The 72,089-nt window shown below is 45.9% G+C and overlaps 1 pseudogene; it reads right to left on the bottom strand.

Annotated features, from left to right (window-relative positions):
• Window positions 1–24,346: 24,346 nt before the first annotated feature.
• Window positions 24,347–26,281, bottom strand: LOC147986019 (uncharacterized; annotated as a pseudogene).
• Window positions 26,282–72,089: the final 45,808 nt, after the last annotated feature.

Below are 72,089 nucleotides of genomic sequence, written 5' to 3'. Positions count from 1 at the left end.
ATCACATGGGTTTGGGCACTCCCCTTGGCAACTGCCAAGCTTGGGGGAGGTGCCCCGGTATTGTATCACAATCACAACTTCTATCTTTACCGTTTTCCTTAGTTCGATCCTATTAGTAGTATTTTGATCTAGTAGAATAAAGTTTATGGCATGATCTAGTTTTGAGTTTTGCTTTATGATATCTCTATGTAATCGAGTCCGTGAGCTATATAATAAAGATTAGTGTTGAGTCAAGGGCTTGATTTTCTTGCTATGGTCTTGCGTGAATAAAAGAAAAGAGAAAAAGAATAAGATGAAACAAAAGTTCATATTGATCTTATTGATAGTAATGACTACACATAGAAAGAGTGTGATGATTAAAAGTTGTTGGGAGTTGGCAGACATAGCTTTGGTCATTGTTGCAATTAATAGGAAGTAATAAGGAAAGAGAGGTTCACATATAAATATACTATTATTGACATTTTTTATGATTGGGAGCACTCATCAAAATTGACATGCTAAAGAGTTGATGTTGGACAAGGAAGACAACGTAATGGGTTATGTTTTCTTATATCTGAGATAAAGTATGTTGTCATGGATCATCCAACATGTTGAGCTTGCCTTTCCCCCTCATGCTAGCCAAATTCTCAGCACCAAGTAGAGATACTACTTGTGCTTCCAAATACCCTTAAACCAGTTTTGCCATGAGAGTCCACCATATCTACCTATGGATTGAATAAGATCCTTCAAGTAAGTTGTCATCGGTGCAAAGCAATAAAAATTTCTCTAAATATGTATGATTAGTGTGGGAGAAATAAGCTTGATACGATATTGTGATGTGGAAGTAATAAAAGCGACGGACTGCATAATAAAGGTTCATATCACAAGGGGCAATATAAAGTGACGCTCTTTCGCATTAAGATTGTGTGCATCCAACCATAAAAGCACATGGCAACCTCTGCTTCCCTCTGCGAAGGGCCTATCTTTTATTATTATCTTCTACCTTATGCAAGTGTCATGGTGATCTTCACCTTTCCTTTTTCATTTTATCCTTTGGCAAGCCCAGCATGTTGGAAAGAACCTGATATATATATATATATATATATATATATATATATATATATATATATATATATATCTAATTGGATGTAGGGGGGCATGAGTTATTATTGTTGACATTACCCTCGAGGTAAAAGGTTGTGGGGCGAAACTATAAGCCCCTATCTTTCTCTGTGTCCGATTAAAACTCCATAACCACAAGTATTGCGTGAGTGTTAGCAATTATGAAGGACTAGATGATAGTTGAGTATGTGGACTTGCTTTTTAGCTCTGACATAGAATCTTTCTGAAGTTATGATAAATTGCAATTGCTTCAATGACTGAGGTTATAGTTTGTTGGTTCTCAGTAAGGTTTCTGATTCATACTTTTGCATTGTGAATAGATCATCACTTGAACATAAGTAATCATATGACAATATCTATACATGTTGCTGTTATGAGAATAATCATGATGCCTTCATGTCCGTATTTTATTTTTATCAACGCCTCTACCTCTAAACATGGGGACATATTTATTGTTATCGGCTTTCGCATGAGGACAAGCGAGGTCTAAGCTTGGGGGAGTTGATACATCCATTTTGCATCATGCTTTTATATTGATATTTATTGCATTATGGGCTGTTATTTCACATTATGTCACAATTCTTATGGCTATTCTCTCTTATTTTACAAGGTTTACATAAGGAGGGAGAATGCCGGCAGCTGGAATTCTGGGCTGGAAAAAGGAGCAAATATTAGAGACCTATTCTGCACAACTCCAAAAGTCATGAAACTCCACGGAATACCTTATAATAAATAATGAAAAATCCTCGCCAAAGATGAAGACCATGGGGCCCACACCCTGTCCACGAGGGTGGGGGGCGCGCCCCCCTAGGGCGCGCCCCCCTACCTCGTGGGCCCCCTGGTGGCTCTCCGATGACCATCTTCTCCTATATGAAGTCTTTCATCGAGAAAAAAATAGGAAGCAACCTTTCGGGACGAAACTCCGCCGCCACAAGGTGGAACCTTGGCGGAACCAATCTAGGACTCCGGCAGAGCTGTTCTGTCGGGGAAACTTCCCTCCCGAAGGGGGAAATCATCGCCATCGTCATCACCAATGCTCCTCTCATCGGGAGAGGGCAATCTCCATCAACATCTTCATCAGCACCATCTCATCTCAAAACCCTAGTTCATCTCTTGTATCCTATTCTTGTCTCGAAATCCGGGATTGGTGCTAGTAGGTTGCTAGTAGTCTTAATTACTCCTTGTAGTTGATGCTGGTTTGTTTAATTGGTGGAAGATCATATGTTCAGATCCTTTATGCATATTATTACCCCTCTGATTATGAACATGAATATGCTTTGTGAGTAGTTACGTTTGTTCCTGAGGACAAGCGAGAAGTCTTGCTATTAGTAGTCATGTGAATTTGGTATTCGTTCGATATTTGGATGAGATGTATATTGTCTAGCCTCTAGTGGTGTTATGTGAACGTTGACTACATAACACTTCACCATTATTTGGGCCTAGAGGAAGGCATTGGGAAGTAATAAGTAGATGATGGGTTGCTAGAGTGACAGAAGCTTAAACCCTAGTTTATGCGTTGCTTCGTAAGGGGCTGATTTGGATCCATATGTTTCATGCTATGGTTAGGTTTACCTTAATACTTTTGTTGTAGTTGCGGATGCTTGCAATAGTGGTTAATCATAAGTGGGATATGCTTGTTCAAGTAAGAACAACACCCAAGCACCGGTCCACCCACATGTCAAATTATCAAAGTACCGAACGCGAATCATATGAACGTGATGAAAACTAGCTTGACGATATTCCCATGTGTCCTCGGGAGCGCTTTTCCTTATATAAGAGTTTGTCCAGGCTTGTCCTTTGCTACAAAAAGGATTGGTACACCTTGCTGCACTTTATTTACTTTTGTTACTTGTTACTCGTTACAAATTATCTTATCACAAAACTATCTGTTACCACTTATTTCAGTACTTGCAGAGAATACCTTGCTGAAAACCGCTTATCATTTCCTTCTGCTCCTCGTTGGGTTCGACACTCTTACATATCGAAAGGACTACGATAGATCCCCTATACTTGTGGGTCATCAGCGTACGATGCGCTTCTGAGATGGCCGCTTGCTCCAGAAGATCCTTCAGTGTGCCCAATCGCACACCGGACGGTTCCGGACTCTTTCTGTTGCTCTCTTTAGGAGCTGAATAATGAAGACTTTGGGTGGCCAAAGGATTACCCTCTGGCCTTGGCGGATCAGGAGAAACCCTCCGCGATGACACTTCAGGGTCGCCCGCTTCATGAGGCGGGGTGGGATGGGGAGGTGTTTCGCTCTCCATCATCTCCGGAAGAAGATCCCCCGAAGACGAACTCTGTCGAGAAGGGCTACAATCCGAACTACAAGATATATGCTTCGGTTATTGTCTTCAGAAGTAATGTAGGATATTTTTACTATTAAGTACTTTTTGTGTACTTACAGCTCAGTAGAGGCTGATCCCCTTGCGGGCGTTGTGCGGCAAGAGTAGCCCCCGAGGCAGGACCCTTTGGCGAAGATTTCTTCCCCAGTTTGGAAACATTTGTTTCCGGGTCTTCAGAGGTGGTCCTCTTCCTTCCTTGGGGTGAGGGAATTTCAGATTCTTCTCCCTAGTTATCCTCCTTTGCGGAGGCGCTAATTCCCCCAGTTTGGATGAATAATGAGTGAGGCCTGCTTTCAGCCTCTATATTTCCCCCTTTATCTTCCCCTGAGGGCACCTGATAAGGGCGCCGGCTCGAGCATTCTGGCTATTACTGGATTGGCCAAGCCTTCGGGTAGGGGGGCCGAACACCTGATCATCTTTGGCTTTGTTACCCAGTCCTGGTCAAAGAGCGACTTTTCAGAATGTTGTTATGATAAATAAAAAGACAGCGTGTTCGGCCACGGGATTACTTACTTGGGTATCTGGGCGATTACAGCTCAGACCCACATCCTCGGTGGTGTTCGGACACTTTATTTGCGGTCCAAAGAACAATTTGTACATCTCTTCGAGCGTCATGCCGAGGAAGTGTTGAATATTTCGCGGTCCTTCCGGGTTGAATTCTCACATACGGAGGGGTCGACGTTTGCAAGTCGGGACCCGACGAACTAGCATGACTTGCATTACCGTGACCAGGTGACATCTCTCTCAAGGAGATCTCGGATGCGACTCTGCAATATCGGCACATCGTTTACTGGCACCCAGTTCCGCCCCTTATTGATCCATGACGTCAGTTGTGGTGGGGGGCCCGAGCGAAAGGCAGGGGCGGCTACCCACTTGGCACTTCGGGGAGGTGTGATATAAAACCACTCCCGTTGCCATAAACCGGACACCTCTGGGAAGGAACCCTCTGGCCACTGAGCATCAGCACTTTTTCTTATTACGGCACCTCCGCACTCTGCGTGTCGCCCCTCAATCATCTTCGGCTTCACATTGAAAGTCTTGAGCCACAGGCCGAAGTGTGGGGTAATGCGGAGGAAGGCCTGACACACGACGATGAACGACGAGATGTGAAGGAGGGAATTCGGGGTCAGGTCATGGAAATCCAGCCCATAATAGAACATGAGCCCCCTAACAAAGCGATCCGGAGCGAGGCCTAACCCTCGGAGGAAGTGAGAGATGAATACAACGCTCTCGTTGGGTTCGGGAGTGGGAATGACCTACCCTCGAGCAGGCAGCCTGTGCGAGATTTCGAGGGTCAAATACCTGGCCTCTCTTAGCTTCTTGATGTCTTCCTCTGTGACAGAGGAAGGCATCCACCGACCTTGAAGGTTGGATCCAGACATGGCTGAAGGTCCGAAGCGCCTGACCTGAGCCTTGGGTATTGGAACTCGAGGCAGGGGAAGGATCCAATTGAATATGAGAAGGAAAAAAGGACAGGCCTTGGCCCCTTTATAAAGAGGGTGAATATCAAGCGTTCTCCTCTTGTCCATTTGGGACTTGCCTAAAATCGAGGAGTCATACCAATGGGCACGATTGGGTTACCCATGTCCGTATTGATGAGAATCCTGTAATAAGGGGGACATGATCTCTGCTTCGACAAGACGTGTCAAGAAAACCGCCTCGCAATATGTGCAGCGCTGGTTGAGAAAAATGGTTCGAATAATGACCGGGCCATGACGTGATGTCATGTTGCTAAACGTGTCAACAGATTAGATTTGTGGAAATATTATTCTCTCTGCGGTGTTATGTGGAACTTCTTTTGTAGAGCCGGACACTATTCTTGTGTTCAAAATCTTCTATGGAGTATCCGGAAGAAGAACCCACCTTGCAATGCCGAAGACAAATCTGCGCGTCGGACTCATCGTCATTGAAGCCTGGTTCAGGGGCTACTGAGGGAGTCCTGTATTAGGGGGTCTCCGGACAGCCGGACTATATCCTTTGGCTGGACTGTTGGACTATGAAGATACAAGATTGAAGACTTCGTCCCGTGTCCGGATGGGACTTTCCTTGGTGTGGAAGGCAAGCTTGGCAATACGGATATGTAGATCTCCTCCCTTGTAACCGACTCTGTGTAACCCTAGCCCCCTCCGGTGTCTATATAAACCGGAGGGTTTAGTCCGTAGGACAAGAACAATCATACCATAGGCTAGCTTCTAGGGTTTAGCCTCTATGATTTCGTGGTAGATCAACTCTTGTAATACTCATATCAATAAGATCAATCAAGCAGGACGTAGGGTATTACCTCCATCGAGAGGGCCCGAACCTGGGTAAACATCGTGTCCCCTACCTCCTGTTACCATCTGCCTTAGATGCACAGTTTGGGACCCCCTACCCGAGATCCGCCGGTTTTAACACCGACAGCGGGCACGGCTTTCAAAAGTTCAAACCCACCAGGGGTGTCCCAACTTAGCCCATCACAAGCTCTCACGCTCAACGAAGGATATTCCTTCTCCCGGGAAGACCCAATCAGTCTCGAAATCCCCGTTACAAGACATTTCGACAATGGTAAAACAAGACCAGCAAGACCGCCCGATGCGCCGACATCCTGATAGGAGCTGCACATATCTCGCTCTCAGGGCAACACCGGATGAACACTACGTATAGCTAAAACCAGCCCTCAAGTTTCCCCGAGGTGGCGCCGCAAGTGGCTCTGGTTCAGACCAACACTTAGACAAGCACTGGCCCCGGGGGGTTAAAATAAAGATGACCCTTGAGTCTGCAGAACCCAAGGGAAGGTGATAGGTTGTTAGGCAAATGTAAAACCAAGGTTGGGCCTTGCTGGAGGAGTTTTATTCAAAGCGAACTGTCAAGGGGTTCCCATAACACTCAACCGCGTAAGAGACGCAAAATCAAGGAACATAACACCGGTATGATGAAAACCTGGGCGGCAAGAGTGGAACAAAACACCAGGCATAAGGCCGAGCCTTCCACCCTTTACCAAGTATATAGATGCATTAAAGTAAATAATATATAAGAATGATATCCCAACAATATCCATGTTCCAACATGGAGTAAACTACGACTTCACCTGCAACTAGCAACGCTATAAGAGGGTCTGAGAAAAGCGGTAACATAGCCAAACAATGGTTTGCTAGGAAAGGTGAGTTAGAGGCTTGACATGGCAATATGGGAGGCATGATAAAGCAAGTGGTAGGTATCATGGCATAGCAATAGAGCGAGCAACTAGCAAGCAGAGATAGAAGTGATTTCGAGGGTATGGTCATCTTGCCTGCAAAGTTCTCAGAGTTAACGAAACCTTAATCCTCGTAACTGTACTCAACATGTTCCTCGATCACGTACTCATCTCCTGACTCTGCCCAAAGCAAGAACACAAGCAAAAGGACCAACAATCAATCATGATGCAATGCACAAGCAACATGGTGCAAAACATGACATGATATGCGAGATGTGATATGCAATGCATATGCGTGCTCCGGAAGAGAAAGATTGAAAAAGGCATCAACTTGGCAAACCAAGTGTGCCACTGTAAAGATGAGATGATTTCGGTCGAAATAGATATAAAGATCACCGGAATCGGATGCACGGTTTGCAAATGGCAAGCAAAACAAGAATGGCACAATTTTGCGATTAACAGCACGATGGCATCTAGAATGCAACAAGAAACTAATCTACTGCACTCCAACATAACAACAAAGCACATGGTAGTGATCTACTCAAGATGCTTGACAAAAAATGGGCACTGAGCTATGGCTAAAACACACAAGAGCAGGTTCAAACAAGCATGGCAAAAGTGTAGAAGATATCAGCATCACAAACTTAGTGAAAATACTAACATGTCAGGAATAACATCAGGAAGCAAAGTTTAGAGCAAGCAAACAACATGCTACAGGAACATATCATAGCAATACAAGGCATGGCATGAATATACTCAAAGCATAGAGCAAAAGTCCCTTACTGACCATGAGCCAAAAAGGATCAGAAGATAAGATGACACCCATGTAAACATAGCAAGTTTTATTATCAGATTCAGACTTAGCAGAAAACTAAGCATGGCATAAACAGCATTATGAAGGCATCTTTACGAGCTCAAATCATTCATCACAAAGCCTTGCATGACAAAACAAGCATAGCATCAGCAAGAAGACATATACAAGAAGCTAACCATGGCAAGAGCAAGTTCAAAGCATGCATGGATCAACTACAACAACCATGGAAAAATTGATTAACATGTAAACAGTCTACCAGGAACATTTTATAGCAAAAGTAGAACAAGATTAAGTCATGCTAGGGCACTCCATAATTGAAAACAGGGGCATGGATGGATAGAGCACAACCACATGTCCAAAACATCCTCACTTAAGATACTCAAAAGAAGCATGGATCTCACTGTAGCAACATGAATACATGGCATAAAAATAAGAACAGAGCAATGACTTTGTAAAAACCTAAGTCCCTGAAATCAGCAATATCACGAAGGATAATTTGCCTGCTTGTGCTAGTCACCACAAAGATCACAAAAATACATGGCATACACCCCTGTAAAGATGACATGGCATAGATCAAAATACATGTAGGGCTCATGCCCATATGCAGCACACAACAAATGTAGCAAAAATGACAAAAGCTCATAATCTGCTAAGAATCAGCACCTAACAATTTATAGCACTCTTGAATGAGTGATTTGGGCATCAAGATGGACACAAACAACCATGTAACAATGGAACGAAATGAAGAGCACATCATGATGAACATTTTGATATATCATGCGCATGAAACGGAGCAGTATGCGATAAGTTACGGCATGATGAACACGGGCTGAAAATGCCAAAATTACAGGAATTAGTCGTTTCCGAAAAAAAAGAACAGGCGCAATATATTAAAACGCGCACGGGGCGAGGGTTAGGCGGGCTACTCACCACATGGTTTGGCCCAGGACGCAGAGGGGGCAGCTGGGCCATGGATCTAGGCGCTGATGGGCCGGATGCAGGGCGGGGCCCACTTGGAGGTCGTCCTCCTCCTGATCCTGCCTGGATCGGGGAGGCAGGAGGCGACGAACGGTGGCGGGCGGCGCTTGCCGGCGACGGGGCGACGGGAACGATGCAGGGGCGACGGATCCGGCCAGATCCGGGCGGTGCAACGACGGGCGGAGCAGGCGAGGTGCGGGACTCAGGCGAGGCTCCGGTGGTCGGAGCTGCAACGTGCGGCGGCGGGTGGGGCGATGCGGGCGGCGGCGCTAGGGCAGAGCGGCGCGGGTGCTCCAGCGGGTGCGGTGAAGGAAGGCGCGGGGGGGTCCGACCTGGGCCCGGTGGGCTTGGGCGGGAGGTGCGGTGATGTGGGGCGCGGCCACGCTGAGGGGGCGACGCCTGAGTGGCTGAGGCGGCGGGGAAGCTGACGTGGCGTGACGCCATTGGTCGGAGTGACATGGAGGGGCGCAGTTGACATGTCCGACACGGCGAGGACACGTCCGGATGCATGGTGGAGGAGTGGACCTAGGGTTAGACCGCGAAGTTCGGAGGGGATCACCTATTTATAGGTAGGAGGAGGTAGGAGTGTCCAAATGGAGTGTAGTTTTCGACCACGCGATCGGGATCTGACGACGGAGGACATGGTAGAGGTTTGGATGGGTTATTGGGCCGTTCTGGAGGGGTGTTGGGCTGCAACACAGACGAGGCCTTTACGGTTCCCCGGTTAACCGTTGGAGTATCAAACGGACTCCAAATGGCACGAAATTTGACAGGCGGTCTACCGGTGATGTACCAAGGCCGCTTGGCAAATTTTGGTCCATTCTGAGAAAGTTTAAGACCTGCTCATGAAAAGAGGCAAAAGGGGGCGCCGGAGGACGTAGGAGTGTCGGATTGCAAAACGGACAACGGGGAAAAAGCTCGAATGCATGAGACGAACACGTATGGCTAGTTGAATAGTTTTGATTAAGGTTTTATTAGTTTACTACTCGAAACTAAATCAAGGATTTTCAGGATACTTCCTTCATGGAATAAGATATTGGATCCTCGAGTGATCACTTTTTCTTGTTGCTTCATAAGAGTGAATGGGATGCACATGATGACATGATATGAAATGCATGACATGAACAAAATGCAAAACCAAGACAAAACCCAACCACGAATGGAATCTCATATCGCAACTCCGGAAAAGGCAAGATTCGGAGTTACAAATATGGAAAGTCGTATCCGGGGTGTTACAACACTCGACCACTGAGAGGATCTCGTCCCGAGATCTTGGATGGCACAGGAGGGAAAAGGAAGAGGGAGAAGAGAGGTAAAACTAAGTTGCTTCTTTGACCAATGAGTGAAACCAAAGAACCTTCCGAGGCTGAACAAATTGAAAGAAAGAATACAATGAAGATGAATGAAGTTGAGAACACTCTGTTAGGAAAGAGGAACAAGGAACATTATTAGAACCTTGTAGGTTGAAAGACATAAGAAAAAGGGTTGCAATGGGCAAGAAGTACATGCAAGCACTCCGGTAAAAACAAGATGTACAAGGAACGATAAGGATCAATTACAACAACACTCTGGTTGGAAATGGAAGGTAAAGAATATGAGCTTGGCAAAATGAAAGCACTTGGATGAGACTCCGGTTAAAAGAGGAATGATAGCCACAAGACTAAGGTTAAAACACGATAGAGAAGGAATAAGAATGATATAATTTGGGCAGCACTTCGATTGTAAATGGAAGGAATTGAACAAGAACTCGACAAGATGAGAGGATACTTGATGAAATCAACAACACACTGCCTCTGGAACTATTGAAAAATTGGCACAAGGGGTAAGAAAGATTTCAGACGGCACTCCGGTTGAGAAGGAGGCAAAACTTGATAAGATGAAAAGAACTTGAGCAGAGGACACAACACTCCGGTTAAATGGGTAAGCACGAAAAGAACACGATCCTCACAATTCGAGATGATGAGTGAAGATAGCAACATCACAAAGCCTCCGGGAGAAAGAATATAAGATCGATCATTGGAATAAAAGAATGGAGATGAAAATGCCAACTTCTGCCACAAATGAGCTTAGAAAGCACCCTTCCAAGAAGGTTATAACAGAGTTGTTGGAAAAAACAACAATGAAACGAATAATCCTGTACTGGGCTTATGGAAAACTTCTCAAAATTATGATGTGAAATTCCGCCACTAACGGAAACAATAGATTGGATTGATATCAACAAGGATACAAGAAACTTATTTCACCGGGAGCATAAATGAAGAACTTGGGTCATTTATGAGCACCATAAATAGCAACAATCCTTAGGGAAAGCTTTAGGTGAAATAAAACCCAATATACTCCAACGGAGAGATTGATCGATTGAGAAGAGCTCATGCTCGAAGAAATTGATGGTTTTAACGATCTCATTCTTGGCAACTGTTGAATCACGACACACGAACGGAAATTGTCAAGAGTGACATAACACCACCTCAAAAGATAAGGTAGAATGACTTGCATTTCGGAATGCAAGATGAAGCATGCTTGAACTCCTCAAAACAAGACATGTGTTGAACACCATGTTTAATTGAGAGTACAGCTTGGCGGATCATAACTTCAAGAGAAATCTTAAAGAACAAATGAAGAATGAAAGAAATCCTTGATGAGCCACCATGTTGAGCCTCCATGAAGAACTTCGGTAAAAAGGATGATAAAAGAAAGAGAAGTTGAGAAGAACGCTGGGAGAAGCCTTGCAATGATTAGATGAAGCTTTGCAATGACATAACCGAGAAAAGTTGGCACTCCGGGAGGAAAAGATGAACAAATGAAATCAAGAATTTTGATGAACCTCCGGAATAAGGAATTGATCACTTGGATGAAACAATAATAAATTACGTTATGAGCATCCTTCACCAATTTAAATTGATGACAAGCAGCGGATTTGGCATAAGACTTATTCTCGTAGAAAGGAAGATAGATATGGCGCAAACTTCATAAAGGTCTTCAATGATCCGCCGGTAGGATTGGAAAGAATGAATGAATAGATATGAGAACATAGGAAGAGGAATCTTGAACAAACCACCGTAAGAATTGAAAATGAAAGTAGCAGAGGCACAATTCATCGGGAAGAATTGGAAAATGAATGAAGATACTTTCTAGGATTTAGATACATGAGAACGAAGAGATCATGAACTGATTAGAGGATATTTGAACGATGCACCAGTAAGATTTGGAGAACGAGAGCTAAAAGCTGGAACGAGTAAATCTGAGATGATGGGCTCCGGAGAATCAAACTGAAAAGAATCTTGAATTGCTCTGGATGGGTGAAAAGAATTCTCACCACAGAAAACAATTATAAGAGGATGGCAACAAGCTAGAATCATGAGTCCTTGAGAGAACGGATAAGATTTGGAGAAAAACTCTTCTTAGGTGTTCAAATGTTGAGAATGACGATGTGAAACACCACCATGAATTGTTGAGGCACTCCGGGATGACGAATAGAAAGGTTGAACCAATGATGAAAAGAATTATAAGATCTTGGAGAAACCAACTGACTGATGATAATTCATTCTTACGTCATATTTTGAAAGGAATTCAAAAATTACTCCGGAAAATTAGAAGAGTCGGGTAAGATCCTAGGAAAAGACCTGTGGGTTAGGGCCCACTCAAAAGAAACACCGTTGAACGATTTAAACAAGAGAATGCGCCAGTTGAATTAAATGGCTTGAAGCTTGAACGAATGCAGAGTGGAAACATGAATCTTCAAGATATCATCAGCACTCCGGAACAAATTGAAGAGCAAGCGGGGAATGATTATGAGGTGCACCGGCATGGGAAAAGCATTTCAAACGAGGAAAAAGGATCTGATCAAAAAAGCATGAATTTGAACCACCGGAGAAGAAAGAGAACGAAGAATGATGAACTTGTAGAGCATCTTCATGAGAACCGCCGGGTAAAACATTGAAAGACAAGAATGAAGAGTCTTCACATCCATAAGATGGATACTTGATTCAGAAATCTAAGTCCTTGAAGAAAAAGGGTTGGAGGGCGGGAAAGCAAAGGCAACTTGGGGACAGATGAAATGAACAACGTTGGAAAAATGGAGAGGTGATCTAGCGGCTGTTGAAAATGATCGGATCCACTTGAAGAGAAACACGCCGGTTGAAAAGGATTGATATGACAATCTCGATTATCATGAAGGATTAGTATTCACATAGAAATATGAGAACACCGCTTAGGAAAGGTATGGAATCAACATTTGACTCCGAAGAAACTCGAATACCACAACTGAAAACAAAACAAAGGATTGGCTTGCAGAATAAGTCAGAACAAAGATATGATAGATCCCATATCATATCGTGTGTCTGTTGGAAGGATATCCTACGTCATACTTGAATTCCCACTTATAAACTCCCAAAACTTTCTGGTTATGCAATCAGGTGTTGGCCATACAGGGGAAGCATATTATCTCACCCAAACTAACAATTCCTACATCCAGCTGTATCCATCCTTCAACACATAACCAAGAAACCTTCGGAAATCGTGTACCTCAACCTTCGAAAAGCATCCGCTATACGAGTTATGGAAATACTCCCAAACTCCCGCCCTAGTACTGGGTAGAGTCGAGGTTATCTCACCAACAACTGCATAAAAGAGTTTTCGATGTTGGCGAAGTCAGGTATTCCAGAACTGCAATGATAAAATTGTGACGACAACACCTCGGAGCTCAACTCCCCAGGACACTGCCACAACCCCTAAATGTCAAGAGGCACCAAGAACAATATTCTCGTCACAAAACCATCGGAACGATTCCAAGATACCCGCGTGATCCTCAAAAAAAATTCCTGAAATTTGAGGAGAGAAGAGTCAAAACTTCTACGCCAGGAGGCCTCACCAGAGCGACGAAGGGACTGAGGAGTAAAAAGAATCCTACTCTCCGATATATATAATCCTAAGATTCAAAACATTTTGTTCTAGACTCAACAACGTTAGCGATTCGATCAAGCAGGGAGCTCCTAAGTCGGGGATGGCTCTGATTACCAGTTTGTAACACCCACGATGCTGCTATATCTCCCATGTGTCGGAGCACGACTTAGAGGCATAACCGCATTGTAGGCATGTCGCAAGAGGGGTAATCCTTACACATCCCATGTACTGAATAAGAAAGGGATAAAGAGTTGGCTTACAATTGCCACTTCACACAAATACAAGTTAGACATACATCATCCATAATACAATCAATGTTCAACTGCGGAACCAAAATAAAGAAAGACAACCCCAAATGCTAGATCCCCGATCATCCCAACTGGGCTCTAGTACTGATCAACAAGAAACGAAACAAAACGACGATCAAGATATTCATGGAGCTCCCACTTGAGCTGGGTTGTGTCACCTGCACTGGTATCATCGGCACCTGCAACTGTTTGGAAGTATCTGTGAGCCACGAGGACTCAGCAATCTCACACCCGCGAGATCAAGACTATTTAAGCTTATGGGTAGGAAAGGATAGTGAGGTGGAGCTGCAGCAAGCACTAAGCATATATGGTGGCTAACATACGCAAATAAGAGCGAGAAGAGAAGCAACGCAATGGTCGAGAAGCTAGAAATGATCAAGAAATGATCCTGAAGCTACTTACGTCCAAACATAACACAAGAACCATGTTCACTTCTCGGACTCCGCTGGAAAGAGACCATCACGGCTACACACGCGGTTGATTCATTTTAATTAAGTTAAGTGTCAAGTTCTCTACAACTGGACATTAACAAATTCCCATCTTACCATAACACGGGCACGGCTTTTGTCAGGACCCCGATTCCAAGTCACATCGATCTAGCCGGTAACACCTCATATCACTTTGCGGCCTCACGCACGGTATTCCCACGGGTGTTGCCTTACCATGGCCCGGGACCGTTTGCGCCTTTTTGGCTCACGTATATGATAGTGTCGCTAGCATCCATATGACAGAGAACCCGGGCCAACATGACTAGTCGTGAACCCAAAGTGGCACTAACTTACGGGGACAGGCATACATGAATCAACATCGAGCATGTCGGTCAGCAGCGTGCGAATCTGGGCTGTAGCACTGGGCTAACAGGACTCCGGTGAACTGGGCTGTAGCAGGCTAGGCAGGACTCCGGATGTCACCGCGTGACATTTCCCCGAAGGGACAGACACAGGAACGAAGTGAATCACATGCCGACCAGTCAAGTGCTCCGGAGCAGTAGTGCTGGGCTAGCAGGACTCTAGTGAACCGGGCTGTAGCAGACTACTATGGCTCATTGAAGCACAAGACTACATTTCCCCATAAGAGAGGCTACCAAGGATAAACAACTAGGTTGTCGGATCCCACACATACCAAGCATTTCAGTCATACACACGATATGCTCAATATGTGTAAATAGAACATGGCATCACAACATAACTCTATGACTCAAGTATTTATTAGGCTCCGAGGAGCGAGATATTACAAGCATGGGTCTCATGGCCCAACATACAGAGCATACAAGCAACAAGCACATGCGGAAGCTTAACATGTATGAGTACAGACATCTACAAATGAAAAAGGCTGAGAAGCCTGACTATCTACATGACCCTCCCAAGGATACAGGATCGTAGCTGAGGTAACAAGCTAAACGTCGAAGTCCACGCGGAACTACTAGCGAGACTGAAGTCTCTCTGCAAAACATAAATTAAGCAAACGTGAGTACAATTGTACCCAGCAAGACTTACATCAGAACTAACTACATATGCATTGGTATCAACAAAGAGGTGGTGGAGTTTGACTGCAGCAAGCCAGCTTTGACTCGGTGGCTATCCTGAACTACGACTGCAAGTAACTCTTTTGAGGTGGCGCACACGAGTCCACAAATTCACTATACCAATACACCACTATGGATCCGCTCCCGTCTCCCTGCGAGAACGCCATCCATAGCACTCACACTTATCTTGCGCATTTTAGAGTATCCACTTTCACTTGTCTATGAACTATGCAAGGGGTCCAAGTTTCCATATCCGAGGAATCTGGCTATTCGAATAGATAATGATAACCCTGCAGGGGTGTACTTCTTCACACACACTCTCGCCACTTACCACCATGTACATGTCGTGTATCTCGGCAACCTTCAAGCGGAAGCCTGGTGAGGGGGTCGGCCATGACCTGACTAACCACACAAGTCTCTCGTCCAGGTTTATCGCCTATTCGGGTTCCATCCGCAAGGAGATCCGGCCGGGGTGTCGCTTACGGCCGCAAACGATGTGTACAGGGTTCCCAAGCCCACCATCCGGGTGCCACTTGGTACACCGGGCCACTATGCCTAGTCTGTCCCAAGCCCACCTGTACCGGGTGCCACTTGGTAGACTACTAACACTACCTACAAACACCAGAAACTAGTTGCAACTCCTGGACAGAGATCGAGTTGATTAATAAGTCGAGAGAGCTTGGAGCGCCCGGAGCCCAATGTGTGGTAGTAACTGTTCATGGATCACATACACAGAACTCAGTTCCTGAGGACGGCTGCAATGAGACAACCCACCATGTACTCCTACATGGCCTCTCACCGCTACCTTTACCAAATCGTGTTCACATACTTAGCTCACACACAGTAGGACATGTTCATCACCATTCCAATTCATCCCCGATGAATCAGACCTGACTCAACTCTAAGCAGTAGCAAGCATGACAAACAAGCATGAATGAGTAGGCACATCAGGGCTCAAACAACTCCTACTCATGCTAGTGGGTTTCATCTATTTACTGTGGCAATGACAGGTCATGCAGAGGAAAGGGGTTCAACTACCGCAACATGTAACATTTGAATCGCTGTTGTCCTAATGCAGTAAAAGAGAGCAGGAGCGAGAGAGTGGGATTGTATCAGAATGAACAAGGGGGTTTTGCTTGCCTGGCACTTCTGAAGATAGTATAGTTCTTCATCGGTGTCATCGATCAAATTATCGGAACGTCATCTAATGAGAGGGGACAAACACCGGCAACAGAGAGGATACACAATCAATGCAATGCAACAATATGATGCATGAATGTGACATGGCAATAATGTTATGATTTTCACTAATGCATCTAGCAACAATTTAAATGAAGTCCATATGGACCAAGGGTTCATATGCAAACTCCATATTTAGCATTTAAAATGCCATTATCATCTTTTCACTTATACAGTGGGTATAAGTTGGTTGATCATGCATGAAAGTAGCATAAATGGATAGATTGGATTTTTCTGATAATTTTTCATATATAAATTATTTCATTTGGAGTTACGGTTGAATTTCTATGATTTTTAGAAGTTTTAACTATTTTCTGGAATTTCTAAATCATTTCTGAATAAGAAAAACCAGAAAAGCATATACTACATCAGCATGACGTCGGTGTGATGTCAGCAAGTCAACAGGGCGCGGTCTAGGTCAAACCTGACCAGTGGGACCTACTGGTCAGTGACTAGGCTAATTAACAAAGACTGTTAGTGTTAATTTAATCCTAACTAAAAGTGTCAGTAGGGCATGGGCCCACATGTCAGTGACTAGGGAGGGTAGTTAGTGACTAATTAGTTTTAGCCTAATTTGACACGTTAGCCGGCCGGGGTAAGGCCGCCGGCGACCTCAACCGACGGCGGAGGCACGCCGGAATCTCCGTTCCGGCGACCATTCGTCACGCGGGTGGATTCTACAGGACCCTGGGGATGCGCCGCGTCCAACGGTGCCACTGGTTGGTCGCATAGTCGCCAGAGCTGACGGCGACGAGCACATCCGTGGCGGCGCCCGCACGGAGTTGGCCGGGACGGCGTTGTGGTGTACGGGAGGAGGAGCTGGTGGTGGCTATGGGCTCCTGCAGAGGCGGGGAGAACGATGACGCATGTGGGGGCGGCTGGTTCGGGCTCTGGCCACGGCGGCGCCATGGTCGGCGGCGACGAGCTCTCGGGCTCAACGGAGCCCGTGGTTAGAGGATGAAATCAGCAGAGGGAAGAGAGAGGTTCAGTGCGGAGGCTCACAGCGAGGCTAACGAGCGCGAGGGGGAGGTCGAGGATGCACTGACGACGGCGTACAGTCGCCGGAGATCTTCACGGCCGAGGGTTGAAGAAGCGGGCGAGGACGATGGTACGGGGCTCCCGGCGTCCTGCGGCTCGGCTATGAGGAAGATAACGGAGAGGTGGAGCTCTCACGCAAGGTGGGGAGGCGAGGGGAGGCCAGTGACCACGTCAGCGGTGAGCTGCGCGCTACGGTGGCCGGTGGGGCTCTCTGTTCGGGCGAAGAAGGAGGAGGGAGAGGGGGAAATGGCCAGGGAAGAAGGGGGATCAGCACGGGCCTCGTCCACGTCTCCTGGGCGTGGGGTTGGGAGGAAGGAGGCGTCGACACGGCGAAGCAGGAGGTGGCCGCTCGGGCGCGTGCGCTCGCTGCCTTGCCTCTGCCTACTGGCAGAGGTACGGGACGACTGGCAAGGGCCAGCTGGGCTGGGCCGGCTTGCTGGGCCGCAGGTAAGCCCAGGTAAGTGCTCTGCCTTTTCTATTTTCTGTTTGTTCTATTTTTGCAATTTGTTTTTGATTTGGTAAAAACACCAAATCATTTCTATAAATCCTGAAATTAATTATGGGTAATAACTGAATTAACTCAGAGGCCCTTAGCTATTTCCAGAATTGTTGGAGCATTTAATAATATTAATAGCAATTAAATGCCCCAATTCAAATATTTTATGACTTAAATTCAATGCCCAACTTGTTCCTTAAAAATGCTCATTATTTTTGGTATGGATCAAAACCATTGTCAAAAATAACAAACATCAAAGAAGAGCATTTTGGGTTCTTGAATGAAATTTATTTAAGCTGGACCTATTTGGATTTCAAAGTGCTAGGGTTTTATCACCCCCATTCAACTTTTAAATAAAATTTAAACATGATGCACACACAAGCTAGCCTAGTGCAAAACTAGAAGCTAGGGATGTGACAGCTTTCGAAAGTTCAAACCCTGCAAGGGTGTCCCAACTTAGCCCATCACAAGCTCTCACGGTCAACGAAGGATATTCCTTCTCCCAGGAAGACCCGATCAGTCTTGGAATCCTGGTTACAGGAAATTTCGACAATGGTAAAACAAGACCAGCAAGACCGCCCGATGCGCCGACATCCTGATAGGAGCTGCACATATCTCATTCTCAGGGCAACACCGGATGAACACTACGTACAGCTAAAACCAGCCCTCAGGTTTCCCCGAGGTGGCGCCGCAAGTGGCTCTGGTTCGGACCAACACTTAGAGAAGCACTGGCCCGGGGGGGTTAAAATAAAGATGACCCTTGAGTCTGCAGAACCCAAGGGAAGGTGATAGGTCGTTAGGAAAATGTAAAACCAAGGTTGGGCCTTGCTGGAGGAGTTTTATTCAAAGCAAACTTTCAAGGGGTTCCCACAACACCCAACCGCATAAGGGACGCAAAATCAAGGAACATAACACCGGTATGACGGAAACTAGGGCGGCAAGAGTGGGAAAAAAACCAGGCATAAGGCCGAGCCTTCCACCCTTTACCAAGTTTATAGATGCATTAAAGTAAATAAGATATAAGAATGATATCCCAACAATGTCCATGTTCCAACATGGAACAAACTCCGACTTCACATGCAACTAGCAACGCTATAAGAGGGGCTGAGCAAAGCGGTAACATAGCCAAACAACGGTTTGTTAGGAAAGGTGGGTTAGAGGCTTGACATGGCAATATGGGAGGAATGATAAAGCCAGTGTGAGGTATCGTGGCATAGAAATAGAGCGAGCAACTAGCAAGCAGAGATAGAAGTGATTTCAAGGGTATGGTCATCTTGCCTGCAAAGTTCTCAGAGTTGATGTAAGCTTGATCCTCGTAAGCGTACTCAACAGGTTCCTCGATCACGTACTCGTCTCCCGACTCTACCCAAAGCAAGAGCACATGCAAAAGGACCAACAATCAATCATGGTGCAATGCACAAGCAACATGATGCAAAACATGGCATGATATGCGAGATGTGATGTGCAATGCATATGCGTGCTCTGGAAGGGAAAGATTGAACAAGGCATCAACTTGGAAAACCAGGTGCACCGCTGGAAAGATGAGATGATTTCGGTCTAAATCGATATAAATATCACCGGAATCGGGTGCACGGTTTGCAAATGGCAAGGAAAACAAGAATGGCACAATTCTGCGATTAACAGCATGATGCCATCTAGAATGCAACAAGAAACTAATCTACTGCACTCCAACATAACAACAAAGCACATGGCAGGGCTCTACTCAAGATTCTTGACAAAATATGAACACTGAGCTACGGCTAAGACACACAAGAGCAGGTTCAAACAAGCATGGCAAAAGTGCAAAAGATATCAGCATCACAGACTTAGTGAAAATACTAACATGTCAGGAATAACATCAGGAAGCAAAGTTTAGAGCAAGCAAACAACATGCTACAGGAACATATCATAGCAATACAAGGCATGGCATGAATATACTCAAAGCATAGAACAAAAGTCCCTTACTGACCATGAGTAAAAAAGGATCAGAAGATAAGATGACACCCATGTAAACATAGCAATTTTAATTAGGGCTTATTCCATCTGTGCCCCCAATTCCTTAGTTGTGCTCAGTTTTCCCCACGCTTCAAACTTTTTCTCACTTTTCCCCATTCCCTTAGCTGAAACTCGCACAAATGTTCATAACAGACGTTTGCCGTCTTGGCCGTTAACTGACTTGTGGGGCCACATTGGACTCTGTTGACTGTGGCTGTGGCTTCGCTGGTTGGGCCGTGTTTGTGTTCATAGGACGGGCCCGTTAGTTTGTTGGTAATAAATTAAAAAGCCTGTTATCGATGGATGCAGCCTGCTATGCATGCCCGGCTTTGGCATCGATGTAGCCTGCTATGCATGCGAACACCGCCACGCACGCATCTAGTGACCTAGACCTAATCGCATGCATACACGCCGACACGCACGCATCGATCTGTGCCGCACGGTTGCCGGTGGATTCAGTCGCTCCACAGCATCGTTTCACGCGTCGAAGGCATACGTCCCGGTGGCAGAAGGGGCAGGCTGCATGCACGGTCGCGTCCATATGTCGAGGCATCGGTTCATGCCACAGGCTGCACGCAAGCTCGTGAATGGGAGGCAGGCAGCCGCCAACGCAGAGCACGTACAAGGGGGAGGCAGGCAGCCACCAACGTAGAGCACGCAAAGCACGCTTGCATCGATTCAGGTTCACACATTGATGATCGCATCGGTTCACGCATGCACTGAGTCACGATCTACGCCGTTTGCGTGTGTGCCCACCTCGTCTCCCCCGGCTATTTAAACTGCCCTTCATTGCCTCTTCTTCTACAGATCCATCTGCGCCTCCAACTTCTCTTCTTCCCCCAAAAGCCAAAGTCGTTCCACTCAGCGAAGCGAGCAAGATGCAGTACAATGGGCCGACGTTCCAAGCGCCGCCCACCGTGCCAGAACGGCGGTACCCCGCCAACGTCGTCGTCGAGGAATCCCTCCGCGTGTGGGCGTTCTCCCGCTGGAGGGGAAGCACTGAGCTTGCACGGGGGTTCCTCCGTGCGGGCTTCCACCACCTCCCGGCGGGCTCGCCGCCCATGTTCAACCTCGTGGATCAGCGTCCCCATGCCAACGCTCCAGTGGTAGGGCTCGTCGTCCACTTCAGCAACAGGTTCGATGCCTACTACCTGCTCGTCAAGGTGTATTGGTGTGGGTGCGAGTTCATTGCATTCACGACCTATAACATCTTCACCGACTTCGGAGCGTCTTCCCCGCTCGCAACCGCATGCACAGCCTCCCGTACTACCTCGGCGACAACGGCCTTGAGGAGGAGGAGTACTGAAGCCGGCGGCGAAGAAGACGGTGAAGCCGGCGGTTAAGGTGAAGACGACGGTGAAGACATGGCGATGTTGCCCTAGCTACCCTATCTATCTACTATGTAGTGTGAGTATGGTGTGTGTGTTGCCCGAGCTAGCTACCCTATCTATGTAAGGTTAATTATTATTATCTATCGGTGTCTATGTAAGAACTTATGTTGCCCTAGGAACCCTATCTAAGTTAAGTTATGTGTGTTATATTAATGCTTTGTTATGTTTGTATTTTGTTTGTCCCAAGTTTAGACACAGCTAATTGGCGTGGGAAAAAATAACCAAACAAACTAAAAATGATGTGTTTATAGATGCCTTCTAAAAATAAGAACATATTGTACATTTGTACACGGCTTTGGTTTTAGAGCTCTGTATTTTTTAGGTATTCAAAGAATACTTTGGTTTTCAGAAATATTGAAGTATCAAATACTTTGAGATATTTGGCTTTAGTCAAAAGTGTAGTTTTAACTACACTATGTGTGAAGTATATAAAAAAGAGGGTTAGACCTCTTTTTCTAATCATGAAGTATTGGTTCGCTAGGCATAATAATACTACGGTTTGCAAATACTCTGATTCTAAAAATGAAGGGACCCGTAAAGGAAAGCCAAAAAATTCCTCAATGAGATAGAAGAGATTGGGCAATCAAACTAATGAAAAAAGCAATCAGAAACAAAAAAGAACAAAGCAATCCTTCCTAAACAAAAAAAGAAACATCGCTTGTTTCTGGGCTTTCTCTTTGGGCCCGCGAACTAGGTTTTTTTAGCAGAACTGACGAACTCGAGGACAGAAGTTTGGCAAGTGCAAGAGAGAAGAGATGAACTTGATGTATATCCCTTGTGCTGCTCAAGTACTACTTACTGTCATCTGACAAGCTAGGGTATGATCCAACACTCGAGGTTATTAGCTAACAAAATAATCCTATCACTGAACTGGTAGTTGTTTTCTGCCGAAACTGAAAGTGTCGAAACTTAACAGTAAACTACATACATACAGAGATCGACAGTTGCACTAAACAGAGTTGCATTTGAGATAAACAGACTTGGATTGCTAAATAGTGGCAATAACAGTAGACAAACATCTCTAACGAGAGATGGCCATCAAGTAAAAAATTCCTAGAGCAAGTATTCCTAAAGCTATCAGATTGGATTGCTTCTTCAACTCAATCAGCTGCTTGAAGTTCTTGTTCATGTTCTTCAATTCCTTCTTCAGTTCGACATCTACCACCGTCGGGTATTCCGGATGCGCTGCTGCTGCCGGAGCGGCACTTTCATGGGGTAGATTGGACTCGCGGATTGCATTCCCCCTCGAATCCAGCAAGCCCGACCCTTAAAGCCTCGGGATGTAATCATCCATCCACTCGAAATGGTGGCATTTCTTCACGATCTGAAAATGAAATCATGTAACCTAAATCCAAATCTGACAGATTTTTTGAGAAATTAGAGATAAAGGATGCGAGGAAAAGTCAGATCTAACCTGCCCCTCCGGCTTGCTCTCGCATTTGACGAACTCGCGCCCAAAGTTCCCATTCTTCTCCTCCTTCAAAGTCAACCGCTTGAGTGGCGTAGTCCGTGGGCAGTCAGTGCATCGAGTCATCGGCACTGGACCATACACCGGCCATGTGGAACGGGGGGTTGACGAGGAGGTCGACATATCGCCCGAGAGGAAGAAATAGAGGAATTGCTCGAGAGGAAGAAGAACGAGAAGATGGGGAAAGAAACAGAGGAATTGCTCGATCTGCTCGATGCCTTTGTCTGTCAGATGGAGAAGAGGAGAAGGGGAAGCTATATTGAAGATTTGCCACATTGTATTTTGCAGTTTTAATATTTGAACCAACTCTTAACACTGACATGTGGTGGTCATGTGTGAAAAATACAATTTCATATGTAAAGTGGGGCAGATCGTAAAAAACCCGAGAAGGACAGTGCAGTAGCCAATCAGGATGCATCATGCGGATCGTGCATGCCTGCCCCACATCTGACGGGTGGTGTTTGGCGCTTGGTAGGATCCGACGGCGCACGTTCGACGCTAGGGTTTGGAGCATTTCTGCGGGGTTATGAGCGAGTCAACGGGGTTATTAGGGTTTGACCAGATTTCAAATGGCCATAACTAAATTTGAAAAAATCGCAAAAATATAAAACAAACATAGTTCGTCCGTTTATGAGACCTAGTTACCATAAAAAAATATAAACTCGGTATAGGGGCGTTTTTTTGAAAAATCATTTTTTGAAGTGATCTGTCGAAATCAAGTTCAAATGTTTTTAAAAAATTCAAAAAAAATCAAAATGTTGTAATTCTTGCGCACATAGCCGTCATATGTGACAAGGTTATGAGAAAAAAAATAAACTTGGTGTAGGTCATTTTCATGAAAAAAGTCTTCACACAAATGAGCTATCACCTATGAACATTTTCGGAGTTCGTAGAATAGGGAGAGAGGGTTTAGGGTTTGAAAAAAAATCAAAATAATTAAAAAAAATCAGAAAAATCTCCATAGCTTTATTTTGGAGTGAGTAAGAAGGATCTGAACTTACTTTTTCATTTTCATATCTAAAACGTGTTATTTGACGGTTTTGAATTAAAAGCATATTTTTTCAAAAAAATGTAGTAATATGAATATTAATCAATAAATGGTGAGACTTCGTTTTTACCCTATATATATGGAACAAGTGTTAATAAATATGTATATGCCTCATTTAGGCAAGGTCAAAAAAACTTGATTTCAAATAGAGCTGTTTACCCTAGCTTTCGAGCTCGTTTCTAGCACATTTCTCATTCGGACTGTTCACCTACGAATATTGGACTTCAAATGCTCGATCAAATACACCGCACAGAGCAATGAACCTCCAATGTTCAACTTCAACTTTGACTCGAACCCAAATTTTGGCCCAAATTCAAATATTGATTTAAATACAAATTTTGATGGAAATTGGAATTCTGACTCAAATAAGAAACCAAAGTAGAAGCAACATTATTACAACTGATAAGTTTTCACAGTAGCTCAAATCTACCAAGTTTTAAGATGCCAACATCTTAATACAAATCTACCAAGTTTTAAGCGATCCACTCTCCCTCAAATTGACAACACAAACATTTCTCAACAACTTAATTCAAATTTTCGACTTGCTCCTTGTGTTTGCAGCTGGCTTCACCGTCTTGCTCCTGGTTTCCCTAGTTGAGATGCTCTATTCTTTCAGACTCTTGTTCCTTTTGATCTTGGGCTTTACTTGGGGTTTTCCTCGTGGAGGTGCTGATGGAGTAGTTGCACTCGTCGAGCACTTGACGACCATTTGACGGTCATCTATGGGTTCAGTAATCTTTAAAGGCACAATTGGAAAAATTACGCCCTCCTCTTCCTCTTATAGATTCAAAACCATCAAAGGCCATGGTTTCAAAATCTTCTGCTTCTTCATCTCTTGGCCTTTTCTCCCTAGAGCTGGTAAATAAAATTATAAGCCATAGGCAAAAAAGAGAACAAATGCAAACAAAAGGGTAGCTGCATTCTACAAAGGGTGCAAACACATACCAAGATGCTTCATTTGCTGCTGCATTCTCCACTGCTTCATTTGCTGCTGCATTCTCCACTGCATCTTCAGTATCCATTGCTGCTGCATTCTCCTCAGCATTGGCTGTTGTCCATCTTTCCTCCTCTCCAAATGATGCATCCACTGCATTGGTACAAAGCCTAGCAATATACCCCAGAACTCCACATTTTTGCAAGAACGCTTCTTTGATAGACGACCCTCCTCACCTGCTCTAATCCTCTGGTTCCTTGGTCTTCCTGCTTGTCTAGTAATGACAGGAGCGTGGAGTTTGAACCCTGGATCTACTATGTTCCATTGATCTTTCCCCAATAGTGCAGGCACATTCTCAGCATAAGCAGCCATAAATTTGGGAATAGAGAAATACTCAGAGCAATATTGATCAACTTCACCATCTGCACCCCAGATAACGGTCATCAGATGTAGGGCATGTATGCATGGCTTCCCACGAATCTGCCATTGCCTACAAGTACATTCTCTAGTACTTAGATTCACAGGATACCTCCATACCCTATTTTTAGTGTCATTATAGGTAACCTCTCCCTCATATGTACCAGATCGAATACATTTCATCTTCAGTCCTCTTGCCTTCAAGTGCAATGCCTTAATCAGTGATGGGAGCATTTGATGACCAACATATTGTGTTTTTGCAATTATTTTGCGAAGAGCCATCTTTATCAAGATCATTTGCCTCATCTTGTCAAATGCTTGCCACAACAAGAGCCCTTTCACTGACTTGAACTTTGAATTGAAGCATTCTGCAAGGTTACTGGTCACATAATCTACTTTGCAGATTTCGTTGAATTTGCTTCTTGACCACACCTTGCCATGATGTGCATCCATGTACTCCTTCACAAGAGGATTTTGAGCATACAACACTCTCAAATGGTGTTCATGCTTCCTTTTGCTGCATGTGTATGATGCTGACCATAAGTTCTCATCATAAACTTTACCTTTGAACTTCTTTTTGAAATTATGCGCTAGGTGTCGCATACATTCCCTATGCTCCACTCCAGGGAATACAATTTACACTGCACTCTCTAAACCCTTGCAAGCATCTGTGTGTATAGCTAAACCTAGGGGTGTGCCTATGATGTTGCACAACTACTGCAGAAACCAGACCCAACTTTCCTCAGACTCTGCCTCCACCACACCAAATGCAACTGGGAATAGCCAGTGGTGTCCAGCAACTGCAGAAGCTGCTACTAGCTGTCCTCTCCATCTTCCAGTCAAATGTGTAGCATCTACAGCCAAATAGGGCCTGCAACCATCTAGAAACCCCTGCCAGCAAGCCTTGAAACAAACAAAAGCCCTTCTGAAGCACTCCTTCTGAAATGACTTCCCTTTTATTTTGAATGGAACCGTATGCTTGTCAATCTCTACAACACTCACTGGACTTGCCATCTCCACTTCAGCTTTGAAAGTGTAAAGCAGCTGAAAACTGTCATTCCATTGACCATTAATTCTGCCAAGAGCCTTTTCCCTAGCATTGAAAATTCTCATGTAAGGAATTTCTATCCTGTACTTCTCAAAAAGCTTCCCATGGAGTGCTGTTGGACCAAGTCCAGGTTCTTCTCTCAGCCAATCCAATATAGCATCTGCCACCCACCTAGTTTTTGCTAGCTTGGTTTTGGCCTTCCCTCCTCCCCCTCTAGGTGGGCAGGTGTGCTTGTGTGGGTTTTTCTTTATCTGAAACAAAATTAAAGGGTAAAAAACAGTTAAGAAACCTTACTCAACAATCTGAAACTAAATTAATAACTGAACTTGGATTACCTGAACATATTTGCTCTTTCTCATACGAGATGCATGCAACTTCCACCTACACCTAGGATATTGACAAAAAACTGTGAACCTTGCTGGCTCACTCCTTTCAATCTTATAGGTGTTTTCAGATATAATGCACCATGTTGTCACTACATTCCGACAGTCCACCATTGATTGGAAAATGGTACCTACACTAAGCTCAGGTTTTTCCCGGTTCCACTCAATTGTTGGCATGTCACCACCATCGTATTCATCCTTGATTAAGCTGTCCATGTTCTCCACCTTCTCTTCATCGTCAGTGTCATCAAACCTAGCTTGGCTGATGGGCTCCTCCATATATTCGTACTCCCACTGCTTGCTGACTGGCTACATCGACCAGTTCAGGAAACATCATCTCGTCTTCATCATCATTTGTAGGCACTGCCTTTTCAGGTTCTGCATCTTCTTCTACACCAACTACAGAAGGTACACGAGAAGCAGCAGCTGAATCGGAACCAGAATTGGCAGCAGGCATCTTGTGGCTCCATGAACCACTTGCTTTACTTGGTGTCGACCTACAAGGAGTGCCGGGGTGCTGGCTATTAGCACTGACAGATGATGTCTGAACTCCATTCCCCTTCGCCTGTTCTGCGTGTGGCTAAATCACATCAATTTGGAGTTTACCGAATCGGCAGCCAGCAATTCCAGCAAAAAGCAGTGGCATATGATCGTCTCAAGTTAGTGGGAGAAATCTTTGCTTGTCACTGCTGAACTAATTCAGTTTAACAACATCGGCATCACTCCAGGGATAGGTGTTTCGGAGCTCAGCTCGCAAATCTTTGAAATATATGCTGGTTTCTACCACTTTGGGATAGAAAAATGATGAAATCAAATGCGGTTTAGTACCACGCAGCACACTAGTTTCCATTCTAATCGCCAGCCGGAAAGCCAGCGCGGGATCAATCCTATTTTGTTGGGGGAAGGAAACAAAGGCTTCAGTTAGCTGGGTAAAATCGAGCACAAATTCGAACAATTCAAGCAAACAGAAGTCAAATACAGCCTACAATATGACTTAGAATGTCAATTTGAGAGGAAACAATGCTTACTCAGGTTTAATCCATGAATTATCTGCCGCGGATTCGACCCAATCCTCTCCACGGTCGACTGCATTCCGGGCGTCCTCACTCAACAACGCTATGTAATCCCAGATGGGGAGGTGGGCTATATCTGGCTCAGACGCGGTGTCGCCGACGAACGGAATAGGGCATAGGGTGGAGGAAACAACTACGGTGGACGCGACACGACGCCGGCGGAGGGGGCGGGGCGAGCGATGTAGTGCGGCCTGTCTAGATCTGTTTCACATTCAGACAAGCTGCCCAATACGTGTCTCCTTGCGGTCCCACACGTCAGCAAGCAACAGTCAGACGAAGACTCGGCCCACTCATCAGCAATTAACGGTCAATGGACGGTCAAGACGACAAACGTCCGCTATGAGCATTTGTGAGAGTTTCAGCTAAGGAAGAGGGGAAAAGTGAGAAAACGTGTGGAGCATGGGGAAAAGTGAGCACAACTAAGGAACCAGGGGCACTAATTTAAATATCCCTTTTTATTAACAGATTCAGACAGCAGAAAACTGAGCATGGCATAAACAGCATTATGAAGGCATCTTTGCGATCTAAAATCACTCATCACAAAGCCTTGCATGATAAAACAAGCATAGCATCAGCAAGAAGACATGTTCAAGAAGCTAACCGTGGCAAGAGAAAGTTAAAAGCATGCATGGATCAACTACAACAACCATGGCAAATAAACAATCTGCTAGGAACATTTTAGAGCAAAAGTAGAGCATGATTAGGTCATGCTTGGGCACTCCATAATTGAAAACAGGGGCATGGATGGATAGAGCACAACCACATGTCCAAAACATCCTTACTGAAGATACTCAAAAGAAGCATGGATCTCACTGTAGCAACATGAATACATGGCATAAAAATAATAGCAGAGCAATGACTTGGTAAAAACCAAAGTCCCTGAAATCAGCAATATCACGAAGGATAATTTGCATGCTTTTGCTACTCACCACAAGGATCACAAAAATACATGGCATACGCCCTGTTAAACATGACATGGCATAGATCAAAATACATGTAGGGATCATGCCCATATGCAGCACACAACAAATGTGGCAAAAATGACAAAAGCTCACAATCTGCTAAGAATTAGCACCTAACAATTTATAGCACTCTTGAATCAGTGATTTGGGCATCAAGATGGACACAAACAAGCATGTCACAATGGAACGAAATGAAGAGCACATCATGATGAACATTTTGATATATCATGCACATGAAACGGAGCAGTATGCAACAAATTATGGCATGATGAACACAGGATGAAAATGCAAAAATTGAAGGACTTGGTCGTTTCCGAAAAAAAACAGAACAAGCGCAATATATTAAAACGCGCACGGGGGGAGGGTTAGGCGGGCTGCTCACCACATGGCTTGGCCCAGGACGTAGAGGGGGTAGCTGGGCCGTGGATTTGGGCGCTGATGGGCCGGATGCGGGGCGGGGCCCACTTGGAGGTCGTCCTCCTCCTAATCCCACCTGGATCGAGGAGGCAGGAGGCAATGAACGGCGGCGAGCGGCGCTCGCCGGCGACGGGGCGAGCCACGGAGGAGGCCGGGGCGACGGGAACGGCGCAGGGGCGACGGATCTGGCCAGATTCGGTCGGCCGGAGCTGGATCCGGGCGGTGCAGCGACGGGCAGAGCAGGTGAGGTGCGGGACTCCGGCGAGGCTCCGGTGGCCGGAGCTGCGATGTGCGGCGGAGGGTCGGGCGACGCGGGCGGCGGCGCTAGGGAAGAGCGGTGCGGGTGCTCCAGTGGGTGCGATGAAGGAAGGCGTGGGCCGGGGAGGGTCCGACCTGGGCCCGACGGGCTTGGGCGGGAGGTGCGGCGATGTGGGACGCAGCCCACGCAGAGGTGGCGACCCCTGAGTGGCTGAGGCGGCGGGGAAGCTGACATGGCGCGATGCCATTGGCCGGAGTGACGTGGAGGGCCGCGGTTGACATGTCCGGCGCGGAGAGGACGCGTCCGGATGCGCGGTGGACGAGTGGATCTAGGGTTAGACCGCGAAATTCAGAGGGGATCACCTATTTATAGGTAGAAGGAGGTAGGAGTGTCCAAATGGACTGTAGTTTTCGACCACGCGATCGTGATCCGAGGAAGGAGGACATGGTAGAGGTATGGATGGGTTATTGGGCCGTTTTGGAGGGGTGTTGGGCTGCAACACACACGAGGCCTTTACGGTTCCCCGGTTAACCGTTGGAGTATCAAACGGACTCCAAATGGCACGAAACTTGACAGGCGGTCTACCAGTGGTGTACCAAGGCCGCTTGGCAAATATCGGTCCATTCCGAGAAAGTTTAACACCCGCTCACGAAAGGATGCAAAAGGGGGCGCCGGAGGACGTAGGAGAGTGTCGGATTGCAAAACAGACAACGGAGAAAAAGCTCGGATGCATGAGACGAACATGTATGGCTAGTTGAATAGTTTTGATTAAGGTTTTATTAGTTTATTACTTGAAACTAAATCAAGGATTTTCAGGATACTTCCTTCGTGGAATAAGATATTGGATCCTCGAGTGATCTCTTTTTATTATTGCTTCATAAGAGTGAATGGGATGCACATGATGACATGATATGAAATGCATGACATGAACAAAATGCAAAACGAAGACAAAATCCAACCATGAAGGGAATCTCATATCGCAACTCCAGAAAAGGCAAGAGTCGGAGTTACAAATATGGAAAGTCATATCCGAGGCATTACAACACTCCACCACTACAAGAGGATCTCGTCCCGAGATCTTGGATGGCACTGGAGGGAAAAGGAAGAGGAATAAGAGAGGTAAAACTAAGTTGCTTCTTTGACCAATGAGTGAAACCAAAGAACCTTGCGAGGCTGAACAAATTGAAAGAAAGAATACAATGAAGATGAACGAAGTTTAAAACACTCCATTAGGAAAGAGGAACAAGGAATATTATTAGAACCTTGTAGGTTGAAGGACATAAGAAAAAGGGTTGCAATGGGCAAGAAGTACATGCAAGCACTCCGGTAAAAACGAGATGTACAAGGAACGATAAGGATCAATTATGACAACACTCTGGTTGGAAATGGAAGGTAAAGAATATGAGCTTGACGAAATGAAAGCACTTGGATGATACTCCGGTTAAAAGAGGAATGATAGCCCCAACACTCCGGTTAAAACATGATAGAGAAGGAATAAGAATTATATAATTTGGGCAGCACTCCGACTGTAAATGGAAGGAATTGAACAAGAACTTGACAAGATGAGAGGATACTTGATGAAATCAACAACACACTGCCTCCGGAACTAATGAAAAATTGGCACAAGGGGTAAGAAAGATTTCAGACAACAATCAGGTTGAGAAGGGAGGCAAAACTTGATAAGATGAAAAGAACTTGAGCATAGGGCACAACACTCCGGTTAAATGGGTAAGCATGAAAAGAACACGATCCGCACAATTCGAGATGATGAGTGAAGAGAGCAACATCACAAAGCCTCCGGGAGAAATAATATAAGATCAATCATTGGAAAAGAATGGAGATGAAAATGCCAACTTCTGCCACAAATGAGATTGGAAAGAACCCTTTGAAGAAGGGTATAACAGAGTTGTTGGAAAAAACAACTACGAAATGAATAATCTTGTAGTGGGTTATGGTAAACTTCTCAAAATTATGAGGTTAAATTCTGTCACTAACGGAAACAATAGATTGGATTGATATCAACAAGGGACAAGAAACTTATTTCACCGGGAGGATAAATGAAGAACTTGGGTCATTTATGAGCACCATAAATAGCAACAATCCTTAGGGAAAGCTTTAGGTGAAATATAACCCAAGATACTCCAATGGAGAGATTGATGGATTGAGAAGTGCTCATGCTCGAAGAAATTGATGGTTTTAACTATCTCATTCTTGACAACTGTTGAATCATGACACATGAAGGGAAATTGTCAAGAGTGACATAACACCACCTCAAAATATAAGGTAGAATGAATTGTATTTCGGAATGCAAGATGAAGCATGCTTGAACTCCTCAAAACAAGATATGTGTTGAACACCATGTTTAATTGAGAGTACAGCTTGGCGGATCATAACTTCAAGAGAAATCTTAAAGAACGAATGAAGAATGAAAGAAATCCTTGATGAGCCACCATGTAGAGCCTCCATGAAGAACTCTGGTAAAAAGGATGATAAAAGAAAGAGAAGTTGAGCAGAACTCCGGGAGAAGCCTTGCAATGATTCAATGAAGCTTTGCAATGACATAACCGAGAAAACTTTGCACTCCGGGAGGAAAAGATGAACAAATGAAATCAAGAATTTTGATGAACTTCCAGAATAAGGAATTGATCACTTGGATGAAACAATAATAAACTACGTTATGCGCATCCTTCACCAATTTAAATTGATGACAAGAAGCGGATTTGGCATAATACTTATTCTCGTAGAAAGGATTAAGATAGATATGGCGCAAACTTTAGAAAGGTCTTCAACGATCCGCCGGTAGGATTAAACGAATGAATAGATATGAGAACATAGGAAGAGGAATCTTGAACCAACCACCGTAAGAATTGAAAATGAAAGTAGCATAGGCACAATTCACCGGGAAGAATTGGAAAACAAATTAAGATACTTTCTAGGATTTAGATACATGAGAACGAAGAGATCATGAACTGATTAGAGGATATTTGAACGATGCACCTGTAAGATTTGGACAACGAGAGCTAAAGCTAGAACGAATAAATCTGAGATGATGGGCTCTGGAGAATCAAACTGAAAAGAATCTTGAATTGCTCTGGATGGGTGAAAAGAATTCTCACCACTGAAAACAATTATAAGAGGATGGCAGCAAGCTAAAATCATGAGTCTTTGAGAGAACGGATAAGATTTGGAGAAAAAATCTTCTTCAGTCTTCAAATGTTGAGAATGACGATGTGAAACACAACCATGAATTGTTGAGGCACTCCGGGATGACGAATAGAAAGGTTGAACCAATGATGAAAAGAATTATAAGATCTTGGAGAAACCAACTGACTGATGATAATTCATTCGTACATCATACTTTGAAAGGAATTCAAAAATTACACCGGAAAATTAGAAGAGTCGGGTAAGATCCTGGGAAAAGACCTATGGGTTAGGGCCCACTCAAAAGAAACACCGTTGAATGATTTAAACGAGAGAATGCGCCGGTTGAATTAAATGGCTTGAATCTTGAACGAATGCAGAGTGGAAACATGAATCTTCGAGATATCATCAGCACTCCAGAACAAGTGAATAGCAAGTGGGGAATGATTATGAGGTGCACCGGCATGGGAAAAGCATTTGAAACGAGGAAAAAGGATGTGATCAACAAAGCATGAATTTAAACCACTGGACAAGAAAGAGAATGGAGAATGATGAACTTGTAGAGCATCTTCATGAGAACCGCCGGGTAAAACATTGAAAGACAAGAATGAAGAGTCTTCACATCCATAAGATGGATACTTGATTCAGAAATCTGAGTCCTTGAGGAAAAAGGGTTGGAGGGCCGGAAAACAAAGGAAACTTGGGGACAGATGAAACGAACAATGTTGGGAAAATGGAGAGGTGATCTAGCGGCTGTTGAAAATGATCGTATCAACTTGAAGAGAAACACACCGGTTGAAAAGGATTGACATGACAATCTCGATTATCATGAAGGATTAGTATTCACATAGAAATATGAGAACAACGCTTAGGAAAGGTATGGAATCAACATTTGACTGCGAAGCAACTCGAATACCACAAGTGAAAACAAAACAAAGGATTGGCTTGTAGAATAAGTCGGAACAAACATATGATAGATCCCATATCATATCATGTGTCTGTTGGAAGGATATCCTACGTGATACATGAATTCCCACTTATAAACTCCCGAAACTTTCTGGTTATGCAATCAGGTGTTGGCAATATAGGCGAAGCATATTATCTCACCCAAACTAATAATTCCTACATCCAGCTGTATCCATCCTTCAACACATAACCAAGAAACCTTCGGAAATCGTGTAACTCAACCTTTGAAAAGCATCCGTTATACGAGTTATGGAAATACTCCCGAACTCCCGCCCCAGTACTGGGTGGTGTCGAGGTTATCTCACCAACAACTGCATAAAAGAGTTTTCGATGTTGGCAAACTCAGGTATTCCAGAACTGCAACTATAAAATTGTGACGACAACACCTCGGAGCTCAACTCCCCGGGACACTGCCACAACCCCTAAATGTCAGGAGACACCAAGAACAATATTCTCGTCACAAAACCATTGGAACGATTCCAAGATACCCGCGTGATCCTAAAAAAATTCGTGAAATTTGAGGAGAGAAGAGTTAAAACTTCTACGTCAGGAGACCTCACCAGAGCGACGAAGGGACTGAGGAGTAAAAAGAATCCTACTCTGTGATATATATAATCCTAAGACTCAAAACATTTTGTTCTAGACTCAACAATGTCAGCGATTCGATCAAGCAGGGGGCTCCTAAGTCGGGGATGGCTCTGATTACCGGCTTGTAACACCACGATGCGGCTATATCTCCCACGTATCGCAGCACGACCTAGAGGCATAACTGCATGGTAGGCATGTCGCAAGAGGGGTAATCCTTACACATCCCATGTACTGAATAAGAAAGGGATAAAGAGTTGGCTTACAATCGCCACTTCACACAAATACAAGCTAGACATACATCATCCAGAATACAATCAAGGTCCGACTATGGAACCAAAATAAAGAAAGACAGCCCCATATGCTAGATCCCCGATCGTCCTAACTGGGCTCCACTACTGATCAACAAGAAACGAAACAAAACGACGATCAAGATCTTCATCGAGCTCCCACTTGAGCTAGGTTGCGTCACCTGCACTGGTATCATTGGCACCTGCAACTGTCTGGAAGTATCTGTGGGCCACGAGGACTCAACAATCTCACACCTGCGAGATCAAGACTATTTAAGCTTATGGGTAGGAAAGAATAGTGAGGTGGAGCTGCAGCAAGCACTAAGCATATATGGTGGCTAACATACGCAAATAAGAGCGAGAAGAGAAGCAACACAACGGTCGAGAAGCTAGGAATGATCAAGAAGTGATCCTGAGGCTACTTATGTCCAAACATAACACAAGAACCGTGTTCACTTCTCGGACTCTGCCGGAAAGAGACCATCACGGCTAGACACGCGGTTGATTCATTTTATAAGTTAAGTGTGAAGTTCTCTACAACTGGACATTAACAAATTCCCATCTTCCCATAACCGCGGGCACGGCTTTCGAAAGTTCAAACCCTGCAAGGGTGTCCCAACTTAGCCCATCACAAGCTCTCACGGTCAATGAAGGATATTCCTTCTCCCAGGAAGACCCGATCAGTCTCAGAATCCCGGTTACAAGACATTTCGACAATGGTAAAACAAGACCAGCAAGACCGCCCGATGCGCCGACATCCTGATAGGAGCTACACATATCTCGTTCTCAGGGCAACACTGGATGAACACTACGTATAGCTAAAACCAGCCCTCAGGTTTCCCCGAGGTGGCACCGCAAGTGGCTCTGGTTCAGACCAACACTTAGACAAGCACTGGCCCCGGGGGGTTAAAATAAAGATGACCCTTGAGTCTGCAGAACCCAAGGGAAGGTGATAGGTTGTTAGGCAAATGTAAAACCAAGGTTGGGCCTTGCTGGAGGAGTTTTATTCAAAGCGAACTGTCAAGGGGTTCCCATAACACTCAACCGCGTAAGAGACGCAAAATCAAGGAACATAACACCGGTATGATGAAAACCTGGGCGGCAAGAGTGGAACAAAACACCAGGCATAAGGCCGAGCCTTCCACCCTTTATGAAGTATATAGATGCATTAAAGTAAATAAGATATAAGAATGATATCCCAACAATATCCATGTTCCAACATGGAACAAACTTCGACTTCACCTGCAACTAGCAACGCTATAAGAGGGGCTGAGCAAAGCGGTAACATAGCCAAACAACGGTTTGCTAGGAAAGGTGGGTTAGAGGCTTGACATGGCAATATGGGAGGCATGATAAAGCAAGTGTTAGGTATCATGGAATAGCAATAGAGCGAGCAACTAGCAAGCAGAGATAGAAGTGATTTCGAGGGTATGGTCATCTTGCCTGCAAAGTTCTCAGAGTTGATGAAAGCTTGATCCTCGTAAGCGTACTCAACAGGTTCCTCGATCACGTACTCGTCTCCTGACTCTAATCAAAGCAAGAACACCATCAAAAGGACAAACAATCAATCACGGTGCAATGCACAAGCAACATGATGCAAAACATGACATGATATGCGAGATGTGATGTGCAATGCATATGCGTGCTCCAGAAGGGAAAGATTGAACAAGGCATCAACTTGGAAACCAAGTGTTCCACTAGAAAGATGAGATGATTTCGGTCTAAATCGATATAAAGATCACCGGAATCGGATGCACGGTTTACAAATGGCAAGCAAAACAAGAATGGCACAATTCCGCGATTAACAGCACAATGCCATCTAGAATGTAACAACAAACTAATCTACTGCACTCCAACATAACAACCAAGCACATGGCAGTGATCTAATCAAGATGCTTGACAAAATATGGACACTGAGCTACGGCTAAAACACACAACAGCAGGTTCAAACAAGCATGGCAAAAGTGCAAAAGATATCAGCATCACAGACTTAGTGAAAATACTAACATGTCAGGAATAACATGAGGAAGCAAAGTTTAGAGCAAGCAAACAACATGCTATAGGAACATATCATAGCAATACAAGGCATGGCATGAATATATTCAAAGCATAGAACAAAAGTCCCTTACTAACCATGAGCCAAAAAGGATCAGAAGATAAGATGACACCCATGTAAACGTAGCAAGTTTTATTAACATATTCAGACTTTGCAGAAAACTGAGCAAGGCATAAACAGCATTATGAAGGCATCTTTGCGAGCTCAAATCACTCATCACAAAGCCTTGCATGACAAAACAAGCATAGCATCAGCAAGAAGACATGTTCAAGAAGCTAACCGTGGCAAGAGAAAGTTCAAAGCATGCATGGATCAACTACAATAACCATGACAAAATTGATTAACATGTAAACAATCAGCCACGAACATTTTATAGCAAAAGTAGAGCAAGATTAGGTCATGCTAGGGCACTCCATAATTGAAAACAGGGGCATGGATGGATAGAGCACAACCACATGTCCAAAACATCCTTACTGGAGATACTCAAAAGAAGCATGGATCTCACTGTAGCAACATGAATACATGGCATAAAAATAACAGCAGAGCAATGACTTGGTAAAAACCTAAGTCCTTGAAATCAGCAATATCACGAAGAATAATTTGCATGCTTTTGCTAGTCATCACAAAGATCACAAAAATACATGGCATACGCCCCTGTAAACATGACATGGCATAGATCAAAATACATGTAGGTCTCATGCCCATATGCAGCGCACAACAAATGTAGCAAAAATTACAAAAGCTCATAATTTGCTAAGAATCAGCACCTAACAATTTATAGCACTCCTGAATCAGTGATTTGGGCATCAAGATGGACACAAACAAGCATGTCACAATGGAACGAAATGAAGAGCACATCATGATGAACATTTTGATATATCATGCGCATGAAACGGAGTAGTATGCAACAAGTTATGGCATGATGAACACGGGCTGAAAATACAAAAATTACAGGACTTGGTCGTTTCCGAAAAAAACAGAACATGCGCAATATATTAAAACGCGCATGGGGCGAGGGTTAAGCGGTCTGCTCACCACATGGCTTGGCCCAGGACGCAGGGGGGCAGCTGGGTCGTGGATCTGGGCGCTGATAGGCCGGACGCGGGGCGGGGCCCACTTGGAGGTCGTCCTCCTCCCGATCCCGCCTGGATCAGGGAGGCAGGAGGCGACAAATAGCGGCGGGCGGCGCTCGCCGACGACGGGGCGAGCCGCGGAGGAGGCCGGGGCGACGGGCATGGCACAGGGGTGACGGATCCGGCCAGATCCGGTCGGCCGGTGCTGGATCCGGGCGGTGCAGCGACGGGCGGAGCAGGCGAGGTGCGGGACTCCGGCGAGGCTCCGGTGACCGGAGCTGCGATGTGCGGCGGCGGGTCAAGCGACGCGGGCGGCGGCGCTAGGGCAGAGCGGCGTGGGTGCTCCAGCGGGTGCGGTGAAGGAAGGCGTGTGCCGGGGAGGGTCCGACCTGGGCCCGGCGGGCTTGGGCGGAGGTGCGGCGATGTGGGGCGCGGCCCACGCTGAGGTGGCGATGCCTGAGGGGCTGAGGCGGCGGGGAAGCTGACGTGGCGCGACACCATTGGTCGGAGTGACATGGAGGGGCGCGGTGGACATGTCCGGCGCGGCGAGGACGCGTCCGGATGCGCGGTGGAGGAGTGGATCTAGTGTTAGACCGCGAAATTCAGAGGGGGTCACCTATTTATAGGTAGGAGGAGGTAGGAGTGTCCAAATGGAGTGTAGTTTTCAACCACGCGATCGTGATCCAACGACAGAGGACATGGTAGAGGTTTGGATGGGTTATTGGGCCGTTTTGGAGGGGTGTTGGGCTGCAACACACACGAGGCCTTTATGGCTCCCCGGTAACCGTTGGAGTATCAAACGGACTCCAAATGGCACGAAACTTGACAGGCGGTCTACCGGTGGTGTACCAAGGCCACTTGGCAAATCTCGGTCCATTCCAAGAAAGTTTAACACCCGCCCACGGAAAGAGGCAAAAGGGGGCGCCGGAGGACGTAGGAGTGTCGGATTGCAAAACGGACAACGGGGAGAAAGCTCGGATGCATGAGACGAACACGTATGCAAATGGGATGCACACGATGACATGATATGAAATGCATGACATGAACAAAACGCAAAACGAAGACAAAACCCAACCACGAAGGGAATCTAATATCGCAACTCCGGAAAAGGCAAGAGTCGGAGTTACAAATATGGAAAGTCGTATTCGGGGCGTTACACAAGAGATGGCGCGTGGCTCCTGGAAGCACCCAGCCCCCTCATCCTGATGGTGGTTGCCGTTCCATCTTGATGGTGGGGTCAGCGGAGGGAGACCAGGATTGCCCTGAGGACGGTCCTCGCGAGGATGGTCGCGCCAGGCGCCCTCACGAGGCTGCTCGTGCCACTCCTGGCGGGGGCCGCGGTCGTCGCTGCATCCTCCACTTTGTCCTCCTCCTCTATCGTAGCTCCGGTCGTTGCACTCAGGGCGTCGACCGAAGTGTCCATCTCGGATGGCCCTGAGCTCTTGACAATCATTGGTATTGTGGCTGTGTACGTTGTGGAAGGCGTAGAACAGACGGCATCTCTTGGAAGACTTGGGGTGGTCCCGGACGCGCTTCGTGTCTGGCTCCGCCGCGAGCACGCCTACTCCCTTGCGCTTCACGTCCTTGACCTTGGCTTTCTTCTCTTCTGGGTCGGCAGCAGGGAGCTCGATGAGGGAGAGATGCCCTTCCTCAGCTCTTGCGCACTTGGTTGCCAGGTTCAACAGCTCCAGAGTTGTGCATAGCTCCTCGTGGACGGAGAGCTCCTCCTTCATCTTGACGTCGCGGATGCCATCGGAAAATGCTGAGATGATGGCCTCGTCCGTCACCTTGGGGATCTTGAGGCGAACGTTGTTGAAGCGATGTATGTACTTCTGCAGGGTCTCCTCCGGCTGTTGCTTGATGCGGCGCAGGTCATCCGTGGCCGGAGGGCGGTCACGAGTGCCCTGGAAGTTGGCGATGAAGCGGTCGCACATCTCACCCCATGAGGAGATTGATCCCGCAGGCAGGTTAAGGAGCCATGAGCGAGCGCCATCCTTGAGAGCCACGGGAAACCAGTTCGCCATGACTTTTTTGTCACTTTGGCCCGCCTCGATGCCCAATTCGTATAGCTGCAGGAACTCCGTGGGGTCGGGGGTACCGTCGTAGTGCGGAGGCAGATCCGGCTTGAACTTGTCTGGCCAAACGACGGTGCACAGCTCGGGAGTGAAGCCGCGGTAGCCTGCTGTGGCCATTGGGGCCCTGTGCAGAGGCGGAGCCTACCCTTGATGTCCGCGCACCGCCGCCGCAGGCGGCACGCGGTCTTCCCGTGGTGGTGCCGGGAGCGCTGTAGCGTTTTCTTACGGCCGGGGAACTTCTTGGCATCTTCTTTCTTCGTGCACGGGTACGCGGCATGGCGGATCGCGCCGTGGGACCGCACGTCTCGGGGCGAGGACACCTTCTTGGTGCGGAGGAGGCGGGGGTGCTCCATGCGCCGCGCATATTGGCGCGAGGGTGCCGTCTTGATGCAGGGGCGGCGGAGGTGCCCCGTGAGCTACGTCTCCCACGGCCGGAGGCGGGCGAGGCAGCGAGAGGGATGGTGCAGGAGAGCCCCCAGCGGCGCTAACGAGCTCGGCGATGCGGTCCAGCTAGTCCTCGTAGAGTTTGTCGATCGGGCGGTAGCACAGGAGCTCGTGTGCGATGAGCAGCGCGGCCTGCGCGTCCGTTGGTGCGTGGCGAGCGTGAGACGATGAGCCGGTCGGAGTTAGCGACGGGGTGGCGGTGCGGCCGTCCCGCCGCACAGAGGGGTGCAGTGATGACGCTTTCTGCTTGTTTGCTGCCGTGCCAGTAACGGTGTTTGGCAACAAGTGAGGGAGAACGACAGGGAGGCCCGCCGACACGGGCCTTTTGAGCGACACGGGCAGCGAGGGCGGCCCGGCTCTCGGTGCGGGGTCGACGCGCGTCTGCCATTGATGCGGTGGAGCGGTGAAATGTGGATCAATGGAAGGAAAGCTTCAGCGCACCCCTACCTGGCATGCCAAATGTCGGATTTCGGGTTCCGGCAAAACCCTTGAGGTTCGAACTCTGGGGCGCGCACAAAGATCTCTCCCCCCTAGCTCACACTCTCACCGCAAATCTCAAAGATCAACACGTCGAACTCGTAGAACAAAGGACACAAGGTTTATACTAGTTCAGGCCACCGATGTGGTGTAATACCCTACTAAAGTGTGGTATGGTGGATTGCCTCTTGGGCCGAGGATGAACAAGTACAAGGGAAGAACAGCCTCCTGAGGAGAGGTGTCCTGGAGCTCGGTGAGCTTGTGTGGTTGAGGTTGGAATGGGTCCGATCCAAGATCCCCTTCCTACTGTGGTGGCTAGTCCTATTTATAGAGGCCCTGGTCCTCTTCCCAGTAGGCGGGAAGGAATCCAACAAAGGCCAAATTTGAAGGGAGATAATTGGTACAAGTTATCCTGACAAAAGGTGGTCTTCGCCTGCCAAAGGCTCCGGTGGTGACGCCGTCCTGGGATCCACGGTGACCTGTGTCCTGCCGTCTTGTTGATCTTGGTCTTGTTGCACCGATATGCAAACCTTTGCCTGATGCCTCGGGACTCCTCGCCTGCGCTTGCCTCTTTAGCACCAAAGAGGAAACGAGTACACTGCGCATGCTGGCGTCCGCCTGGCCTTGGTAGTCAAGGCTTGTGTCATAGGGACCTTGTGAGGTGCCCCTCGCCTTGATCTCTCCGCCCCTCATGAGCCAGCCTTGAGAGGCTGCCCCCGAGGAGGTATTGCGTCGTCCGCCTCCCAAGGCTTGGCCCCTCGTGAGGGTCTTGAGTGTTCGCTGATGAGGATGGGTCGTACAGGGCCGCTGGTGGAGCCACGCCATGGGCAGCAGGCAGGCAAGTCTGGGGACCCCCATTCCCAGGACGCCGACAAGAGCCTCGACAACCGAACAAAGGGGGACATAAGTAATTTCCCCCTGAGGTAAAAACAGTGAATATGATATATGTCACACATATCCCTAAGAGGGAGCGCAAGCGCGCATTACAGGACGTCTACGACATAGAGCCGGTCGCCCCAAAATTCAACCCACGGTCAGCTTGCCCGATCACCTTCGATCGAAAGGACCACCCAACCAGTATCCGTCATGGAGGTTCGGCAGCTCTAGTCCTCAATCCAATCATCGACGGATTCCATCTCACGCAAGTCCTCATGGACGGTGGCAGCAGTCTCAATCTACTTTATCTAGACACTGTCCGCAAAATGGGCATCGATCCGTCAAGAATCAAGCCCACTAAAACTACCTTTAAAGGAGTAATACCTGGTGTAGAGGCTCGCTGCACAGGCTTGATCATGCTAGAAGTCGTCTTCGGTTCGCAGGACAACTTCCGAAGCGAAGACTTGATCTTCGATATTGTCCCGTTCCGCAGTGGCTATCAAACACTGCTCGGAAGAACCACTTTTGCCCGCTTTTAACACGGTCCCGCACTACGCCTATCTAAAGCTTAAGATGCCCAGTCCACGTGACTTCATCACAATCAACCGAAACATGGAACGCTCCCTCCGTACTGAGGAGCATACCGCGGCCATCGCGGCCGAAGTACAAAGAGGCCCTATCAAGCCGCACACCTCATCGGCTATTAAGCTACCGGACTTTATTACGCAAGGCCGGTCAGTTCTGCATGCTGGCAGTCTGGCAATCCCAGGGCTGGATTAGCAGTTTCGCCTCCGTCGATCGCCACGTACATCAGCGAAATTCGTACCGTGCGTGCACAATTACGCACTCAAAGTACCTTGGGCGTCAGCGGAGGAAAAATACAGACATGCCTATAGTACGGTTTGACCTTATATGGCCTTCCCCTCTTTTTTACTTATTTCCTATCTTTTACCACAGGTGAATTAAAACCTACTCATCCTACGGAATCACAAGGACTCTCTCCGAGCCCAGTTTCGTACAAATAGTCAAAGACTATTCCTCTAAAGGAATCTCTCTTACTCAGGCAAAAGTGGCGCAGGTGTGCGGCAGGAAGGTGCAAAGTATTTTGTAAACCATAACTTCACTCAAGAATCTGTATAGAGCTTTTCCCCTTAGCCTTAGACCCCCGGCATGTAAAATGGCCTTGGTGATTATGATACCCTCTGTAACATTACGTTTTGACGTATCAATCAGATTCAAGTGAACAAAATTCTTCTTCTGTATCATCTTTACTTATAGACTTTATTCCGTCTCTTCAGTTGTCTCATGCACACACCTGAGCACAAATTCCCAGGGGCTCTATATGGGAACACATGTGTTGCCAAAAAAGAGTCCAAACAGCTTTAAAGCACAATTCGGCATCCCGAGCTCGGCACTATATGCATCGGCTCTGAATCATGTCTTTGGTAAATAGTTGGGTTACCTGGCTCCTATGTTTGCTACCTTATGTTCTGTCTGATCGGCTAGGGTAGTAAAGGGAAAACTACTGCGATTGTGTTTCTAGTTCATCCAGTTAAGCACCTCAGTAGAGAAAGACAAAAACTGACTTTCATGATGCGGCAAGAGCTAGTCAGCCACTCGGTGACTTATTAAAATCTTTAGCGATTTTTCTGTATTACACGAAGGACTGTTTTCCTGTCACATATGCAACGCATCCGCGTTGGGATAGCCGCGTACATACCAGGGGCTACTTTGTAGACCCCTCATCAAACTCCTATGGCTAAGTGAGAGCAATAAAACCGCATAGTCTGATTGCCTGGTTCACCGCACTGACACCTCCTTTATGGACCAAGATGTTGGGTTATGTGTACACTGGGTGCGCATCGGTCCTAAACAAATGGTTTTTAACCCCTTTCCACGGCAGCATTTGGAACCGTCGCCAAGTGAGTGTGGGCGATAGGGGGGTCCTTCCCACACGACCCAGAAACCATTGGAGATAGGGAGCCTTCATGCATACAGTTGTCCCTATGTGACCATTTCTGATATCTCAAATATCCCAAATGCTTCATCCTTGCTACTTGTTTGTGCTCGCATTGCCATCTTAGTCAGAGTTTTGTGGTTCTACCTAAAACCAGGCAGATTCCAGGCACGGAAGTTTTCCAGGCAGATTCTAGGCACGGGAGTTTTACAATGCCTGGCACATCACAAACAGTTCATGATTATAAACCGTGTACGATAGGTAGACAATCACACACATTTAGTTTTCCCGCACCGTATGTGATAGTGTCTGACATCACACACGCTTTGCAAACGGTAACTGTGTGCATGCTTGCACATGTTTCCTCTCTGTGAACCGTCCCGGATTATGGTGTATATCGCAAATGTTTATGTGTTACCAACCGTGTGTGCCGTAATGACCTGCACAACGTAATTTCGACCTAATTTAATTGTTGCTATTTAAAAGTGTGCCTAATTTAAACATGAAAGTAGGTTATAGATTTATTCATATCCATCAGGTTCAAACAACCAATGCATTATTCGATTCACACGTACATATGTTTAAGAATTACATAAGCACCAAATAAAGAATGATGTACTAGGGTTCTTTACTTGTACTATTATAGATGGTAAAGAAAGAGGTGACATACATTCCAGTTGCTGAACAAGGTGAAGCGGAATGGCCCTATTGTGCTCTCGTGGATGCAGTAGGCCTGCAGGACTCTAGTCCAACCCCTTGTGATGGTCGGCCGCCAATCATGTAGTTTGAGAGGTAATCTTGAGTAAACTACTTCAGGATCGACTGCAAAAGAAAAAAGCTTCAAATATTGTCATCTAACACAACTCATTATGGGCAGTAAAAAGAAGGCTACAGGTTTCTTACTTACCATCCCGCAGTTCACTCTTGTCTTGCATAAAGTGTAGACAAATAGTTTGATTGACATCTTTTGACCCATTTTAATAACAATCTTTATCAGTTTCCTCACTTGATGCTGGTTCATGAATATCTCATTGCCCCATACGCAGAAAGGGTCGAAGTGTGGATCTTTGGTAATGATATATGTACCTAAAAGCACCAAGTTAATATTAGAAGCTAAACAACGATTGAAAAATGATGCGGTACAACACTCCGTCCATCCCATTGTATAAGATTTTATTACATGTATATCTAGACATCATCAGGACATTAAGGTAACACTCTTCCTTGTTGCTATGTAGCCTGGGATTGCATATTTAGTCATTCAGTACAATGCATGTTGCTAAAAAACAATTGAAAAACGAAAAGGTATGTTAACTGCAATATCCTTAGCAACAACAAAATATCATAATTCATAATGGTATTGTTGAAACTATTATTGATGAAATTGAACTGCATGGCAAATAGTTGCACATATAGACCGGCTGTATATATAGTCTATTAATAACCCTGGATGAGGAATAAGTAATTCCTCACCCGAGTTGATCGACCGAGAGATGGTCCGGCTTAATAACCGATGTAAAATTATGTTTGCCCACTGTAAAATTATGTCGATGGAAACGTTTGGGCTTTTGCTGGTCGCTAGGAGCTAGCCCACTCACCCCATACATGAACCTTTTCCAATCAGGTGCGTGCAGTTTTCACGGGCTCGGGCAGGTGTTCCTCTCTCCCGACCCTCTCCTCTCTGGCAATGGCGGAGGTGACGACATCGGCGGCATCGGAGGGACCAACCGGAGGCGAGGCCTACTCCCATCTCTCGCGCGTGAAGTAGTCCACTTTTCACCTCTGATGCGGTAGCGAACCGAGGCGACATAGGCAGTGCAACGATCCGATGCAAGCTGGGTGGCGACAATGGCCTTCTCCGGCGCCGCTCTCCCTCGCCGGCTTTCTTCTCGCCAGTAAGATCTCCCTCCTCTTCCTCCTCCTCCACAAATTTCATAATTTCTAGGGTTAGGGTTCTTGGTTTTTGGGAGCGAGTTAGAAGAAGAGAAAGAAACAGAAGAGAGGATCTTGGATAATGAAGAGGTGATGTACTGATGCAGGTTGATGGTGGAGACTGGCGCTCGGAGGTGGGATCAATTCAAGGAGGAGGTGGATGTCATGGTGTACGAGGAGAAGAAGGTTGCGGAGAAGGAACAACAGTACAGTATCTTCTTAGATCCAGCCAAAGGCGATGGCCCTATTTCTACTCTGTTATAGATAAACTGTCCCTTTTTTTCTTCATTGGAGCTCCACCGTTTTGAATGAACTAGACTGTCACATAGTATTGAGAAATACCATCTTCAGCCATTTACTTAGAATGGAGTTGGGATGCTGTTACTGTATGACAATGGTCATCCCATCATTGTAAATATGCTCTGTTGCAGAAGGCACATAAAGAACTCATAAAGGGTAAAGTTCAAGAAAATGTGAAAAAACAAGCCTTGCAGCAAAAAATCATGCCCCAAAAAGAAGCACAGAACATTCATGCCCAAGTAATGTAATCTTAATGCACAATGTCACCGGCTTGTTGATAGGGAGTACAATGTTTAGTTAGTTTTTGAGTTATTTGAGCCACTGCCATCTAGGGCAATCATATTCTGAACAAATCGAGATTTAAACCTATCAATTAGCTAATCTTGCTAAAGAACATAAATGTGTCTTTTCTTAAACTTGAATCGTCCTGGTAAAAGTATGGATTTTCACTTTGACCTGTGGCTGTCTATATGTCGAAGGCTTCTGAATTTCTCTAGGTGTACAACTGAACAATAGTGAGACATTGTAGGTGCAGACCTGAATAATAGTGAGACATGGTATCAACTAGCGAAAAGTGCAAGATGCAGGATCAGCTTTTCTTTTTCCAGTTCATGGTACATTTGTTGCTCTTTGTCACCTCTTTGAAAGCACTGCATACACCTGTAGTACACTAAATGTTCTCAGGTTTGGTTCTCATATTTTCACATTGAGCTTAGGCGAACGCTGGATGGCTAAGCACCTATTTATTTCTAGCTTTGATCTGTTGATACATGGTGAAATGAACAGAACGATATAGCTGGGTGTGCTCCTATTTTATGTCGATGTAAAGAAGAAATGCAATCTATATCGGATGCAAGTTTGGAAATGTATTATTTGTACATGCTCCTATTTTATGTTGGCCCCACATCTCGTAACTCGACTCTCAAATTTCTTACATCGGCTGGCGAATGTGGGCTAACTCTGAACTGCTAGATTTTTATATGTGGTTGGTTGGACACCTTATGTTATCGGACACTGACCGTCTCCCAGCCTGTCAGTATTCACAGAAGCTGCAAAAATTAGAGTCTGATTTATTTCTATTGCCAAGAGGTGGACACTGATCCTCATCCAGCCATTCAATCTTCACTAATATTTTGGTTTAACATGCTCTCAATGCAAGAGTAATCATGTATAACAGGGAAATGTGATTTTTCCTTCAGGTTATTGCTTCTTTGTTTTTTGTAGCATACACCAGATGGGAATGTGCTATTTTTTATGAGTAAATGTGATTCTAGCTATACTCCATCAATTTAATTTTTCCGTAGCCATGGATTCGTAAAGAATTTCAGCACCATTATTTTTGTCTGAAATTCCTATATACTGTAAGACTTTGATTTTGTTCACATTTAACCTATTTTCCTATCTTGCAGAGCCATCCATTCAAATATGGTTAATATCTTCTACCCTGTATTTACTGTACCACTAGAATAGAGACGTGCATTTATTTTAGTCGATCAATTTTTTTGTTGTAGCAAGACTTTCTGTTGTCATCCTGGTTGTGCTCCAATTTACTATTTCCATGAATTAGTGTTAGGTACTCCGTCAGCATGTTCACATCATGTGCTAGCCTGCTTTTAAAGATATTTAAGTTTTGATGCTACGTAATTCATATTCGTGAGATGATGCGTGGACAACTTGTAATCTTTATCTCCTTTATTTCATTCTTATCCAATTGTATCTCGTACAGTTTGGTACAAGACATGATTTAGGTTGCACTGAAATTGTAGTTACAGAACCTGCGATTCATACCTGTAGCTAGTGTGTTCATGTGATTCTCATAAATCTGGTACATCCAAACTTCCCTTGTGTTTTTTTCAGTTTAAGATAGTAAAGCCTCAGTCTATCTTCAAGTGTGATGTGTTCTTATTTGTTGTTGGTCTCTACCTGTTTGTTGGTATGCTCCTCAAAACTAAAAATATTCTGTTTTCTCAGGTCTATTCAAGTGGATGACGACAACTCTATGAGGGTAGAGAGGAATGAGTTTTCTGGAATATGTCTCCGTATTTTAGTGTATGGTGGGTACGGGTATCGTTTGATTCAATAATTAGTAGCAAAATTTAGGATTGTTGAGAAGAGAGGTGAAGCTAAAGGCTTCAGTACTATTCTTAGGATACCATATGTTGCTTCCAGGCCATGTATAAGAATTTTTCAGTTACTTGAGAGATTGTTGAACATATGAAATTAATGGAAATTGGGCACCCTCAAGTTAAGTTGTTTGAAGACCAAGTTCAAATATGTGTGAGGGCAGTGCAGTTGGGCATGCCAGTCTACTGCACCTGATGTAATCAGTGTAGTAGATCTGTTTTGAAATAGTGCTTTTGGAAATTTTCTTGCTGCTGGTCACCAAATGGCATTCAATTTTCTCCAAATGATTTTTTTTCTATACTCATAGGGATAACCATTAGTTAGTCTTGTACATTGAATCTATTTATTAGACGGTTTTGTTATTCCTAGGGCCATGTTGATCGTTCTTCCGTTTGTTACATAGCATTATTTTAGGGCCATCGGGCTACCATCCATTCCATGGGCTCGTGATTTTACTGTGTTCGTGATGATACATCTGTACCTTTTATGTTTGGTTCTTCAGATATTAATGTTGTCATCTCAATCAGCGCTGAGCATCGTTTATGGGCTTTTGGATTGTTATCATCACTGTAGTACTGATGTACCTCCCAAGAAGAAATATAGTGTGGTAGGCAGAGGTACCTCTTATGGTATGGTTTAGATTGAGGCAAAGCAAAGCTTTCGCCTCTAGTTTTTTTTACGGACTTGTGCCTGTATTACAAAAAAAATGTTTCAAGCTGATTACAGTGGAAATACCTGAGACAAATCAAACTTTTGGAATGCAGTTCTAGGATTCTGGATATGGCATTTTAAGGTTATTTTGTACTATAAGATAATTTTCGTTTGATCTGCACATCTCAAATTAAAGTTAACAATGCTCAGCAATCTTTTTGTGTTTCTAGTCTAAGTCGACAAGATGATATAGTACCTCGCCAAAAAAAAGATGATCCGTTTCACAACTGTTGTGCAAAACATTGGAGAAAAAATGCAAACAAGAACTACACTATAGAACAATTTATAGGAAGAGTCATATCATACAAAAAAAGTCAGGCACGCCTCCTACTCATCCTAAAATTACAACAACATCATTTTATTTTTTACTAGCAAAAGAGCCCGTGTGTAGCAACGGGAGAGAAAACATAACACACGCTCTTAACTCAACAACCATCACTCAAGACCACAATAGATTCATCTCCTTTATTTTTGTGAGGCATCATATTTGTGTTGCCACTTATCCTCGTTCTCACCCTCGCCGGCGATGGCCTCGGTGTTCACACAAAACAACAAACAACATGTATTGAATATGGTTAATCCTAAGGCGCCTCTCTCTCCCTCTCTCTCCTCCCTCTCCCTCCCTCTCTCTCTCTCTCTCGCTCGCTTTCTCTCACTCCCGTGATGAGAAATCTGTTGTTTTCTCCTGCGATATTTTTTAGATGTATGCATGTGTAGTTATTGATGTTTTCTTTTCTGTATATGGTTATAGTTGGGTGTTTATTTGCAATCCGGATCGTCGTCGGTATGAAAAAAACGAATCTTGCGCTATAAATTATCAGTTTGCTTCCATGACAATATTTTAAAAATATTTAGCAGGTAAAATTAACATCATATTTAGATCTCACACATTTTTCTAATAAAATTTCATATATAATATGTTAAAATCGAAGTTATGGTTTAAAAGATACAGATAATTTAGAAAATCATTTGGTTTGACTCAAATATATTCCAAAATAATATTTAAAAATACTTAACAGGTAAAAATAATCTCATATTCATATACTACATATTTTTCTAATTAAATTTCATGTATAACACGTTCAAATCGGAGTTACGGTTTGAAAGACATGGATGATTTTAAAAAGCTTTTGTTTGACTTAAATATGATCCGCGGATGAATTATCTAAAAAACATCAGGAGGTTTTCAAAAAATGTAAAATAACGGTTCGGGTGTGATTTAAATCCGGACAGCGGGTTGATTTCAAGAAAAGACATAAACTTTTGTGTAAAATATGAAAATAACGATTCGTTTTAACTTCAAACAGGACTACGGGTTGAATTCTCTGAAATAGAGAAACTTTTCTGAAAAATGCCATGACGGACGAAAGAAACCCAATTTTCTTTATCTATATATATATATATATATATATATATTATATAATTAAGACAAGAGCAAAACAATCCATCACGTTAATCCACATAGATGAAATTATATTGATCGTTAATTTTAGATATCAACGGTTGGGATTAAAAGATATAAACGTAACATACAAATATTGACATGTACAACCAGTGCAACATGTCACGTAAAGATATCTTGGTAGTAAATTTGTCCGTTATAGCCCAAGGATAGCCCGGAATACAAGAAAAAATAGATGCGTTTCCATCAAGGAGTCAGACACAACGAACGAATAGGACTACATGTGCAGTACGGACATACGTAACCACACTGCCCACAATTCCAAACTGGTCGATATGAAAATAAGACGGACACGGTCAGAACTCTACACGCCGACCACAACAACCCATATATACAAAGCCTGCCACACACACAAGCACACGTCCATGAAGTACGAGTTAGCGGGTGCAACTCGAACATGCCACCAAGAAAAATCGATGTCTGTTGGAACAATGAAACTCGACGCCCCACCATTACCAGCTAGCAAAAATTTACCACGCGACGTGCAGCTTGACGTCCAACGAACCCACGCCTAATTGCTTCACCTGGCACGCAACTTGACGTCCGACGAAGCCACACTGAACTTCTTCTCACCTGAATCATCAAGGGGAATCATCAAGTTGGTTCATTATCAACTAGCAAAAATTACCATGCGACGCGTAGCTTGACGCCCAATTGCTTCATGTGGCACGCAACTCGACGTCCAAGGAAGCCACACTAAACTTCTTCTCGCCTGAATCATCAGGATGAGCTTATGAAATAAATAGTACAACAGTCTATTTGCATCGAGTAACATAAGTAAGAGTACTTGACATCGACAAGGATAACAAGGATACCTATTAGATTAATATAAGTGTGAATGTTAGCAATGTTCTTACCCGAAAACAGATTGAAAACTTTCTTTGTGTAGTTTCCTTCATGTACATGCTATTTTAACCAAATCTGTATGAGACCAGCACATACTACAAGACTAGGGTTTTGAAATATTAGGATTCACCGCACAATTTGAAGAAACTCACAATAGACATGAAAGTACATTGCTTCAGTAACTTATAATTACTGAACCACATATAAGCAAATCAACGGCCTCTCTATTGTTGTACATATCACTAGCTTTGTCGACACCGCCATTCTGTCCAAAAACAAGGTTCTCACGTTTAGACTTAGCAACAAAGCAAATCCACCATCTATCTTTCAGTTAATTGTTCTTGGTACCAAAAAGTCTATTTCATAAGGCCTTTGCAGTTTATAAGAAAATAATGAAAAAAAATCTTATTGACAGATATGAACCAACTTCCGGTTCATAAGCGCTCAGTTTGAAGATAAAGTAGGAGATGCAACACCTAGGAGACCGAGGAAGTTTTCCAAAAAATTAGTGGGTCACTAGCTTAGTAATGTAATAGTGAGACAGTCTATTTGTATTTACCGAGATATTGTAAGAGTACTTGAGAGATCCAGAACTGTAAGAAGGATAATAGTTATTATAATATAACACTATTAGAAAAAGGGCCTTTAGTCCCGGTTCATAAGGGCCTTTCGCTGCCTGGAGGTCCACCTTTAGTGCCGGTTGGTAACACCAACCGGTACTAAAGGAAATTTTATGATATTTTTTTCGATCTTTTTTATTTTTTTAGAATTGTTTTTAGAATTTCAAATTTCTAAATTATTTTAACCTCTAATATCTAATCACCCCTCATCACTGCTCAATTTAACCTTTAATCTCTAATCACCCCTCATCATTCCAAATCATATAACTTCTTGAACGGTCACCCATCCTCTCACTACTCCAGCCTGAGCATGCTTAACTTCCGGGTTCTATTCTCCCTCGTTTCCAAGTCTGCACTTGTCATTTTCCTGACAATAGTAAGGTGTCAATCCTATTAACCCTCAGGAATTTAGCTTGAGCATGAAGTCACACATTTCACTGTTCGAGTTTGAAACTATTGTTCTAAAAAACAATAATTATTTAGTAACACTAATATTTCTTGAATAAGTAGTTTGACCACAGTTTGACCCTAGTTTGACCATAGTTTGACAATTTGACCAAAATTCAAAAAAATTGAAATAATTATTTAGTAACACTAATATTTCATGAATAAGTAGTTTGACCATTGTTTGACCACAGTTTGACCATATTTGACCAAAATTCAAAAAAACTGAAATAATTATTTAGTAACACTAATATTCTTGAATAATTATTTAGTAACACCAATACTTCTTGAATAAGTAGTTTGACGAGATTTAAAAAAATTCAAAAAAACTGAAATTTGAGCATAACTTTTTTTCCTTTTAGAATTTGAGGATTCTAAAAATTTGCAAACAGGCCGTAGGCGATCTCCATCGGATGCGTATTTTCGTGCTGAATTTTTTGATATATTATATGTTTTTTCTTGACATCGTATGCAAAAGTTATAGCCGTTTTACATTTTTCCTACACTTTTTGCAAAATATGTCCAAATTTAAGTTTTTAAATTTTCCTAACTAGTAGATGTAGTAATATAACTACCTCTCGAAGGATTTTATATTTTAAAGTTTTTATCATTTTCTTTTGATTTTTTCAAAACAAAAAAGGCGATCCACAGGGGGGGCGGCGGTAGAGTTTGAAAATGGGACCTTTAGTCCCGGTTTGAGACACAAATCGGGACTAAAGGGCATCGCACCCTTTAGTCCCGGTTCGTGTCTCAAACCAGGACTAAAGGTCTAATCATCGCACCCTTTAGTCTCGGTTCGTGTCTCAAACCAGGACTAAAGGGCTCAGGTGAATCGGGACTAATGCCTTAACCGCACGAACAAGGACCAATGCTCACATTAGTCCCGGTTCGTAACTGAACCGGGACTAATGTGAATATTGCCCCGTGACCAAAGCCCTGTTTTCTACTAGTGTAAGTATGTAAATTTAGATTGAATACTTTCTTCATAAAGGATATAGCTGTACTTTACATACATGCTATTTTAGCCAACATTAGCGTTTTCTGATGCAGACATTACTTGACCAGACTCAACATGTGAGCTTCAACTCCCAAATTGGACAAATATTATGCAAGGCTGCAGATTACTTTTTAAGAGCTAATCTAATTACCAGAGCAGAGATGAACTACAGTCATCTATAAAAAAAAATTGGCGTCAGGTTGCTTAACAACTCAAATAGCACAAGATTACACTTATGCAAGACTATCAAAATCAGGTACTGTTACTTCTGTCAGTTTATCGTTCTTGGTAACAGAACTTCTAGAACTTATACCACCTGTTCAGTTTAAGAAAACCATGATAAAATCTTCAATATCATAAACAGCACTGACAAGACGTGTAAATAGATCAATCACTTTATATCGATTAACACACGAACAAATTTCAATTAATAAATGGAATCCTTCTATTTTTAGAGAAAAGGCCTAGGCATGCTTTGTATATACTCCCTCAGTCCCAAAATAAGTGTCTCAACTTTGTACTAATTTTAGTACAAAGCTGTACTAAGCTTGAGACACTTATTTTAGGACGAAGGGAGTTTTAAGCAAGCGAACCACATGTTTTCATCTGCTGGCTGTCACCGGCTTTACCGACATGGAGATAAAATAAAGCTATCTTATTAACACATAGTAAAAACAACAAAAATCATACAACACTGCATAGTGATATGGAGCAACCATGAGGAATGCATATCATTAACCGGTACTTACAATTTGTAGGAGCAACACCGTCCCTAGAAGCCGCAAACATCTTGCTGCTATTTGATTATCCAACAATCTCCTTATATGCATCTTGCCTCCTTTAACCACATACCTCCCATGGACCATAGCCAGGCCACCCTCTATCCATCCCGCCATACTTCAGCATCCTCCCTCCGAACAACAATTCTTTTGTGCCATTCGCTGCACTGACATCGTTGCCTTGCCAACAACAAACTTAGACTGAATCGCATGATTTCGTCCAGAAAATCCGCGAACCGGTGCTCCCACACCGCCTCCTCGGCGCCACCAACTTCTAGCCTCTCTGCCACAACCGCTGGCCATCGGCCATGAGTTGGTTCAGCAGCGCGCAGTGTTCGACATGGCCCTCCCCGCCGCTTCGCCAGACTCAATGAGGTTGGTGCAGATTCACGCCCTTCTGAGACACCTTCCACGCACTGACCCACCCACCTGCGCAACTACCCTTAGAAAGAGAAATTCGAAGAAAATAAGTGACAAGTAGATCGAGGATAGCCTAGGGTCTGATTTGCTAATGGTTGGCGGTCATACTTTTCGTCGCCGGCGGCAAATCGGAAGAAATGTGGGTTGGGAGTTCCGTGGGTATCGAACGAGACCTAGGATAAGTTCTGAACCTGTATGCCCTATAAATTGTTTTAGTACTATTTTTCTTGAGAGAAATATGAGCTATGTTTATAATGACTCTGAAAATAATTATACAGTGTGGTGACCTTGACTCCAATGGGACTACACAGAAAATTTGGGCCTGTGCATGCTCCATACGTGGGCTATGCGTAATTGGGTTCAGACTTTTTTATACCGTAAGCTATACAGTAATATGAACCCAATTTTCCCTCAGAAAAATGAAGGTTCAATTACTTTTTTCTAACACAGCATTCCAACTACTTCTTCGTCGTCTAATACGCAGATCCGATCGCACCAAAAATAAAAATCCAAGGCATAAGTGATCATAAATAGCTCATACATACACATCATACTAAAAGTAAGAAATGCAAAGTGTACTAATAATCCAAACTGCAAACTGAAGGGTGTTCAAAATACATATAATCAAAGGAATATAGAGAGATTAGCGATAGTGGTGTTGAAGCCAAAAACAATTCCAAATCGAAGGTCAATGTTATGTCATATAATATTATGACCTTCATTTTCCAAGTAAAAACATGTGTACAAATCTTGCCATCTAATACACACAGCTCTCAGTAAATATTCTGAATAGATGGATATAAATCATGTAGAGGACAAATAAATGAGTAAAAGAATTGTTGCACAAGTACATGCAATGGATGAAAAGCCTTCATTCAGAAGGAGATATATGTTACAAATGTGTGTTATATATGAAAGAATATATAATTTCAAATATACAAACCTAATTAAAATTTGAAGCAATACAAATATGAAAACAAAAATATATCTATGGCAAGTCAAAACTCTATAACCAGTATATTGTAAGCAAAAATATCTAGATATATGTTATTTGAAGTATTACAACGTTCATACACATTTGTTGTTGCTCTCATGGATTAGGACCATTTAGTGGATAGGCAAAAAACAGAACAAAAAGCCGAGGAACCTAAAAAATAGATTGAGATAACCAAAACTGAAATAACGGTGAGAAGCTAAAAAAATATGGACTTTAATACAAATACAAATTTAACTTTGATAAAAAAATGACCAAAGTCTAGCCGCGCAAATGCGCGGGTGCATCTGCTAGTTTTATTTTAAAGAGCGTGCCATTTTTATTTGTAAGAGCATGGAATTGTTGCTATTTAAGAGGATGACATTTTTATTTTAAAAAGGGCAGCATATTTATTACAAAGAGCATGCCATTTTTTATTTTTAAAGAGCATTGCATTTTTTATTTTCTGTAAGAGCTTGTTTGTAGCGACCCGACCTCAGCCGGTCAAGTCTCTGTGCTTCAGTGTCATCCCTGGATCGGTAATGCCGACACACACAGTACTCGAAGGATTTATAACAGAGTAGCAATCACACACTTATTACATCGAATGTCTCAAAAGAGAACTTATTACAATAAATATGGCTTAAGGCCATCTACTAAGATAACAACGGAAGGCTTGGAAGATAAAGCGAGTCCATCAACTCCAACGGCATAGCTGAGTGCATGATAAACGACCTATGGCATCTTACTCGTCGTCTGAAAAGTCTGCAACATAATATGTTGCAGCCCGAAATGGGTCAGCACATGGAATATGCTGGCAAAATAACACAATAGAGTAATGAACAATAGGACATGGCTATTTTGTTACTAGTAATAGAATAATATTCTGTTACTCCAGCGCCATATAGAGAACGAGATGAATTTTCTTCGAACCAGTACGCCCATGCGAAAAAATTCAAATCACTCACTCAAGTCGTCTGCAACCACCTCTTCCCACTCGCCGGCCTTTCCCTCCGCCCCGCGCGCCACCGGCAAACCTCCACCCCGCGCGCCCCCTGGCCAGCCTCCACCCCGCACGCCCCCGGACAACGTCCATCCCGCGCTCCCACCGGCCACCCTCCACCCCGCGCGCCGCCGGCCAACCTCCGTCCCGCACTCCGGCATGCCACCCTCCACCCCGTACGCCCTCGGCTACCCTCCACCCGGCGCGCCCGCCAGCCATCCTCCATCCTGTGCGCCCCCGGCCACCCTCTATCCCATGTTCCCGCCGGCCTTCCTCCAGTCGCGCCACCCACCGGCCACCAACATCGCCCATCGCCTGCCTCCGTCGTGTACGGGACTGGATATGCCCCCCGGCACCTCTTCCTCCCCTGCCCCCGCACATGGAAGCCAGTGCCTGGTGCCATTCGATGCTGCTCTGCTCCATCAACTTCAATCACCGGCTCAGGTGCACGCCATGTGTTTGCTAAATTGACTCAGTGCAGTGGAGCACCATTTTTACTTTGTTCAAGTTCATTTGTAGGTAGCTCATTCTTGCCAAATGTTGTAGCTTAGATGACTTCAGAATGTTCATCGTGTGTGCTGTACCATCGCGTGCTAGTCCAAGAATTCCTATCATCACATAAGTCCATGTATTACTACCATGGGAGTTCAAAGAAATTCCTGTAACACGCGCCGTGCCCCAGCCCCATGTTCCAGCGTCGCCCTCCACAGCCTCAGCACGCAGGCCGTTCACCTCCGCCACCGCTGTGCGTTCAATGCCACCAGGAGAACCCTGTGCGTCAACACCCCTGTCAACCCCGTGCGACTTTGTTCTCTCAGCTTCAAAGAGGGTCAATTTAGAACTTTGAACGCCCAGAGGTTCAGTTCAGAACTTGGCCTGGTGATACATTTGGTTTCTTTTCTGCAGCTCACACAACCCAAATAACAGCTGATCATTTGATAAATTTTGGGTTCAGCTTCACACTACGCAGGAGTGCATATTCTTCTGCTTGTAAGTTCTAATAATAGATGGGTGGTTTTGCTAATCAGTTCAAGCTCAAATAACAAAATTCCTCGCTGGATTGCATCGTTCTTATCTATTGTTTTTTTGCTCGATTAATATTAGCCACTGCAAGTCCTTCTCTCCACCCATGATAGATATCCATTCAAATTAGTTGTTCTATGTTTACACATTCAGATATACTAGTTGATCTGCTGAAAGATACGATATGTGTACTGTTGATAATCTCAAACATGTTTTACTCAACTTTAGAAAACATGTAATATTGTTGTGCTACTTTGCAGTGTCTCCAGCAGTCCTACTTCTCCATGACGACAAGGACAATGTCGCCATGCGTGCACACTCTCCTTTCTTTCTACTTCCTAGACGGTGAGGAGCTCCAGCAGGTGGTCGCCGGTGGGATCCGCAGGTCAGCCCCCATCTTCCACCTCCCCTACTCTCCACTTCAGCAAGAGCAACACCATTAGGAGCTCGAAGTAAAATGAGGATGGCTGCAGCGATGCACCGTGCAGTTCGCCCGCTCCTGTCCGACAAGTTCCCACCGTGCATTTTTGTGTGTGTAGAAATTCGGCTAATCTAGTTCACGAATTTGGTCTACTTGTTGTAAATCTGTCAGTTCAAGACAAGTGCCTCCTGATCCTAGAAATTAGGTCCTTTGTGAATATTGCTTGTTTTAGAAAGAAATAGACTTTGTAATTGCATCACATGGTGTACTGAACAAAACATACACATTCTATCTATTTAGCCGTGAGTAACACTTAAAAAAGTTTGATATGCACAACAACAAATTGAGTCTTTGATACAGGAATACACACACCCAATGCCACCGTAGGTAGATAGATGGCCACCCCCTACCTGATGTGTTTAATTCAAAGTTCCAAACCCAATGTAAACTGCTCCTGCTGCTTAACAAAAAAAATCACTTATTTGGACTGAGGAATATTACTTACTGCCATGATCTATTGAAGCCAAGATCCACTGCAGCATTCAAATCCCTTCAATTCACTTCTATCTCCCTTGATAAGTTCAGTGTGTGTAATGCAAAAAGCAAAAATATAATAGTTCAGTTCACTTCAACCAGTTGATATTTGATTATATTGGTTGATTGCAAAATACTTTGTTGTTTGCCCATCGTCGTGGCCCTGCTCCCTAACCAACACCACCAGCCAACAACATGGCCCTGCGCCCTGACCATCGCCACGGCCCCTCCTTTTCGCGTTGCCGCATCGTGCACTCACCACGCCGTGTGTGGCATCCTCTCGGCGAACCGCCCGTGCTGTGTCGCGGGCCAATTTTCCGGTGTCACCCACCGCCGCCTCAGCGCACAGGCAGTTCACCTCCGCCACACCAGGCCGTACACCACTACGAAGAGAGCCCGTTCAACTATGTGATAGAGAATTTTTGTAACAGACTTAGTATTAGTTTGGTGTGCAACTATCGTTAGTCCATGAAAAATCACAGAAATAGTTGGTGTGTGTGCGGAAATATCGTCAGTGCAAGTTTCAAAATTATGTAAGTTTAGATATATATCCTAAATAAGTAATGATTTGCAGCGAGTTTCTTCAAAATTCTGTAAAGTTTAGATATATCACCTAAAGTATCGTCAGTGCAAGTTTGAAAATTCTATAAGGTTAGATATATCGTAAAGAAAAATTGATGAGTCACCGTATGCTTTATATTCATGTTCTCTGCAGCACAGGTAGCAGTGGGACTGACGGGGAGTGATCCCTGAACCATTTGATTACGCCATGGTTTCCAACTATGGTAATGCTACTGGAAAGTGTTAGAGGCCATGAAGCCTCCTGGCTTCTCCAATAAGCAGGTTTGGCTAGTCTTGAAGCGCCTCCTCAAGTTTCTGAGTACGCGATGCGTCGATGGACGCATCCTAGGCGGCCAAGCACGACGTGTTTTGTCCTGCACCCAGAAGCTTTGGAGGCGATGTGTTTCCCTTAGTACTTTCTTAACAAATCCAGTAGTGCTAGTTCATATAGAACTTGAAATTACCTATCTGCCATGGGGATGTACTGCCCTCAGTACTCTCTCAACAAATCTAGCAGTGCAGGTTCTCTGGTGCACTAAGTATTTCGGGCGGCGATGTCTGCTTATATATTTCTGCTTTCATGTATTAAACCTTACAGTCTGGTACTATTTCATGATAATAGGTGAACTGAAAGAAAGGTTCAACTATTTGTTATTTTAGCTGAGTTTAATTTCTTATTCTTGTTTAGTTCAAATTCATATTCTACTTCAGTTCAATTTCTAAAATTTTGTTTAGTGTTATACATACCCAAGACTAGAACTCTTGGATGATTACATTAGATGAGTTAATTAATTAACCATGTTTTCCAACCTCAGGTGCAACCTTGCCAACAACATGCTGGCGGTTCCTCTGTTTCTCTTGTTGCTGCTCCAAGCCGCAACACCTCATGTCGTCATCATCTCTGTAGGGCCACCGCTCCAACCTGTCCCCTATCGCAGCCCCACCACTCATTGCCGATGAACTCCAACCCAAGGAACTCCAAGATCGAGGTCGCCTCGCAGCCTAGTGACAAGGTAACTCATCTTATTTGTGCGTCCTTCGCCCACTGTGCACCCTGCTTCCCTCGACCTCCTTCCCTCACAGGCATGCTACCCCAACTTTTATTTTGATTTTTAGTTTAACTTGTGTGTTCTTTTCAGTGCATTATGCTTTAAATATGCAGAGTCCTGAGGCAAAATGATACATTTTAGTTTGCTTTGCCGCAAGGGCATTGCTGAAACTTAACTTCTGTCTAAACCTATAACCATCCATTTCGAAAACAGATGCTAGTTTACTTTGCATGGATCCTTAATAAACACCATAGTGTCGGCGTTCTTAGAACGGGGGTCCCCAGACTTGCCTGCCTGCGGCCCGCTGCGTGGCTAAGCTAGCAAGCCGTGTGACCCATCTTCATCAACAAGGCATCCTAGACCCTCGCGAGGGGCCGAGCCTCGCGAGGGTCCAAGCCTCACGAGGCGGATGATGCAAGACCTCCGCTAGAGTGGCCTAGTCAGGCAGTCTCGCGAGGAGCGGAGATATCAAGGCGAGGCGAACCTCACGAGGCTCTCGTGATGTGAGCCATGACGATCGACACCAGGCGGGCGCCAGCGCGCGCAGCATCCTTGTTTCCTCTTTGGTGCTAAGGAAACCGGTGCAGATGAGGAGTACCGAGGCATCAGGAAAAGGTTCCCATTTTGCAGGACGGCAAGACGGAGGTCATCATGGAGCCCAAGACGGTGTCACCACCAGAGCCTTTCACAGGCGGAGACCACCTTTTGTCAGGATGGCTGGTACTAGCTATCCCCCTTCAAATTTGCCCGCCATTGTTGGATCCCTTCCCGCTCAGTATTTGGGAAGAGGACTAGGGCCTATATAAGTAGGACTGGCCACCACCATAGAGAGAGGACAGATTCAGCCCACTCTCACCCACACAAGTTAGCCAAGCACAACAACACCTCAATCTCAGGAGATTGTTCTCCCCCTTATATTGTTCATCATCATCCCAAGAGGCGATCCACCACCACCACACTGGAGTAGGGTATTACACCACAACGGTGGCCCGAACCAGTATAAATCTTGTGTCTTTATGTGTTGCGGGTTCGTCGAGTTCGTCCGCGAGATCTTAGCGAGCTAGGGCGTAGATCGGTTGGAGGAAAAGACTTCGCGCGCACCCTAGTGTTCGAACCTTAAGGGTTTGCCGGAACCCCACATCCGACATTTGGTGCGCCGGGTAGGGATCTTCAGATTAGGGGGTCCTGGATTAGGGGGTCTCCGGATAGCCGGACTATATCCTTTGGCCGGACTATTGGACTATGAAGATACAAGATTGAAGACTTCGTCCTGTGTCTGGATGGGACTTTCCTTGGCGTGGAAGGCAAGCTTGGCAATACGGATATGTAGATCTCCTCCCTTGTAACTGACTCTGTGTAACCCTAGCCCCCTCCGGTGTCTATATAAACCGGAGGGTTTAGTCCATAGGATGACATACAATCATACCATAGGCTAGCTTCTAGGGTTTAGCCTCTACGATCTCATGGTAGATCAACTCTTGTAATACTCATATCATCAATATCAATCGAGAAGGACGTAGGGTATTACCTCCATCAGGAGGGCCCGAACCTGGGTAAACATCGTGTCCCCTGCCTCCTGTTACCATCTGCCTTAGATGCACAGTTCGGGAACCCCTACCCGAGATCCGCCGGTTTTGACACCGACATTGGTGCTTTCATTGAGAGTTCCACTGTGCCGTCACCGTAAGGCTCGATGGCTCCTTCGATCATCGATAACGATGCGTTCCAGTGTGATGTTTTCCTCCCCGGACAGATCTTCATATTCAGTGGCTTCACACTGCGGACCAACTCGCTTGGCCATCTGGAGCAGATCGAGAGCTACGCCCCTGGCCATGAGGCCAGGTTCGGAAACTTAAAACTACACTGCCGACATCCGCGGAGACTTGATCTTCGACAGATTTGAGCCCATGTCAGGTGCGCCGCACGATCACGATGAGCATGATTTAGCTCTGCCGTCGGACAGTGTCCGGGAGATCACACCTACAACTACTCCGGCCTTTAATCCGGAGCAAATTGCGCCATCCGAGGACGGAGGGATATACCCCGCCATGGAGGCCGCACTCTCAGTGGTGATGGAGTCGGATACTGATTTCACCCCTTACGAGAGCCGTGTTGCCGAACTACTGGATTCGTCTCCGGCCACGGACTCCAGGCCGCCTACATCCGCGCCTATCAAATCCGATTGGGCGCCGATCATGGAGTTTCCCTCTGCGAATATCTTTCAGCACTCGCCTTTCGGTGATGTGCTAAACTCATTAAGGTCTCTCTCCTTGTCAGGAGAACCTTGGCCGAACTATGTCCAACTAGAATGGGATGCGGATGACGAAGAAATTCGCTGCCCACCCACCACCCACTTAGTAGCCACTTTCGATGATTTAACCGACATGCTCGACTTCGACTTCGAAGACATCGACGGTATGGACGACGATGCAGGAGAGGAATAGGAACTAGTGCCCACAGGACACTGGACAGCCTCTTCATCACATGACATATACAAGGTGGATACACCCAAAGAAAACGATGACGAGGAACGGGAGGAGACGGCGGAGGATGACCCCTCCAAGAAGCAAACAAAGCGTCGGCGTAGGTGCCGCTCCAAATCCCGCCTCGGCAAAAACAGCAATAACATCGCAAGAGAAAATAACACTCCAGTTGATTCCAGAGGAAACGACGACCACATTGCCCCGATGACAGAATACGATGAAGCTGCAAACGGCGAGCATAGTACGGATCCGACGTCCGAACACGGCGACGCTGAGGATAAACCTCATCAAACCCCCTCTATGGAGGAAAACAGTCCCGACGAAGATGCACACATCATCCCGGAAACGCACTTGGAACAAGAGAACCTCCGCAGAAGGCTTATTGCCACAGCGAGGAGTCTGAACAAGCAGAAGCAAATGCTTAAGTCCAAACAAAATACGCTCAACAACAGGTGGAACAAAGTGATCGATAACGAAGAAAAGTATGGTGGAGGTTACCACACAAAGAGTTATCCAAAGCGCAAGCTATTACCCGTATTCAACGATGAGGCCTTAGACCCCATACAACCGAAGAATAAAACGGCCAACGGCCGGATCAACCACCTTGTGACCGCGATAGAGCGGCTAACGAGGTCGCACATAAGTCAACACATGATCTACGTGAGGACTTGCGCCAAAAATCCAGTATGACCAGATCTAGGAAGCGTGCTCCGGCACAAAATCAAAACCGAATACTACAACCGTCCGAACGCCATGATACATCCAAATACAGGGGTGCCGCACACCCCCTATGTTTCACTGATGAGGTGCTGGACCACAAATTCCCAGAAGGATTCAAACCAGTGAACATAGAGGCATACGACGGGACCACAGACCCTGGGGTATGGATTGAGGACTTCATCCTCCATATCCATATGGCTCGCGGAGACGATCTCCATTCCATCAAGTACTCACCCCTCAAGCTTAAAGGACAAGCTCGGCACTGGCTGAAAAGCCTCCCCGAAAACTCAATTGGAAGTTGGGAGGAGCTCGAGGACGCTTTTTGGGCTAATTTTCAAGGGACCTATGTCCGACCTCCGGATGTAGACGATTTAAGTCATATAATTCAACAGCCCGGAGAATCAGCCCGAAAGGTTTGGAACGGGTTTCTCACTAAGAAGAACCAAATGGTCGATTGTCTGGACGCCGAAGCCTTAGCAACTTTCAAACACAGCATCCGAGATGAATGGGTCGCCAGACACCTCGGCCAAGAAAAACCGAGAACAATGGCAGCCCTGACAAGCCTCATGGCCCGCTTTTGCGCGGGCGAAGATAGCCGGTTGGCCCGTAGTAGCACCAGCGACCCAAGCACATCCGAAGTTAGGGATGGCAATGGAAAACCACGACGCAGTAAAAACAAGCATCGAAATAAAGAAGACATCCCAGATAATACGGCGGTTAATGCCTTATTCAGGGGCTCTCGACCAGGTCAGCGAAAAAATCCTTTCAAAGGCAGCATAGATGGACCGTCTAGCCTAAACAAGATTCTCGACAAACTATGTCAGATTCATGGCACCCCCGATAAACCTGCAAATCACACCCACAGAGAATGCTGGGTCTTCAAGCAGGCATGTAAGCTAAACGCCGAACACAAGGGGTGGAGACACCAAGCGAAGACGAGGACGAACCTCGCCAGCAAAGCACTAGAGGACAGAAAAAATTCCCACCAGAGGTTAAAACAGTAAACATGATCCATGTGACGAAGAGGAGAAGCAAACATGCACTCCGAGACATATGCGCCATAGAGCTCGTCACCCCTAAGTTCAACCCCTGGTTGGCCTGCCCGATCACTTTTGATCGCGGGGATCACACGACAAGCATCCGGCAAGAAGGATTGGCTGCCTTGGTATTAGACCCAATAATAAACGGATACGACCTCACACGAGTCCTTATGGACAGCGGCAGTGGTCTAAATATGATATATTAGGACAGAGTCCGCAAAATGGGGATAGACCTGACAAAAATATGCCACAGTAATACTACCTTCAAGGGAGTAATACCAGGCCCAGAGGACCGCTGTACGGGCTCCCTATTACTAGAGGTTGTATTCGGTTCTCCCGACAACTTCCAAAGCGAAAAGTTAACTTTCTACATCGCTCCATTCCGAAGTGGCTATCAAGCACTACTCGGAAGAGCGACTTTCGCTCGTTTTAATGCAGTACTGCATTATGCTTCTCTCAAGCTTAAGATGCCCGGTCCATGTGGCACCATCACAGTTAGTGGAAATATTGAGCGTTCTCTACGCGTGGACGAATGTGTGGCGGCCTTAACAGCCGAGCACTAGACGTCCTCACCAACCAGAATAAATGACAGGTCGTCAAGACCATGGACATGGTTAGACGAGTCCGGCGCATCACTACATATACATGAGATTGGTTTGATGGTTAAACCCTCATCGATGGTACCAGGGGCTTCCCGCGTGTAATCAGGGCTAGTTCGGCTCAACTTGACTTATCTTGAATTTCAATGGTTTATTGATAATAACCAATTTTCTGGCACACGAACTTTCACCTAAGTTCTTCTTTTTTTATAGATGACAATCATGCTACACCCGTCCAGGTCACGGAACAACGGAGACACAGGCGCAAACGTGCAGCAGGGACCCGCTCAAAGGTTTCTTTTCAGATTAAGACCCCGCGTAAATCTTTTTTACTGTCTCTTGTTGTTCACGTCATCCGGATACTCAATACAACCGAGAAGGATGCTGATGTTATTGGCATGTGGCCACGTCAGGATATTGCACGTACCTGGACACTCAGGGTTTATTATTAAGGGCATTGTTCAGCCCGACATGTATTATAATGACCGAATACCTTAGGGAGTGTTCGGCGTCACGAGTTTGGCCTTATATGCATCATCTCCCAATCATGTGTTTCGTCAAATATTGGGTTTTCCCGACTCCTGTGGTTTGCTACCTTACGTTCCGCTCTATCGGCTAAGGCGGCACCGGGAGAACTACTGCGATTGTGCCCTGGTTCATCCGGATGAGCACCTTAGTAAAGAAAGCCAAAAACCGACTGTCATGATAAAGCGCGAGACTGGTCAACCACTCGATGACTTAGCGGAATCTTCGAGATTCCTCCGCATTAACGAAGGGCCGTTTCCCGGTCATGTACGTACGCGCCCCATATTCGGACGAGCGCGGAAGTACCAGGGGCTATATAGTAGTCCCACCGTTAAACTCCTATGGTTAAGTGAAAGTGTTAAAGCAATATAGTCTGATTGCCTCGTTCGCTGCGCTACCACCTCCTTCATGGACTAAGACATTGGATCAAGTGTGAATACGCTTTTTTTGTGAACACCCCCGCATTATATGTGTGGGGGCGGAAGCCGACGACTGCAATCTTTCAGGTTATATACATATATACATAAACGGCCGCACAGGAGGCATCATAATACTTTCAGGCAAAAGTATAAACACAACCTTTATAAATCAAAAATAACATTGTTTTTACAATGGGAATACATGTCACTAGAACATAATATTCTTCGAGCACTGAACCTCTATCGAACGAGCGCCTTCAAGGACTTCTTCAAAGTAGTGCTCGGCAGCTACTCGGCCTACGGCCGAACCCTGTGTTGCAATAGTGGTGGCCTCCATCTCTGCCCAGTATGTCTTGACACGGGCAAGTGCCATCCGCGCACCCTCTATGCACGCCGACCTCTTCATAGCGTCGATGTGCGACACAGCACCAAGGAATTGTTGCACTAAACTAAAGTAACTATTCGGCCTTGGCCCTTCCGGCCACAGATGATCCACAACAGACCTCATGGCAAGTCTGGACAACCTATGGAGCTCGGCCCACTCAGCCATTCGCTCATTCAACAGCAGCAGACGTACTGGAGCATCGAACTATGACCAGAACAGCTTTTCCACTTCACGATTTTTTTGATCCTTGAAGTACTCGGCCGCATCAGCAGCACTTGCTGCCAAATCCGCGTACGCGTCTGCAGAACTCCCTAGTTGATCAAGAGGGGCATACTCTGGATCTCCGAACTTCGTCCGCAACAAAAAGGGCTTCCAGCTGCAATATCTCCAGCTTAACGCAACTCCTCCTTCGCCGCTCTGATTTTGGAGCGAGCTTCCTTGGCTGCTACCATGGCCTTCTCCAGGTCCGTCGCCTTCGCTCGGCTTTCTTTTTCAAGATGCTGGTATCGGTCGGCGGCATCTTTCAACTCAACGGCCATCTTGGCTATTCTTTCCTTGCTTTGGCAACGCGCGGCCTTTTCGGTCCTCATCTCTTCGACCGCCTTTAGAGCGGCCGCATTGCTATTCCTGGCTTGTTCCTTGGCTCGGGCAAGTTCTTCCCGAAGGGTCTCCATGGCGGCAGCTCCATCTGCAGTCAAAAACATATTAAAGATACTGGCATCATGCTCCTCTTACTATGTGTAGATCACCGGAGAAATCACAAACCCTGTGCCTCGTCGAGCCGCTTATTGACAAGCACGATGTCGGCGTCTGCCGCATCAAATTGTCGCTTCAGCTCGGCAAACTCATTAGTCTGGCTAGCCACCGGACCTTCATCCACATGCACATGAAGGCGGTCTGATTATTACCCGGGACTATGATCCTCTATTTGTCGCCGTTCTCGACAGCAACCAGAGTCTCAGGGGCTACTATCTGCATAGGGCACACCTAACATGTGCGGTACTGTCAAAAACATACATTATTTCACATACCTCAAAGCCTTTCGGCAGACTCATAAAAGCTTCATGCAACCCCTTTCGGCAGATGAAATCCTGTCAATCACCGTACCCATTAGCGTATGATGCGCTTCTGAGATGGCCGCTTGCTCCAGAGGATCCTTCAGTGCGTTCGATCGCACACTGTACGGTTCCCGACTCTTTCTATTGCTCTCTTTAGGAGCCGAATACTGGGGACTTCGGGTGGCCAAAGGATTACCCTCTGGCCTTGGCATATCAGGAGAAACCCTCCGCGACGACACTTCAAGGTCGCCCTCCTCATGAGGCGGGGTGGCAGGGGGAGGTGTTTCGCTCTCCATCATCTCTGGAAGAAGATCCGCCGAAGACGAACTCTGTCGAGAAGGGCGACGATCCGAACTGCAAGATATATGCTTCGGTTATTATCTTCAGAAGTAATGTAAGATATTTTTACTATTAAGTACTTTTTGTTTACTTACAGCTCGGTAGAGGGTTGATCCCCTTGCTGACACTGTGCGGCAAGAGTGCCCTCTGAGGCAGGACCCTCTAGCGAAGATTTCTTCCCCTGTTTGGAAACCTTTGTTTCCGGGTCTTCAGAGGTGGTCCTCTTCCTTCCTCGGGGAGAGGGAATGTCAGATTCTTCTCCCTGGCTATCCTCTTTCGCGGAGTCGCTAATTCCTCCGGTTTGGACGAATAGTGAGTGAGCCCCGCTTTCAGCCTATTTATTCCCCCCTTTATCTTCCTCTGAGAGCGCCTGATAAGGCGTCGGCTCGAGCATTCTGTCTAGTACTGGATTGGCGAAGCCTTCGGGAAGGGGGGGGGCGAACACTTGATCATCTTCGCCTTTGTTATCCAGTCCTGGTCAAAGAGCGACTTCTCATAATGATGTTATGATAAATAGAAAGACAGCGTGTTCGGCCATGGGATTACTTACTTGGGTATCGGGGCGATTTCAGCTCAGACCCGCATCATCGGTGGTGTCCGGACACTCTATTTGGGGTCCGAAGAACAATTTGTACATCTCTTCGAGTGTCATGTGAAGGAATTGCTGAATAGTTCGCGGTCCTTCTGGGTTGAATTCCCACATACGGAGGGGTCGACGTTTGCAAGGCTGGACTCGATGAACTAGCATGACATGCATTACCATGACCAGGCTGACATCTCTCTCAAGGAGATCTCGGATGCGACTCTACAATATCGGCACATCATTTACTGCCCCCAGTTCAGCCCCTTGTTGATCCATGACATCAGTTGTGGTGGAGGGCCCGAGCGAAAGGCAGGGGTGGCTACCCACTTGGCACTTCGGGGAGCTGTGATATAAAACCACTAACGTTGCCATAAACCGGACACCTCTGGGAAGGAACCCTCTGGCCACGAGACATCAGCACTTTTGCTTATTGCGGCACCTCAGCACTCTGCATGACGCCCCTCGATCATCTTCGGCTTCACATTGAAAGTCTTGAGCCACAGGCCGAAGTGTGGGGTAATGCGAAGGAAGGCCTCACACACGACGGTGAACGACGAGATGTGAAGGAGGGAATCCGGGGCCAGATCATGGAAATCCAGCCCATAATAGAACATGAGCCCCCTAACAAAGGGATCCAAAGCGAGGCCAAGCCCTCGGAGGAAGTGAGAGATGAACACAACACTCTCATTGGGTTCAGGAGTGGCGATGACCTGCCCTCGGGCAGGCAGCCTGTGTGAGATTTCAGCGGTCAGATACCTGGCCTCTCTTAGCTTCTTGATGTCCTCCTCTGTGACAGAGGAGGGCATCCACCGACCTTGGAGGTTGGATCTAGACATGGTTGAAGGTCCAAAGCGCCTGACCTGAGCCTTGGGTGTTGGAACTCGAGGCGGGGGAAGGATTCGATTGAGCATGAGAGGGAAAAAAGGACAGGCCTTGGCATCTTTATAAAGAGGATGAATATCAAGCGTTTTCCTCGTGGCCGTTTGGGACTTGCCTAAAATCGAGGAGTCACACCAACGGGCACGATTGGGTTACCCGCGTCCGTATTGATGAGAATTCCGTAATAAGGGGGACACGATCTCTGCTTTGACAAGACATGTCAGGAAAACCGCCTCGCGATATGTGCAGTGCTGGTTGAGAAAAACGGTTCGAATAAAGACCGGGCCATGACATGATGTCATGCTATCAAAACGTGTCAGCAGATTCGATTTGTGGAAATATTATTCTCTCTACGGTGGTATGTGGAACTTGTTTTGCAGAGCCCGACACTATCCTTGTGTTCAAAATATTCTATGGAGTTTTTGAAGGAGGAACCCGCCTTGCAATGCCGAAGACAAAACTGCACGCCGGACTCATCGTCATTGAAGCCTGGTTCAGGGGCTACTGAGGGAGTCCTGGATTAGGGGGTCTCCGTACAACCGGACTATATCCTTTGGCTAGACTGTTGGAGTATGAAGATACAAGATTGAAGACTTCATTCCGTGTCCAGATGGGACTTTCCTTGGCGTGGAAGGCAAGCTTGGCAATACGGATATGTAGATCTCCTCCCTTGTAACCAACTCTGTGTAACCCTAGCCCCCTCCGGTGTCTATATAAACCGGAGGGTTTAGTCCGTGGGATAAAATACAATCATACCACAGGCTAGCTTCCAGGGTTTAGCCTCTACGATCTCGTGGTAGATCAACTCTTGTAATACTAATATCATCAATATCAATCGAGCAGGACATAGGGTATTACCTCCATCAAGAGGGCCCGAACCTGGGTAAACATCGTGTCCCCTGCCTCCTGTTACCATCCGCCTTAGATGCACAGTTCGGGACCCCCTACCTGAGATCCACCGGTTTTGACACCGACAACCACACTGGAGTAGGGTATTACACCACAACGGTGGCCTGAACCAGTATAAATCTTGTGTCTTTCTGTGTTGCGGGTTCGTCGAGTTCATCCGTGAGATCTTAGCGAGCTAGGGCGTAGATCGGTGGGAGGAAAAGACTTTGCGCGCACCCCAGTGTTCGAACCTTAAGGCTTTCCCGGAACCCCATATCCGACATTTGGCGTGCCAGGTAGGGGTGCGCCGGAGCTTCTTCTCCGACGACTGACTTGCCGACTCTTCGTGGCCGCGATGTTCGACAACCCAAGAGCTAACTCCGACCGCTGGGCGGCCTGGCCAGCCCGGTCGGCGCCGCTCGCTTATGAAGACCTCAACCCTGCACTCCAGGCGGCATGAGCGCCGTCCAATCCGGCAGGGCGTGGGCGACGCGGCGGGGCGTCATCTACCCTCACTCCACGACAAGTACGGGCCGCTGCCAGAGCAGCAAGCCACGCCGCAGCGACAGTGCCACACTCACGATGGGAACAAGCAAACACGCGGGCAGTGCTCACCGTGGCAAGGGAGCTTCTGTGGTGCCGGCTGATGGAAAGCGGCCGGGACACACTGCTGGAACGCGTTGCTGAGCTGCTGGACGCGGCGGCCTCGGGAGCCCCGCCCTTCTGCCAGCAGCTTCCTCCTCAGGTCGCTGCAGGGATTCTCGGCGGGCCACGCTGCCACCACGCACCATTAGACGCACCAGGGGGCTTCGTCAACACCAGCATGGCCGGCGGCGCCAGGGGCACTACCACCCCCGTACCGCATGCAACAAGCATGGGCACAAGCGACGCCTTCCATGGCCCAAGTGGGATGCCATGTAATTACCCCCAGGACGTCACGCTGGGCTGGGAGACATGGAGTGTGGGGCACCACGGTGAGGTGTTCAGGGTAACAGCCCAAGAAGCCTACGTGCCCCGTATGACGGGCCAGGAGTACACGCTGGAGGACGACCCCTGCTCGTTCGTTGGAGAAGATTGTGAAGAAGGGACGCTAGGAGTCGAAGCCTTCCAGGAGCTGCCGGGAAACCACCGCGACCGCGCAAGCGACGACCACTACAAGGTACCCATAATCCCTCAGGAGCAAGCTTACACTAACCATGCGTCACGGGAGGAGTAGGTCACCGCAGCGGCAGGCGGGCCTAGATCGATGGCCCCCTGGCACCGGGAGGATCGCGCTGGGGGCTGCAGGAGAGGGGTCGGGAGCCAGGCCCCTCCCCAAGGCGCGCGAAACCAAGGGACACCCAGAGGTAGGCCCTCTGCCGGGGAGGCTTCGACGACCCTTCCCTCGGCAGAGGACCCGTGGTCGCCAAGGAAACCGCTGGCATCCCCTTTCCCTCTTTTGTGTCATCCTGGTGACCGGTCGGCTCAAAAGGGGATGAGGGTGGTGCAAGGCAGGGCCCTTGTCTGGCGATATGAAGCAAGGCCGGTACCTGTGAAGAAGGCCCAGTGCCTGTGAAGCTCGCCGCCCGTGACACTCTCATGTAATAATGAGTTGTGCTTGTACACGCCCCGGAGTCTCAGGAGCGCTGGCCTCAGGCCCTGGGGCTCCCTTCCACGCCTAGTGGCAGCACTTAGCTCCGCGCTAGTGAGAAGACTTGAAGACCTAAAGACTAGACTAGGTGCCGGACACGGCCTTTTGCTTTGGATGTCTCTTTCTGTGGCTTTGCTTTCTGGATCTAGATTTAAGCTGAAGCTGAATTTTTATCGATGCGCGCGGGGGGTGCCTTTTCTTGTTCGAGCCATTTCTCGCCTTCTGGATCTCGTTTGGTTTGGGACTCATGTCCATCGCCTTTCCCTCGCAAGCTCCTCGCGAGCCGGACCGCGCCAAGCGCACGCTCGTCAAGCATATACCCAAACCTGCCCCAAATGGGACAAATTTTTTACCACGACATGTTGATGCCGCTCCATGATAGCATGCAAAGTTTCATGAATTTCAGATGAGTTTTGGATTTACTAGCATTTAAAAACCAGACTTCTCAATGTTTTGCTGGCAATCAATGGTGCCATGGTGTTTGAAATTCATTCCCATTTCTTGCATGGGACCTAAGCATGCACCCAAGGACAAAGATTTGATTTTTCAAAGAATTTATATGCACTGGAGCATGTGCATGTAGTTCAAATTTGAATTATGCACATAAATGCATTTAAAACTCACTTAATGCATAAAAAGGTCCAAACGAACCCTAAATAATTCCAATTCTTTTATGATCACTGCAGATAAAAGGTGTAGAAATTCAAACACCGTCCATGGCCGTTGTGACCCCATTATGTAATTCAAATCAAGACGGGAAATCAAGTAAATCCCACACAGTTTATTATAGCCGACCATGTGAGAAGCAGCACAAAATATCTTTGGACCGTGTCTGAATAAGGTACCTTGTCTGATGACACTTTGCCCGCCAATTTTTTTGCTGAAGCGATTCCAAATTTTCAGCTTCCGCGGAAATATCTACCTCCCCGCCCCCCCTACCAAAAGCCACATTTCCCCTCTTTCCGCCTTCCTTTCCAAGTTGAAACCTTCACTCCTTGCTTGCAGCGCCGCTGCCTCCTCACCGACGACCCTCCTTCACGCTGCTCGGCCTCCTCTATCCAGGCAGGTAATCCACACCCGACCCCCATCCTC

The sequence above is a fragment of the Triticum urartu genome, chromosome 2A, assembly GCF_056163025.1.
Source record: "Triticum urartu cultivar PI428250 chromosome 2A, HENAU_Tu73, whole genome shotgun sequence".
Taxonomy (NCBI): Eukaryota; Viridiplantae; Streptophyta; class Magnoliopsida; order Poales; family Poaceae; genus Triticum; species Triticum urartu.
The sequence above is the reverse complement of the archived record's forward strand: the minus strand, read 5'-3'. Positions and strand labels throughout refer to the sequence as shown.